At 38.0% G+C, this 72089-nt stretch overlaps 2 protein-coding genes and 1 long non-coding RNA gene across 7 annotated transcripts; 2 read left to right on the top strand and 1 right to left on the bottom strand.

The window, feature by feature from the left end:
- Nucleotides 1-38329: 38329 nt before the first annotated feature.
- On the top strand, nt 38330-41191 carry LOC121294819. The gene is made up of 3 exons (XR_005946830.1): nt 38330-38389; nt 38757-38869; nt 41164-41191. It is a non-coding gene; the product is annotated as an uncharacterized LOC121294819 (long non-coding RNA).
- Nucleotides 41192-44496: 3305 nt separating this feature from the next.
- LOC121316611 (Werner syndrome ATP-dependent helicase homolog) lies at nt 44497-57656 on the bottom strand. 5 transcript variants are annotated; one of them, XM_041251663.1, is made up of 13 exons: nt 57398-57656; nt 56143-56267; nt 55432-55619; nt 54935-55063; nt 54467-54648; nt 54134-54232; nt 53743-53835; nt 53191-53332; nt 52889-53040; nt 52086-52183; nt 50300-50520; nt 49319-49438; nt 44497-45095 (listed from the first exon to the last, which is right to left on the bottom strand). In XM_041251663.1, the coding sequence occupies exons 4-9, from the start codon at nt 54989-54991 to the stop codon at nt 52942-52944; spliced, it is 672 nt and encodes a 223-aa protein (XP_041107597.1). In that variant the 5' UTR covers nt 54992-55063; nt 55432-55619; nt 56143-56267; nt 57398-57656; the 3' UTR covers nt 44497-45095; nt 49319-49438; nt 50300-50520; nt 52086-52183; nt 52889-52941. The 5 variants fall into 5 exon arrangements, with proteins under 5 accessions (XP_041107597.1, XP_041107591.1, XP_041107603.1 ...); XM_041251657.1 differs by lacking the exon at nt 57398-57656 and having other exon boundaries at nt 56143-56466; XM_041251669.1 differs by lacking the exon at nt 57398-57656 and having other exon boundaries at nt 49328-49438; nt 56143-56466.
- A 6227-nt stretch (nt 57657-63883) lies between these two features.
- On the top strand, nt 63884-65417 carry LOC121316601 (purine-rich element-binding protein gamma-like). Its single transcript, XM_041251648.1, has one exon. It carries the CDS (start codon nt 64127-64129, stop codon nt 65144-65146), a length of 1020 nt encoding a protein of 339 aa, XP_041107582.1. The 5' UTR covers nt 63884-64126; the 3' UTR covers nt 65147-65417.
- Nucleotides 65418-72089: the final 6672 nt, after the last annotated feature.

Raw genomic sequence — 72089 nt, 5'->3', positions numbered from 1 at the left:
TGAAGGGATATTGTGACAACCAACCTGATTTCCAAAATGTTGATGGCATGTGTATAATACATATTGATAACTTGTGGACCTGGGTAATATTTCCCAGGTTTTTAGTGACTATAGCCCTTGCCTTATTGGTTAGGTGTTACAATGTAATCAAAGAAGCTACAAAATTATATTGCAGAAGTCTACCAGAAGCCATAACAGTAATAGAGCATGTTTGGTTAAGTATGTAGAAAACTACAAAGCGGTATGTAATGCAGTGTGTTAATGTAACATTCAGCAAGTTTTTTTTGACTTTATGAAGCAAAATTAGTTAATTCCATAGGTGGATGCAAAACGTTTGGATATAGCTGTGTGTGGGATAACACTGGGATACCACTTGGCATGGTGCTCAGACCTGCCACTCCATGTGTTAGCCTTCAGTTAGGCCAGTGCACTGTGAAAATGAAACAGATAAAAAAAAATAACAGCTTGCTATTAAAAAGAAAACTGCATTGCTGGCCAAGGTCTTTGGTAAGCCATTAACTTTATCGTGCATTACCTTTGTCTCTGCCACTAAGCTGTCTAAATGCCATATCATATGAATGGAACCACTCACAGAATGAAACTAAACTGTGGTTTTGCCATTTATCTGGCAGAATACTGTACAATCCTTCAATTAATATAATTGCTCTGTGGTACTGCTTTAAATGGCTTTCCGGTTTTGGATTTAGTAAGCTACATCCACACACCAACTTTCTAAGCAGATTCTCCCATTCTCGGCTCATCAGTTCTCCCTTAATGATACTGGAATAATAATTTATTGGTGAACCTTCACGCTTTTAGTGAAGGTGAAGCTGTATAGCGTAAGAGGGTTTCCAATATCTGCTACTGACCAGACAGGTTTGAAAAGTAAACCAATGTCACAAGAGATTATCTCGTGCAGGAGAGGATCATCATCTCATTCATATGGACCAGTGAATAGATCCTAACCTACAAGCATGTGAAGTAACAATCAGATTGGGAAATGTACAGATAGGCCAGGCAGCAGTATAGAAAGTACAGACTCTGAATTCTTCAGATCAGCAAAGTTCCACAATTTTAGTCTTTAACATGATATACAGTAGTTTATTATTTAGCCCAAAGTCCAGCCTGTGCAGCTATTCACAGGCAAGAAATATTCAATAAAGTATAACCGATTTATTAGTTTTAATTGATATTTTAAGTTCCATATCTACCTTTTTTCTTCAAGAGATCTTCAACCTTTGAGTATCTACAGATGCCAATGCAATGTATAGAAAGCTCCGATAACCACTTTTCTTTCACTGATATACTCAGCTGTAAAACTGACATTTATACCCAAATGTCATGGATATTTAAATATCCTGTTAATCTGCTGGGTTTTTCACATCTGCTGTTGCAGCACCAGACAAATGTGATATAAATTAATGATATGTGGATAACAATAAAAAAAAAAACAGACAGTAATAGAATATATAAAAAGAGGCGCATTCAAATGCCTGTGATTTCTCTCTCTCTCTCAGAGAAGTATGAAAGACATTTCACACACAGTTGCTTCTAATTTAACTACTTCACCACAATGCTGTGAGATGGAATGTACGTATACACGTGTAAATGTAGATTTACGGAGATTAAATACCCATTTTGAAAAGATCAGTTCTATAAAAAGGACCAGGGTTTATAATGCCTGGTTTCCAGTTCCGGATCTAGTTGAAAGAGATTTTAAATCTGTCCCATTTGTTTCCATTGGCAGCAGAGCGATACCAGTGCAGAATTGAACTAGGACTCTGATGGTACGGTTCGGAGTCCATACTGAGAGAATGCACTGTGCCCCAGACACTGATGGAGGAATGACACAACTAGCATCCATATAAAAACGACACGCTGTGATGTAAGTGTGACTCACTTGCATCACAGCCCTGGGCTGTTAAATATAGGTTCCTTTTCAATTTTTAAGATGGCCACCAAAACATCGTTATGGGATACACTCCTGCCTATTGGTAGGTGTCGCTGAGCTCTTTCTATCAAAGCTGCCGATAGGCCCTCTCCCCTCGGTGACCCACTCAGTCCAGCCTCCCGAGGGTATTTAACCGTCACGCATTGGAGATTCATTCTTTTTTGCTTCTCACGATTGGTACGGTAAGACCGCTCTGTGTTGCAGTGAGCCTCTTTTCTCCTAAAAAGTGCTGCGTAAGCTACTGCTAGTTCCCCTGCACTTTGTGCTGAAAGCTGGCCATCGCTGTTTTTCCTGGAATCAGTGGTTTAAAAATTTATAGCCTTTTACTCTGACTATCAGCACCTGCTCGCTCCTCGCTCCGCGTGTCAGGCTGCTTCTTTCTGTCTGTCCGTCTTAGTACTGTAAGTATTATTGTTAAGAATTGTGCGTGTTTTTCACGCTTTCTTGCTTCAGAGAGCACTGTTACTCCACAGGGCTGGGCTTGCCTTTTCCCCGTTGTCGAGCTAGCCCACCAGCCGCCTGCAGGCCACGGTTGGACCTTGTTTTGATTGTAGCAATGCGTCCCCGTGCTCACGCAGAGGACTAGCCACACTGTGGCTGCTTCAGCTGGGCCAACCATATACTCCTCACCGAGGCTTCCCTCGTTGTTGGGTTGAGACATACACGGGCTGGGTGGGCCTTTACCTCTGGTGTCGGTCGCTCAATCTACAGAGAGTGTGCTCTCAACTGTTTTTTGTATTTTAAAAACTGTTTTTATTACTAAGTCAATTGCCCGCTGCGGCTTCGGCCCTGTCCCCCTGTTGTACGCTATGCGCTGCTCAGGCGTGAGACCACGTGGTTAGGGAAAGCACCGTGCCTAGCTGCCTTGGTGTTTTTTAATACCGCGGCGCATAAGACTCTGCCCGTGCTACTTTGGTACCACGGTGCGCACAATGCCCATTGCCTCACTGTACCGATACAGACTCGGTGTGCGTGGTGCCTGGCGCTGCACGGTACTCGGTGCAAGCGGTGCACACGGTGCACACGGTGCATATTATACCGGTGCTGCATGGTGCACACGGTGCTCAGTGCACAAGGTGCCCGGTGCAAGCGGTGCGCACAGTGCTCGGTGGACGCGGTGCGCACGGTATTTATTGTTGCACGTAGTACTCGGTGCACTTAGACCCGGTGCCACACGACTCGGTGCACGCGGTGCACACAGTGTTCAGGGCGCACAGTGGTTTTCAACCTGGCGCTATGACGAGTTATGGCTTCCATGCCTGCGAGGCCTGTGGGACTAATATCCCGCAGGAGGACAGGCACAGCATGTGCGTGCGGTGCCTAGGCCCCGATCACGGCGCCTCAGCCTTAAAAGGTGCCTGCAACATCTGTGCGGCTTTTCAGCCCCACGTGCTTGTGAGCCATCTGGAGAGAGTCGCATGGGGGTGTTCTTCATCCCCCGCAGCGGGCCCCTCCCAGTCACACCTCCCGACGCTGTCAAAGAGCCCCTCTGGGGAGATCCCCTGTGCTCAGGTGTCCATATCGACCCGCAGCCGCTCCCCATCACCAGCTAGATGGGTGAAGAAGTCCCAGAAGGCACGGGACATCATGGACATGAAAGCCCAGATCGGTCGGATCATGGAGCTTTTGGAGAGGCAGGCCCCACCGGCTTCGGCCGTGCTGTCTGTGCATAGCTCCTGTTTGCATATTTGGGATGATGGTAGCAGAATGTCGCTGCATGCAAACCCTGCTTTTCTCCCCAAGGTGGTTACAGCCTTCCACATGAATCAGACTGTGGAACTGGAGTCCTCCGTTTGCGACGGAGGAGGATAAGAAGTTGAACCTTCTCTGCCCAGTTCGGGCATTGAGATGTTATGTGGATAGGACGAGAGCACTGCATCAGTCTGACCAGCTCTTCGTCTGCCATGGAACACGGACCCTGGGACAGCCCCACTCGAAGCAACAGCTGTCACATTGGATTGCAGAAACAGTCTCGACTACATATGATAGTGCTGGCTTACCCCCACCTGGGTGAAAAGCCACACATTCCATGAGAGGTGTGGCTATGTCATGGGCCCTCTTTCAAGGTGCCTCCATGGCTGAGATTTGTGATGCAGCTAGCTGGGCAACCTTGCATACCTTTCCCAGATTCTACCGCTTGAATATGGTAGATCCCTCATTGCCCTCTATGCACACTAGGGTCCTTGAGGTTGCACGCTCGCACCGCTGACCTTGGCTCCCTGAAAGAGAAGATGGCCACCAACCGCAAGGTCGCTTCGGTCGACATCACGGTGAAAGAGAATGAATCTCCCCTGCGTGATGGTTAAGTACCCTTGGGAGGTGGGACTGAGGGGGTCACCCAGGGGAGAGGGCCTATCGGCAGCTTTGATAGAAAGAGCTCAGTGACACCTACCAATAGGCAGGAGTGTATCCCATAACAATGTTTTGGTGGCCATCTTCTCTTTCAGGGAATCAGGTTTACGGTAGGTAAACTCATGTTTGAAATACTTCTTTTTCAATAATTGATGCTTGTTATATACAGAAAATACTCCATAAAACATTTCTAGCCCTGTGGTTATATAAATACCCCAAAACAACCAACTCGACCTCTTCATAAGCTTCCTGGATTCTTCCTATGGTCAGGCACTATTGAGACTGACTTATTTACTGTAGATCAATCCTGCAGCAGCTGGAAAGCAATAAAATGGTAAGTGACGACCAAAAGAGGTGAATAACTTAAACAGAACTACCATAGGGAAAACGTGCAGAAATTAACCTTTTTTTTTCCTCTGTGTATACCGAATCCTATGTAGATCTGTTTTTGTAACTGTGCTCATTTTAAGGTAACATTTCCTACTTTCCACCCATTCTTTTATTTGAGGGCCATCTTCAAACATCTTAATAGTAAGTTGTTTAGCTTTATGAGGTGTGATAAATATTAAAAGATTATCTTTTTTACGATTGGTCTGTTTTTGCTTAGGTGTTCTGCATGTCCCTTTGACAAAAACTGCTTTAGAAACATGTTTATACCACCCTAAAACTGCAGTTGGGGGGAAATTGTTTACAAAACCAACTACAAACTGAATGTCACATTTTGAGAATTGTAAGTGACACTGTGTGTCATCATGAGCAGGTGGCATGAGCCCTACATTAACATACCTGTATTATGACCAATTTTGCCACTGCCCACATCAAAGAGGGATAGAAACTAACAAAGAAACAACATAGTTGCCGAGTAGTATAGTCTTTAGCTAGTTTTTTTCCCTGTTCATTATTTCCATTCTGAACATTTGCCTTTCTTTAAAATAGGGCCATTTGGGTAATTTTCCGTATGAATAGGTTTTCTTTCCCATGTCCCCTAAATAACATGGGATTCCCTGTGCTTGTGGGGACCGCTGAAAGCCCCTGTACTTAAGTATTGAATTGCACGTTATCACAACATACCCAAGTCAAATACTCTGTTCTTGGATCCCCGCCAGTCATCCCCAATGTCAAACGCGTCATCATATTCACACAAGTCCCCTATTAATAATGCAACAGTATATAAAGTGGACATGAAGCATAATTGATTTTACACAATGGAGATAAAATCTATGGTAGGATCTGCAGTTTATTATTTATGTATGAGTCGGGTTGTCAGATCTGTCAGGTTCAGTATAAACTAACAATGGTTTCTGGCAGAGAAGAGAAAGGCGAAAGTCAGCATTCAGTTCAGCTCCTACAAGATGAGGAAGCAAACAGGCTACTTGATTTAGTTTCTTCACATTTGCATTTGTAATTTCAAGGAAACTGAAGAAAAACTGCAAATGACACAGGCTTTTTAAAACACAAAGGCTTGGACAGTTTTTAAAAACTGTACATGACAGCTTTTGGAAAGTAGGCAACAGAAGAAGATGGAGCAAGTGTAGACGCAAAACCAAATAAAGATGGGTAGGGGGAAATCTTGCAATACACAACATCTTTTAGGTTTTAATAATGTAAAGCATATTTTCAAATGAGCGGGCATAATGTCTACCGCGCATCTAACAGAATATTCTGGAAAGATCTTTTATAAAGTATTGATGGACTTAAAGCTATATATGGTTCATTAGTACTGTACTTCCATATTCACAATGTATTTTTTACTCCTAAGAAATGTACAGTGTATTTGCGTCTTTGTATTTGCATCATCACTGTTGTAATGAGGGTATTTCATTAAAGCAATGAACTGCCACTGTTCAATAATTACACACCTCTGAGATAGGAGGTATATGTTGAATTCCTAGTGAAGGTAGGAGGTATATGTTGAATTCCTAGTGAAGATCGGTGCCTTCGCACAGCCATTTTTTTGGTTAGTTTGACTACAATTTTATTGAATAACATCAGGGCTAAAGAAATTAAAAATATGTATATTTTGTTGACCTTACGTTTTTACAGAAAGAGATTTATTGACAGCTCATAGGATCAGGTTATGGAAATATTTAAACAAAACATATTCTAGGAGCATCCTGCACATTTGTTACAATTATTTTGCTTAAAGGGAAGCATCCTGATGAAAGAGTGATCAGTTTATGCATAGAGACACTGCAGATGTGTTCAGTTTGTTAGCCCCATGGGTCTCAAGCAGAGATTTATTTAGCCTAGTGTAGTACAAGATACATGTTTCTAAATCTGCACGTTTCTATATAATAAACAGATGTTCTTGGAGTAGACCATGTCTGGTACTATTTTGTTCGCTACAGCTACTTTATGAGTTAAAATGTGCATATGTCTTTGTATCACAGATAAATTGACTCTCAAAGACATAAACCATAAACCACTTGCACATTCTTATCTTTCATGAATTGTGTTCAGTGATTTTAACTGTGGTGAGAAACAGAAAACCACCTGTGTCTTTCAGAGCACATTGTACAGTGAACAGTAGTCATATAAACTCTTTGTTTTTCAGAATTTTTCTTTTTAATAATCATTCCTTATATTTCAAGCCGTTGTAATTAAATTTGAAAATAAAAAAATGTTACGATGAACCACTGATATCAACACACCTAGTTTTCTTATATGATATTTAAACAGGGATGAAATCTTTACTTCTCTACTTTAACCAACAATCAAAGTGCTGTATAAATTAATAGGTAAACATACAATTAGCTAATGTACTGTTCTGTATTCTGGCTGACATATTGATTACCGATACTTGCCCATTAGAATTTAACCTCTAACCTGTTATCCTTACTAGGCAGAAAAGACCACCATGCAATAAATCTTTGTCATTATCTACAAGGAGCAAAATCTGCATATAAATGAAATCTCAAAAGGTAATGTATATAAGCAAATTGTATTACAAGTGACCTAATGTAGCCTATATTTTGTGAATGAATGCAGTGCTAAAAAGGGATGTGAGTGATACAGTACAGTTTATAAAGTATAACTCACCTTTAAATACATATATATATATATATATATATATATATATATATATATATATATATATATATATATATATATAGTATATATATATATATGTATTTAAAGGTGAGTTATACTTTATAAACTGTACTGTATCACTCACATCCCTTTTTAGCACTGCATCACCACTGTATCATCCATATTTAAAAACATGAAAGTATTTTTAAACTATATTTGTAAGTTGGTTTTTAAATTTTGTTCATAATGAATTATAAATATTTTTCAGTTTACAGGGCTGTGAGGCCTAAACCTGTATCTATATAGCTCATGTGATTATTAATATTATTATTATATTATTATTATTATTATTATTATTATTATTATTATTATTATTATTATTATTATTATTTATTTACCGTGCTTTGTGGCAACATTATCACCAAGCTGTCTTTATAAAAGTAATAATACTGTTGCTATTATTTGTTAAATTGTTATTTTTTGGCAAACAAACAGAAAATGTTCTATTTCTAGATTTTCGTAAGTGATGACACTGGCCGTACTATTTTCCACTCTATCTACTGTACAGCAGTCATTTATACTAGTCATAGACAATAACCCTGTCTGAAAGGGGGTTCTAATGCTACACAATATTGTAAAGTGAGTTTTTGGTGAGGTGTTTTTTTTTTTGTTTTTTTTTGCATTTAAATACTGTGTTTATTGGAAGTGTGAAAAGTCCTTAGATGTCAAATCTGTCTGTACACTTTGTACTTATTTCATACAAGTTATTTATACTTCAGAGTTAGAAACCCTGCACAGTATGAACAAAACAACCACAAAAATGATTTTGTTTTGCTTCCTAGCCTATGACATAAGCTTTGCCTTTGTGTGGGCTTCTTGTACAAAACATATTTTGGTGAATCAAATGACTTCCACACAGCACGCAAAGTAGAAGTGTATATTCCTGGGGCAGCTGCCTTGCATAAGAACATGCTTGCTGTGGAACAGTGCACAATTATTGTCAAAAGTTTATTTGAGCTTGCTTGAGATGACAGTGATTAATTTGACTTAGACATACACAGTTGCAAATGACTGTGATAGAGCAGCTTGCACTGTGACTAAGTTATAATTTTTAAGCCAAAGATTCAGCTAGACTGCAGTAATAAAATCACTCAATAAGCATTAAACAATAAGATTATATTTTAATCCACTCAAATATGAACCAAATGATGATAATAAAAATGCATTGTAATGTCTATGGATTTTTTTAAAGACATTTATTTAATGTAATCTGTTATGTGTAGGGAGAAGGATAATTTGTTTTCAGAAATGTTAACCCTAATCTTCTTTTGAGGATTGGTATAAAGAAGTAAATCCGTATACCATGTAATAAGATAAGATGAATAAATTGAAATCTTTCACAGTGATATTACTTTATTTTTGTCCTCCAGGCCCCTCAGAAAAGCGTCTCTCCTCTACTGATGTTTAGGTTAGAAGAGCAGAAGAGATGCTCAGTTAAATAGGAAGGCAGTTATAATGGATGCCCACCAGATCTGCAATCTTTCTGCACATTTCATTAGCCAGCCTCTGACAAACCTCTGCTAGAATTGGATGAACAAAGGAATAAACCCAAGCTTCTGATGTCATTTTTGTTCTATAGCTCATGATCCCAGATGCCTTTGTTTATTCTCTTAACCGAGAACACTCTGCACACTGTGTCATGTGACCCGAGAATATCCGTAGATATCGATAGTCTCCATGATTGATAACTCCCAAGAGCTTCAAGTGATCATGTGATCAACTAGAACTACATAAGCTCTGTGAGGGTTGTCAAAGGATTTTCAAGGACAATGTTAATATGTCCTCCCCTCAATGCAGTTGCTTCATTGACTAACTTCAAAAAGGTATTCCTGGAATAACACGTTTGCAGAAAGCCACCACTGGAAATTTACAACTCTGGGAGCAAATGGGTCATGACTGATAGAGCCAGCAACCATGAGAAATGAATTGTGAAAAGCTGGTCGTGTTCTTTGGCCAGACAGTACAGTGTATCTAACTACAGAATCTAAACCTTTAAAAGTCACATTGACAATACTGAATAAAATCAGACTGGATAACACATTTCTGTTTGTGACTAAATAAAAAAAAACTGTATTATAAAGTTGTATCATTCACCCTATATTAGGAGCCATTAAAATTTTCTAAATAATTTTGCTTTGCTTAAAGAAATATTCTTCCACACAATTCTTATGATTCTTACAGCTAACTGTCTCCCTATACATGTGCTTACAGGAGGATAAAAAGGACATGATTGCTTCTTTTCACAAAGAAGACAGGTAGGTAACACAGATGTGCCGTGGCAAATATGTGTCACCCAAGGATCTTACAATAATCAGTGTGATGAGCTTGTGTTGCCTGCGGCTTCTGGTATGTTAGTCTCCCAAAGAGAACCCCTTTCAACCCCATAGCAAACAGCAAACATCAAAGAATCTCACTTAGATCTGCTGCAGTGGGTTTACACATCTGTATCTATTAAGCAGCATACTTCAAGACTGCCTGCAAGCACATCTTATCTGATACAATATTGTTTTGTTGTTTTGTTCTTCTACAAGCGTAGCAACTAAAGCACAACGTGGGATGTACAGCTACCTCTGATATTATAAAATACAGAACTGTGACCTACTCTGATTTAAGCCAACAAATCTGTGAAGTCTAGCTCCACATGAAAACATTAGGTACACAATGAAAACTACTACTGTCTTGTTTTTCTTAAACGGTATTTACTAATCTGTTATAATTTTCTTAAAGTACACAATCTATAGTGTTGTTGTGGCAAAATGGTGAATAAATGCAGGTGAGTGCAGTGCAGAGCAGATTAATCACACAGGAACGCTCGGCTAAATCTACCTTTCCCCTTACTCCCCCCTCCCGGGAGAAATAATCTGCATTTTGGTGGTCTTTCCCTGCACGATGGTACATGAAGGACTGCAATGCCAGATACCATGAGTTAATCAGGCATTGCTGTCCTTCATTGTGCTTAACCACGTGAGTGGGGCGTGGTCAGTGACGAGATCAAATGAGTGCCCCAGCAGGTAGTATCTTAAAGAATGAGTAGCCCATTTAATGGCTAAACACTCCTTTTCAATGACGGAGTAGTTGTGCTCTCGAGGGAGCATTTTTTTACTAATGTACAGTATGGGATGTTCTACTTAGTTTACCATTTGGGACAGGACTGCACTCAAACCCACATCCGATGCATCAGTGTGGAGGAAGAATCTCTTGAGTCTGGAGTAATGAGAGCAGGGGCCTGGCACAGTTTGTGCTTGACAGTATCAAATGCCCCCTGACATTCTGCTGACCACTTAATTAAATTTAGTGCGCTCTTTCTGGTGAGGTCAATTAAGGGATTGACCACTGTGGCATACTCGGGGATAAAGCAGCGGTAATAACCAGCCAACCCCAATAGAGACCTCACCTGAGCCTTGGTTTTAGGGATTGCCGCGTTCATCAAGGCCTGGACCTTGCTGACAACGGGTTTCACCTTCCCATTCCCCATTATAAATCCCAAATACTGAGTCTCTTTTTTTGCATTTTCGCAGGTTGGCTGTCAGCCGGGCTGCCCTTAGAGACTGAAGGACGGCTGTGATCCTAGCCAAATGCTCTCGCCAGGTGGAGCTGTAAATGACCATATCGTCAATACATGCTGCTACCTATTCACAATGTGGATGTAAAACCTGGTCCATGAGTCTCTGAAAGGCAGCGGGTGTACCATGTAGCCCAAACGGCATGGTTGTGAAATGGAACAGCCCCTCTGCCGTTGAAAATGTAGTTTTCTCTCTGGATCTACGAGTTAACGAGATCTGCCAGTATCCTTTAGTCAGGTCCAGAGTGGAAATAAACCCTACCTTCCCCAGTCTATCGAGAAGTTTGTCGACCCAAGGCACGGGATACGCATCAAACTTGGCAATGGCATTTACCTTACGGAAATCCACACAAAAACGGTTGGTGCCATCCTTTTTGGCCACTATGACAATTGGACTGCACCACTCGCTCCTGGAAGGTTCAATCACCCCAAGTTCGAGCATGTCCCATGCCTCTTTGTGAACGCCATCTCGTCGACTTTCTCTCTCTCGCACCGTGACACCTGGCGGAGAGATAATGTCATATTCAGCAAGGTTAGTTCTACCTGGCACGTTAGAAAAAACATCACTAAATTCCTCAATTAACATGCGCAGCTCACGTTGCTGATCAGGAAGTAATTGTTCCCCCATTGAAATGTTCTTTGTGTTAGAGGTTTCTAACTCGGGGCCCAAATCATCCTCTACATTGCCTGGGGCTATAAATAAGACCTCTCTTGCCTGCCAGCGCTTTATTAAATTTATATGATAAATTTATTTTTCATTATGGCGATCGGGCTGTCTAATTTCATAATTCACCTTTCCTATAGCCCGAATCACTTCATATGGCCCCTGCCATTTAGCACATAGTTTGGATTCTGTTGAGGGAAGCAGCAGCATTACCTTGTCTCCAGGTCGAAAGGTTCGAATCAATGCATTTTGATTGTAATGGTGCTGTTGTCGGTGCTGGGCTGCTTTGAGATTGTCCTGGGCCAAATGACCTCCAAATCTAGGCGATCTCTAAGTAGGAACACATGCTGCACTACATTTTTAGACAAGCCTTTGTGCTCCTCCCATCCCTCTCTCAACAGATCAAGAATGCTGTCAGGCTGTCAGCTGTACAAGAGCTCAAAGGGGAAGAACCCTCTCTCACTGCAAAAAAGAGGTAGGGACGCAGCAATGCCCAATGTTTTTGCTCTTGATTTATAAACCATCTCAGCATCGCCTTCAGGGTCTGATTAAAGTGTTCCACCAAACCATCCGTCTGTGGATGATAAACAGACATTCTGATGGGATGTATTTTTTGTATTTTATATACCTGCTGTAACGTATTTGACAAGAAATTAGTTCCATGATCAGTCAATATCTCCTTGGGGATCCCTACTCTTGCCATAATCTGCACTAGTTCTTTGGCTATCGCCGCGGCACTAGTGGACCTCTATGGAACTGCCTCCGGGTATCGTGTTGCGTAATCTATCACCTCTAATTTATGCATATACCCAGAGTCAGAAGGTAGCAAAGGGCCAACTATGTCCATTACGATGCGTTCAAAGGGGGTGGAAATAATCAGCAGTGGGACCAAAGGGGCGTGGCGCACTCAACCTGGAGCTACTCGCTGGCAGTCTGGGCATGTGGCTACATATTTCGAAACATCTCTATAAAGTCCTAGCCAAAAAAATTGAGCCAATATTCGTTCCCTTGTCTTGTCAGCTCCGAGGTGCCCCGCAAAAGGGATATCATGCACCAGCCTCATGACCTCCAGCCGACAAGACAGGGGAACCAATAATTGTGTTACAGGCTGTCCTGTGCCTGAGGCCAGGTTTACCCTATACAGTAATTTCCCCATGATAATGAAGTGTGGAAATGCTAGTGCCCCCGTGCCTTAAACATCCTTACCTTCAATAAACCGGACCTGTCCCCAAATGTGCACCAGTGATGGGTCGTTTTTCTGGCCCCACACTGTGTCCACATTTGAGTGCCACATGTCCGGTATATTGAGAGGTGGTGGGGAGTAACATCTGCCCTTAATTGCCCAGTAACCTCACCCTCTCGGTCACACTGCATTTCGACCCCCTTTGACTGGAGTTTTGCACCGTTATAGCAGGCTCCCAACAGCCCAACAGTTGACCTGGTCCCGGTGGTAGGGCTGGTGGAGCAGAGGGAGAAGGTGGGGCCCGGATGGTCCGTTGAACTGGCGTGGTGAGTAGGCCTGTCTGGGCTGATACCAGGGAGTCCTCGAAGTCCTCAACAAGTTTTACTGCCTGTTCCAGGGTATCAGGGTTATGGCACCATATCCACGCTTGGGTCTAGGCGCTGACCACATGGTAAAACTGTTTGATCACTATAGTCTCACCCATTTGCACGCTTGATTTTAGCACCGGGGTGAGCCAGTGTACCATGTGGTCGCAAAGTTTCTGAGCGACCACCCTGGGGCGTATATTCGGGGACCTCTTGTACTCCTTGAGCCTCACTCGGTGAGTTTCCTCCGTAATATTAAGACGGCGGAGAATGGCCAGTTTTACCAGGTCGTATTGAGTGGCGGCGTCATCGCCCATCGGCTGGTATGCTGCTTGAGCTTCACCAATCAGACAGGGTCCTACTTGACTTGTCCAGTACTGTCGGGGCCATGACGCGGTGGTAGCCAACCGCTCAAATGCTACCAGGTATGCTTCTGGGTCGTCCTCCACCATCATTTTGTGCGCCCTTGTCTTTGGCGCCGTCATACCCAGTTCTGCTGATACTGGGGGAGGTATCGCCAGCCCGACCCTCTCGATCAGCACGGTGTACCTCTCCTCTCTCCTTTTCTCCTCCGCCTCCCGTCTGCTGTCCAGCTGCTCCAGCAGGGCTGACAGTGCTGCATAGTCCATCCCTCTTCTGACAACCACGTGTGGCAAAGTGGTGAATGCGTGCAGGTGAGTGCAGTGCAGAGTGGATTAATCACACAGACAAATGATTCACAGGGTGCAGGGGTGTTTATTAATGGTTATAATGTCCAGAGCCTTGTGGCAACAACCTGTAAACAATAATAATGAAGGCAGTGGTATAGCAGCGTGTATCACTCCTGTTTGTAAAAATCCCATGGGTTTGACCCGCAACCAAAATTCCCATCTTTCCTCACCCACACAAAACACAAGCACAGACACAGTTCCGATAGTGCGTGAATTAAGTGCTTGTGGTGCAAAGACAGTTCTGAAGTGAAAAGGTGAGTGTTGATATCCAGGTTAATGCTGGCCTGCGGCTACAGCTCCAGGTTCATGCTAGTATTCTTTAAAGACAAACAACACAAAACAAACAGTGTTATGAGACAGACGAATACACAGAACACTCACGGTTTCTATTTTGCAATTTACAGGCTCCTTCTAGGTTTGTTTGCTAACCATCTACAAAGGAACAGATCACTGAAGCTACACCCCCTATTTATACCCTTGCCCATGACCTCTAGGTTAACGAGCGCATCCACTCCTCCAATCCTCGGATGCCACGTCGTCTACCGTCAGGGTCAATGAGCTTGGGTGCCGTAGCTGCGCCACCTTTCTAAATGGCCAAGTTCCACCTACCCTACGGAATAAATTGTCTTGCCATTTGCTTAAGGGTACTCTGTTAAAGGCACACCTGATCTAGAGTAGAATGGCACTGTTTTAACATTCCCATGTGTGGGCTTGACAGAGGCTTTAAGTTTCTATACTGAGACTGAGGTTGGGGTTTCCTGCTGAAACAACACAACATAATAAATATGGGTGACGCTGCGGCAGAAGCTGAAGAGGTTAACTTTCACACAGCAGATTGACTCTTGTCCTAAACACATACAGGTACGTGATACAAGTAAACTCTTAAATGCATGGATTTGAAAATCCATAGTCCATGGGTTACAAAAGGCAAGCCTTTTTATGCCTAATAGTTTAATATGACTAACCAGCAGGTCAATACCTTGTTATTCATAGTGTGGGCCTCAGCTGGCCACAGTGTAATCTTGTTAAACATGTCTGCACTTCTACCACCTTGTGCAATGCAAAAGTCTTACAGGGGAAACTCTGTATATTGTATTTTTTGCTGCACCATTTTATATTGTGTATTTGAAAGCATTAGGCACAAAAGTGTGATCTTCACAGAACCCAAAATAACTATAAGTGTATTTGCTAAAAGGATTGAATTATCCATCAATGTATAGTTAAATACATAAAGATCACTTTAATTACAATGGTTGCTTTTGAAAGATAGCTGTTGGTTCTGTTCTTCAAACTTAATTTACATAATGTAAACCAAAGATTAATGAAGTTGTTATTTTATCCCATTCCAGTACTTTGGATTCACAGAGCATAAATGTTATGGAGATGCTGATCTAGATACTTACACCCTTAACCATAGAAATATATTATACCGCATTTACAACAGTTACTGTAAATCTGTAGTAACCCCTAATTGGCCTTATTTATAGAATCTAATGGAAAAGTTGGTGTTTGGCTTGCCAATTGATTTACCACTGGTTAATACGATTCAGAGAAAATGTCCACTCTAATGCATTGAGTGCAAGGATTATTGCCCACATTGTCAAACAGGTAACACTGCAATAACGATCCATGATGTGGTACGGAACAGAAAAGCCAGAGCACTTGTTGTTATGTTTTTAATTTATTTATTTTTTAATCGCTCCTCCTGCAGTGAATTTAGAGGACAGATCTCAAACCTCAGTGCACTAGAGCAACCATTTTGAAAAGAGCTTTAAAACAAACTTTAAAGTTATAAAGTGTAAAAAGCTGTCAGGATGTTTAGCAATGAAAACAAAAAATTGCAGGTATATTATTTAAACAGTTGTAGCAACAAGTGGGGACGTAGAACGTTATATTTTTCGGAACCCCGCCACTTATTCTTTAAAGCTTTGAAAATGTGGCCCTGTAAGAATGTGCGTTATGTTTCTGTTTGACAGTTCCTAAAGATTTTTTTGACAAAAATGTTTGTTGTATTAAATTGGAAGTACTTAACCCATAAATTGTTTGATATGATTATGTTTACTTGATTTGCATTTTTATAAGCCATTATAATACAAATACTAAACTCATGAGATGCTCCTCAGAACACTCTGCAGATATCTACTTCAAATGTCCGTAGTTTTTTGCATATTCCTGCAGATTTGGACTGCCTCTAGTGATCAAAGTACGTTTTCAAAGCAGTGGAGGCAAGGGTCAACCCAGCAACCTTGTGGTTGGTGATATTAATACAATTATTTAAATGAAATTGAGATTCAGCATTTTGCCCTCAGTTGAATCATTTAGTGTCACAGCAGGCCATTTATGTCCTTCTGCCAGTTTTCAAAGCATTTGCAGACGAGTATAATTAGAGAGACTATGTATTGTCTCAATCAGGGGAAATCCATTACCAGTCAATAGGGTACCTGCTCATCATATGGACACAGTGGTATTGGCACTGATATTCAGTCCTATCCCCTATAAGTTTACCATAGTAGCATTGTAGCAAAGTATACTAAAGCAGACTGAAAAAGCAGTAGCATAGTAAAGAATAGTGAAATTTGGGAAAGCATATTCCAATGTATGTTATGTATTATGCATTTTTTTATATACTGTATATCATGTATTATGAATTTCTCTGTATTTGAAGTATTATTGACTTTCTTGTTTTTACTGCATCTTGTATAGTGCTTTGTGATGGTGTTCCACTATGAAAGGTGCTATATAAAATAGATCGATTGATTAATATTAATAAACATGGGAAACATGGGTAAACTATGATAAATGCAAACTACAACCATGGGAAAGACAGGGGAATACCATGGGAAACTTGAGTTTAAGTTTAAGAAACTGAATGTTAGTTTTTTATAAGTGGTTTTACCTGATTACATGACTTGGACTAGTTAATCCAATAAGAATTATGGTAAACCATGTTGATAATAAAATCGGTTAATCCAAACAAAACAAATTCAAGAAGAAATTACAATGATCAATGCAATTTGCTTCTTCTGAATGTTGGGGAGCATTGAACAATATATAATACTTTTCACACCAACAGAGTTTCCCCTCTTTTGTGGTACAAACAGTAGAACCACCAAAGAATTACCAGAATGAAGAAAATAATTTCATGAGGTTTAAACTGGGTAAACGGTACTGTCATGTGCAGGAGCTAGCCTTGCCCTGCATGTCCTCAATCATGAGGCGGAGGTCAGGGCTTGCTGTACACACCCCCACAGCCCCCCTCCTCCTCTCCCGAAGCACAGGCACTGGGTACTTTTATTAATCTTCACAGGCACTGGAGCTCAAGCCAAGGCCCTGCACTATCTTCTGACCAGGCCACATAGCAGAGCCAAACACCAGAGCCAAAAGAGCTCTTGCTGATCGTCTTCGTCACCTGCTCCATTCTGTTTTGCCTACCTCCCACTTGGCTGCGCAATTTAACTGGCTCTCACTGGCTGTTAACCAGGTGACCAGCCTGAAAACACCCTTAGAACATGCTCTAACAATAAGGGCCCCCCACAATTAAACAGACAGTTAGATTAGGATTCCTTCGAGGACCAGGCCAGAAACTAGGGCCTATGAGGCCTAGAGTATTTTGCTTTTTTTTACTTTTACAGTTTTTGCAGTGCTCTCAATCTTATCTCTGAGGCACCCTATATCCCTAGGGCTCTTCTGTTTATGCTGAGGTAGATACACAAGTTAGCAGCACTAGAGGGTCTTCTCATCTCTTTCCAAATCTTATATTAGGTAGACTAATCTGATTTCAAATTCCTCTTCTTAATTCCTTTCAAAGGCAATATTTCTTCAAAGTCCTAAAGTGACAGATGTCTTATTTGTTTAGATTGAATGATAGCTCCCACACACAAAAGCTGCCTTGTTAGTGAGTTATTGCAAGTCAGTTGTTTAACCTTTAGCCACTGGGTGTAATAATTCACTCGAGTCTTACTCCATCACCACACATTGACAAGGACAGCCGTCTCTGCAAAGAGTGCTGCGCTGTATGTAATGTAAAATGTCATCCACCTGCTATTAGATGTCTTCTAATATCACTCGGACTCTAAAAAACAGCCGATAATGGGTACTGCTGGGTGTACTGTTAGAGAATACTAGGAATAGAATAACTAGCCATACAAGTGTTTCACACATTCTTCAGTTACCAGCAACATTGTTGCACCACATTATTGACTCCTGGTCAGTATCCTGTATTCCACACAGCCCTACAGTGTGGTCAAAGTGTTAATCTCAAGTTCCAAGTTTTCAATACGTTTATAATTGAAAATATCAGAATATGACAGACCAGCCAGCCCTGGAGAACAAGTCACCCTTGTAAGTGTGCACTCAGCATTTCCATATATTGCTATTTATTGATTTAGGTTTTCTCTTCAAGCCTCTTTGGAGATTGTTCTCAAGGGTGTCTGAATACACTGTAGGATGTTGAAAACTTTGACCTAATAAGGTCATCCATTGGGAAATTATTAGGCACAACATTTTAGCAAATGGGACCTCGGCCTACTTGTTCCACAATCAAAGAATTGCTAAACGTTTGTTTACAGCTATTTTAATTTAAAGATTAGATAAAAATGTATATAGCTACAATGGCATTTCATCAGATTAGACACTATTCTAAGTATCGTTTAAGAAACAGGTAATCCTACAGATTTAAAAGGTTCATACATAATGTAAAATTCATTTGCATTAAATCGCTGTTCTAAAATATGCCATTTTTCCTTCAGCTAACCAATACTGATTAAGTGTCCAACAAAGAATCTGTAGCAATGGAGTGTGAAGCAGGCTTCCCTTGGTTTTGCTTCAAGACGCCCCAGAGTGTGATAATAATACTTGCTAACAAGTGAAAGAGAAGGAAGTGACTCAGTAAAGAGGGGGTTCTGCTCACATCAATAAAACATCAGCACGGCCTTGTGCGTCACTTACTGCTAGGTCTGACATTTCCATGTATTGTATGCTTTTTTTTTAATATGATTTTTGTATTAGTGCAGAGTAAGAGAAAACATATTTATTAGAAATACGTTATTTTGCTGTCAGTGGCATCGGCAGTAGTTGAAGAGGTTGAAATTCAGGTTTTCGGTGTGTCACAGGATGAGAAACAATAGCCTTTTTTAACCAGCAGCTGGCTTGAAAAATTAAACACTTCTAGGAAACTCATACAACAAATATTAGACACTAGGGTATATGGAAGGCTCTGTCTTCCTATGTGTGCGTCCATGTGCCACAGTTGTGTTTGAACAGATGTCTAGAGATGTAAAGTACTTCAAAATTATGAAGGGAGTGGATGTCACTTATATACTTATTTGTAATATTTTATACTTGAACTAAAAAATATATATCTTAAGGCTAGACCTTAATGATTCAATGTTATAATGGAAAATATATCAAGTTCTATGAAACACAGACATTTTTAAATAATCCACAAAAATAGTTGCCAAAAAAAAATATGATTGCCAGTTCCATAAGTATTTAAGGCTGACACAAATGTGGGGAAGGTTTATTTTTGTATTTTATAGTTTGAAATTGGATTTATAGTGTGACCTACTATAGAACAGGAGATTTAAAAAAGCCTCATGGAATGTCTGTGGTGTGTCATGTCCAAGCACAGAAGAGGCCACTAACCTCACTAAAATACCTATTACTGTCAGAGCCTGGGACAGTATCAGAGCACAACACCAAGGGTAAAGCATTAAACAAAATCACATCATGGAAGAACAAAGGGATTACAGCAGCAATACCAGCTCGGCTCAACATGGGTATCTCTGCAGGAACAAGCAGAGGGGCTGTAGGCTGAAATTAAATATACTGAACCTGTCAATGGGACTCTTGCTTTTAACTCAATTTCAAATAATTATTTGATAGAGGTGGCATATTTTGTAACATAAATTAAAATTCAATTAGGCTTTTTATACTGTATCTCTACTTTATTAAGTCAATTTGTAATAATAATAATAATAATAATAATAATAATAATAATAATAGCAATAATAATAATTCACAAAAGTGAGTGTCCTGCCATCTAGATCCTAAATTATGCACCTTTCTCGTTTAACATAAAGCTTGCATTTTTACTTTTTTTTCTTTGACACTGAAAACAGGTTTATGAAAAAGATGCAACTAATTTTTTATGTTCCGTCAGCAGGACACTTAAACATAACTTTCATAGGTGGCTGTTTATCTGGTGGCAGTTTAAACCCTGTATGTCAATTACTTGGTCTTTTCTTCACTATTTATATCAGAAAAATTATAAGAATCAAATATTTTAAAGGAAAATACAGTTGCAAGGTAGGCAGACATTAAGACAAATTAACAGACAGGCAGGCAGGTTGTTAATAGCTCCAAGATCCATTAACATAGTGTACTGCAATACATAAGTAAAAGATATATACTATTAATATACAGTACAAACAATATTCAGTAAAAAGGTTAACCCTAGTTACCATTTCAAGCACAGAGAAAGACTGGAAGACACAATTGGAGAGCAAGTAAAGACAGACAGAAGGAGACACTACTTTACATCACAGGTGGCAAGTGTATTCAATGGGTTACCAAGCCATGTTGTTGCTGTTCAGCCATTGGGATCACTGGATCTTTTGAGAACCGACTACACAAAGTTCTGGCATCAATCAGCTATTAGGAACCAAACAATAATTGACAGGCTGAATGGCCCCCTCTTGTTTGTAACTTTTCTCATGTTCTTTATGTGCATTTCTACACAGTGAACAATATATTATTAGCCTCCTTGTAGAAGGGGTATAACAGGGGGGTATCTGCTGAGACGGGAGATCAAGAATGCGGTTGCGTTTCCCATGGCACGCAGGCAAGCAGGATTTATATATGATATTTATAAATAGTTTAGTTGCAGTGTTAGGAGGCTGGCACTAAGGTACCAGCAATTGTAGTCCTAGTGCGGGAAAACATATACACATAGTGTAATGAAAATAATACATAGACCTTAACACAAAACAAAACACAGTGGAATAAAACACAAGTAATGAAACAAAAGCTGGCCCAGTGCAGATCCCTCTATAAGGGAGGTCCAGGAACCTTCTCCCTGGCACACACGACTGGGATAGGATTAAAATCACCTAAACTAATCCCTATTCTTAAATACCAAAATTTCCAGTATACACGTAGTGATCCTCAGTTATGCTCACGACCACAGTGGTCACGTAGTTGGGTCACTCACCCTAGGTACACACACCACACCGCACCACACCGCAACGCAACGCACCGCACCACACCACACCACACTGCACCACACCGCACCGCACCGCACCGCACCACACCGCACCACACCACTGTACGATCTCTGCACAGATTCACAGCCTTTCACCTCCGGCTTGTAGAGAACAAAGAACTGTCTTTTAAAACATGTCACCAAGATAAATTGACAATCAGTTAATCAATAAACGTCTGCCCACATTCCACACTTTTCCTAATTTACAAAGGGATGCCAACTTCCAGCCCTGCCATAACTAGTACAAACGTATGTTTTCAACAAAATGTATTTACAGCCCAAACGAACAAAAAATCACACTGTTTACATGTGCAGGGCCTCAGCCCTGACACACTCCTATAGACATTCCAGATTGCATTTGGGTATAATCTGATAAACTTCAGAATTTTTAACCTGTACATTAATGTATACTAGCCCAAACTTATGTGGATCCTGTTTCAGTGTTGTGGTTAGGGATTAAATTAGAGTTCTTAGCTTTACCATTTATTTTCACAATTAAACATGTAGATAACAAACTTGTAATTTTCTAAATATTTTTTGCTAAAGAAAATAGTTTAGAAATTACTCATTTCACTGATTTATTGCAATTTTATTATTGTAATTTTATTTGTTCTGAACAGTATTTGACTGCATAAGAACCCTTGTTAAATTCACTTCCCTTGATATTACAAAACTAGATTTTTCATTAGCCAGATTTCAAGGGATCTGTCCAACTTACTTGCTCAGACATATCAAGCTCTAAGGTGCAATTAAAGGCTAAAGGGATGAAGGTCCCTTGTAAATCCTGATGAAAACAGATCAGGTTTACCCTGCAATATGCAGGTTTGTTTACTTGCATGCTCTTGGTTCTGCAGTGCATGTAGGATATGAGCTCTGTAGCCCAAGCAGCTTGGAGAGTATTAAGGGATTAGAAGAGGAATCAGAGCTGTCGTGAATCATGCTGCTACACTCATTCAAGGAGGTGAGCAAAAGGGTACTTATTCACAAACATGTTTCTTTCTGTTAGGAAAAAAAACATGAATGGGCAAATCTTTTACTGACTGGAGAGAAATGTGTCAGGAGAAAAAAACAACGTGATATGCAGTATCAGTAATATCAGGAATCCTAGTTATCTGTATTCAGCAGGACTTCTTTTTAAAATTCACGTGACTAAAAACATGTATACCAATGTGGAGGAATGCAGTCAAATTTTCTATGCATTGGTATTTTCAAAGTATATAATTTTTTGTCTTGCTCCTTCATAGAGAAGGAGCGGCTCGACTATCAAAGCGATCAGGAGCTTGCTGGCTACAATCCCAGTTGTACCAGGTTTCCAGTCATGGATGAGGAACCAAGCAGCTCTACATTGGGCTACAGGCTACAGAGGAAAATCATCTGGGGTTGGTTCACCTCATGGCACTATAGCGACCCATACTAGCCAAGCACTAAACAAGGCTAGGTAGAAACAAGCCAGGTTGGGCTTTGGTAGCTTGAAACTTTGATTCTTTAGGTTTGCCAGGGGAAAAGGTTTGATTGACTACACAGCTGGAAAGTTGCTCTTCAATCGTAAATGGGGGTATATATTTAGAAAAAAAATCCAGCTGTGTGTTCTATTCTTTCACGTCTGGTAGACTTTTTTGTAGCCCCCAGGGGATATTCGTACATTGATAAAACTACAACACAATTTAGTAAAACTGGCAGCCCAATAGTTACAATTTTACACAAACTTGTTTTTCATATTTATATTTATAAATGTAATTTTAAAAAATGTCAGCTTGATTTACTTTGTTTTACTTGTGACAATGGGACATGTGAATAAACCATGTAGTTCATATATTTGTGATTTACAAAAAAAAATCTAATTGTTGTTTCCAAACCTAACAGTAGCTTCACCAAACAATTGGCTAATAGTCTCTCATAACCTGCTATCCCACATGGTGTATTCCTATCCTGGTATCTAAAAGAAAGTGCATGTAACCAGCATGTGTTAGCATACAATCATTATTTTCTTGTCATAAAGGGCCACAGGGGCATGCCTCTTATCTGTGGAATCAAATCCGACTCCCAGTGTTGGAGGGCAGCGAGTGCTCTAAAGCCCAAAAGCATTGCTCTTTTGATCTTACTTGTTATATATGTATGTGCATATGCCTTTATATACTGTTCAGTTCTTTAGCACTTTAGTCAGCAGCACAGAGAAACTGAAAAGAGAAGCGCCCTGGAGATCTGCTTGACTTCTTCTACAGCAGCCAATACAAAGCCATCGTCAGAAAAAAGAAATCCGGGGCTCTAAACAATATTTCAGCTGTACCTTTTTACTCAGACTCACTGACTGTTCCCTGAATTTCCACTGACGAATTGGGCAACACCTGCTGCCAGCTGATGCTGTTTTTATGACTTTCCACTCTGCTTGTTTCAACTAAGCTTCCAAATGCAGAAACCTAATCCGCTGCCAAGGTCACACTGGAAGCTCCCAATGAAACTACACGCAAGACAGTCGCCGTTTGTTTTTTTGTTGTTGTTTTTTTTTGGGGGGGGAGGTCTACAAAACTGCCACTCAAGTCCCATCTACTGTATGTTAGTTGAAATGGACTGACCCACATTTCTGTGCATCTCTTAGTTCAGTTATGTTTAATGAGCTAAACAAAATTTCTGTAAATGAATGCAATTCAAAATGTATACATTAAACCACATGTGTGAGATTATTATCTCTACTACGTGTGTGTGTGTGTGTGTGTGTGTGTGTGTGTATATATATAGATATATAGATAGACAGATAGATAGATAGATAGATAGATAGATAGATAGATAGATAGATAGATAGATAGATAGATAGATATGTAACATGAAAAAAATACATCAATCATGGGAAATTCTCAGATGACCATACTACTGTATACTATTCAATTGGTATTTTTATTAATTACCCTCTGATAGTGGTGTAAGTGTAACAGGGTGTGCAGAATCCATAACGGCAGCCCATCACACAACGCTGCCCATCACTGACTGGAATCTGGCTAAACACGTGTCTGGATCCCTTACAATGTTTAGGGTTGGATTCCAAGAACCTGAGCCAGTGGTTCTGAGAGTATTTACACATCTTCAGATACTGTGACATGGTGATATGTTCAGATGTGGTTGTTCAGTACATGTCTAATTCTAAATGAGCAAAACAAAATATACACCTGCTGCATAAGTACATGCTAATAGCCATTGAGGTCAGAAAAACAAATAAAATACACATTTTTTGCTAAAATTAAGAACAGAACTGGAAGTTGCACAAACTGCTTGACAAAATACAGCACATGGCAGTAATTAAATGCCAGGGCTAGTAGCTGATGATGTCATGTGAACCCTTCAAGTGAATTACTGTCTTGTATATAATACCCAGCCATCCTTTAAAATATATACCTTGACTGCATTTATTCTGCACCAGCCACCTAACGTATCACCCAGTTTGTGTGGGACTTTAACCTTGAAAGAGAAAGGTTTATACATAAATGTTTCAGGAATTTTAAATTAGTTCAAACATTCTTTTTTTTCTAATTAAGTCTTAATTTATTATGTGTCAAAACATTAATCAGCCTCAGTATCTTCCTTGTAATTAACCACAGCACCTAGTGTAGATTGCTGGTGCAAATGCACTAAACAGCACTGATACCACTTCCCCTACAAATAAGCCAAAACGAGGGCCTGAAAAAAAATATTTATGAGAGTTGAACACCAGATATAGCAATAAACAGTTATGACTGCAACTCTGCTCCCTATGGAGAAACACACAGTCTCAATATATAATGATAGATTGTTATTGAGATAGAATTCCCAAAGCTGCTACATAAGATGCTTGTGTTTGATGTGATAATTGATTGCATGGTATCTTTCCTTGCAGATAAACAGGGAATAGGCTTGTATACAAATCAGTACAGCAATATATTAAATTACACAATAAAACTGTGATGTTCAAACCAAAGATTTCCCTTACCCTTCAAGTGGATTCAAGCTGTAAAAATGGTAATTTCTAAACTCTTTTCTTTGAGTTGTTAAGAATATTTACAGTATGTAGTAAGACCAATAGGGTCATAGCAAATTAAATATGCAATTGTCCAGACACAACTGGTCTGGGATGACATTGTAAATTGGATGTTGCATCTTCCTTTCTCGGTTGGCAATTTAAAAAAAATATACAAAGAGAGAAGGAAAGCAGGAAAGCACGGTGACCAAAGGAGTTATGACAGAAATGGGACTTTAGTTTCTTTGAAGTAAGATATAAAGGGTTGCAATGCAATCTAAAATATATCAATAGACCCAGAGAGCTTACATTTAAATGTTACCAATTTATGATTGCATGATAGCTCTAATCCGAAAGGGTATGCAGCTAGTTCTCAGTTCAGCTAGAAGTGTGTGAACCAACAGGGTAGCAATAAATATTTACAGTAAATTGTGAGTCACAATGAGGGTTGACTCTTTAAACTTGGCGACAAGGATAGATATTTGGCAGCATTGATCCACATCTTTCTTTCACTTTGATAAGTTAATTTTGGAATTGAATACCAATTTCCTTTTAAAATTAAAAACACCTGCCATATCAGAATCTCAGAGAGTTCAAGGGAATCATGCAAAAACACCTGCAGTATCAGAATCTCAAAGCTTGCAAGGAAATCATGCAAAAACACCTGCAGCATCAGAATCTCAAAGAGTGAAAGGGAATAATTCTAATGCTTTCTGTAAATCATCTGTTGATGGAAGGAAAACATTAATAGAAGAGTGTGGCCTGCAAACACAACACAGCTATTTTGGGACATAAAATAGGAGACAACAAACCCATTATAATAACAATCCAAAATACTGCAATCCATGCCAAGGTACAGTATTTCAAACAGCCTACCTAAACTCTGCCTTTTTTAAGATGCTACAAGCAAGGTCAATCATGTCAGTTTTATATATTTAAAGTTCTGCATGGCCAGATTGTAAAAAATATCTCACAAGTAATTGGGTTACTGGCAGGGGTTTCCACAAGGTTCAGTGTTTGGACCATATTGATAACAGCCAATACACTGAAGAAACTGGGTAGGCTGTAATATGAAAATGATTACGTATTTGTTTAAATAGGTAAGTGAAGTGTTGCTTTTTCATTTCTCTAGAATGAATTATGAAAATTATGTAGTCTGTAGGGTTCTGCCAAATGTTCTGTGAAGTTAGATTCTGAAGATCATTTGCTGCTTGGCTTTGCCTTTGGCTGTAAATAAAAGGTTATTTTTTTACACAGGGGTTTTGTGAAAGGTTTAGCTGATTAGTTACTCTATGTAATTAACAATGAATTAATTATATTTAGATTCACAATTCAAAACTCCTAGCTAAGGGTTTTCAATACTACATTTGCAAAGAGCGATTTTCACTGGGATTCACATAACCACATAACCAAGTAATGTAATGTTTTTGAGAATCTTCCCCCTTGTTGTGCTTCAGAAACAAGATAACCGATAGAAAAAACATCACGCTACTCTCACATGACTCTATGACCAGGTGGGAGAAATATGAGTGTAGACGATTATGGTGGATCACACTGGTAATATTATTTATGAATAACTTCATATAAAATACAGTCTTCTGTCCAGTTCTGGTTAGGGCATCATTAAAAAGATGTTACTGCAGCTAAGAAGATACAGAAAAATCAGCTTGGCTAATCTCAGGATTAAAACAAACTACAAGAACTAGTTAAAAAATTATATTGTCATGAAAAAAGACACTTTGAGAATATTAAGTGCATGCTACTAGGTAGTGAAAAAAGATAGAAATATAAGCCATTGTTGAGCTGTATAACTTCTGAGGGACCTTTTTGTAGTGGACATTCAATTATCTGAAAACAACCCCCTTAGTTGCAGGAAGGAACAGTTCAATTATGGTTCAAGTAGGTTTCTTGCTTGCTTGTTTCCAGCTAAAAAATCTATTCCTCTCAGAGAGTTTGCCATTACACTTATTTCAAGATAGGGTCCCTGGTGTGCACTGATGGAGAACACAGTTGGGTAACCAGAATGTTGTATGTACCTAAATCTTTTTTTTTTAGTTAATAATTGTCTTTTGCACAATAATTTTGATCACATCAGCTTACAGAAAGTTATTGCACATGCAGGAGCCCAGAAACATCACACTTAGCCCAAGGCTAAATGTCAGTGGGAGACCTGTGGTAACATTTAACCAATCAAACCTCAGATGACTCATGGAAATACAGTACATGTTGTAAATATTAAATATGAATTAATCTCATATTTTCTCTGGAATTTTTTGCCATGTGATTAAAATGTTGTCTTTTAAAAATCCCTAGAAATCCATTTGGACTGCCTGTAAGCTTGTTTGTTAGAGGAAACTGCAGTATGGGGTGGGGGGGGGAGGATTTAATGTCAGCATTGAAACAACAAAACTGCAATGAAACAACAAGGACTGCAAAGATTACAAGAAGGTAAGAGGAAAGTCTGTGTTTGAGGGAATCCAAGCATGAGTAGAATTGAACTGAATTAAAGATGGTTTGTCATATTTCGGTTTGTTTTGTATTTTAAAGGTATTCTGTTAAGTGGCTGAGGTGCTTGATTGATTGAAATGTCACTGTTTTAAACTGGCTTTGCAGTGGAATGGGATTCCATCTATTGCCTCGGGTATGATTTATCAAGCAGGTGATGTCAACCGTGTTAATATTGAGAATATAGTACAGTCAAAACTCAATATGGTACGTTTGGTACATACAGAACATTAAGAGCTATAATAAAATATATCAATAAAATCACACATTCAGAAATGTGTGATCCCTGAAATGTAGAATGAAAAATCATGGACCAAACCAATTCAATTCCCACCACATTACAGATCTAGCACAATAAAATGCATTTCTATTTCAGACTGGCCTTTTTGTCCCCGGTAATTTCCTTGTGTGAACTCGCTGACATTAGAAAGCACTGAAATAACCAGTCTTTAAAATGGTTCTATATTGGGGACATTATTGCAGTGATGGAGAGGGAAGATGAAAAGCACCTAATACATATGCTCATGTTACTCAGAGCCAGCTTGTGCTCCAAGTTTCATGACAGACTGGCTGACAGCCTTTCTACATGTAGTGTTTGATACAGAACACAAGCTGCAATCTGATTGTGACAGACTTCACATTGCATTGTAAACAGTGAACTTTTTAATGAATGCAACCAAAATGAAGGCTATGCTTTTTGGATCAGCAAACAGCCTGACACAGGTTGTTATGGACCTATTGTATGTGTAGTGGCTGGAATAGTAGACCTACTGTGCTTATTTGATAACACCCTTAAACACTTGCATCCTATTACACATACTGTAATAGGTATCGTGTCAGAGTGGGAGACTCAAAGCAATTATTAACTGTTGATTCTGATTTGTGATAATTGGAGCATAGTAATGCTAAGGTCTTGGTATATGGGATTAGAGATAACATAGGCTAGAATACAAGGAAGGCTGGAGTGGAATGCAGAGGGATCACAGAAAAAGCAGTATAAGGTCATCAAGAAACTAGTTACTCATTTAAGCTAATATTCAAAGTATAAATAAAGGTTTACATTATGTGTTATATTATTGTTCCTAAACTAAGAAATCATTAGTGTGTAATTTCATATAGACACCAAACTAAATTACATGAAGTACATTGGTTGGTTTATTGGTTTGTATCTTCTGCCTGCTAAAATGTAAACAGTGGTCTTCTACTCAATATAATTAAATACATAAATACTGCAAAAGGGGACCATATAAACCGCTGAGCAACCTGGAAGTTGTTTCGTATTGGTATAGATATACAACAACATCACCGCTGTTAGGGTCTTCAAAATGAGATGCTGTGCCAAGCTGATTACATGTATCATTTGCATTTCACTTTCTTATGGAACTAACTGTCTAGCAATCTGCTTTGAACTGCCACATACACTTGAGAAAGGACAATAGAAAAAAGTTGAATATGTGCTTTTTTGACTTAATTTGGCCAGGGGCTAGTTAGAGTTGCCAGATGTCTAAAGTTGGGTAGTAGCATTGTCACCAACTCCCAAAGGAGCCAAAGCTAATGTTCTGGAGGGAGGGCTTGAAGTTTAGTGAAATGCAGGGAAGGACAGAATGCCATGAACCTTTTATAAATTTCACTAAGGGCCATTGTCCTGACTTTAGAATCCCACATCTTAAAATATAATAATGTAGCATAATTGTTAGGATAAAATTATGGGGGGAAATGTTTCAATTATTGGGGTGCCATGAGGGTTTCAGTATTATGAATGTAATTTTGGACCATAACCCAATTATTTGCTCTTGGGCTGGAGTGTCACTACATCATATCAACTCATGCTGCAAATATAATGCCACAATCTTCTATAGCTTAATTAGCATAGCTCTAGAAAAATCAACAGACATTATTAACTGCTGTACCTGAGGCTTGTAGATATGTTGAGCTGGGTAAGTGCTTCAATGAACTTGCCATATGTTTTGTAAATCCATTAAAAACATCACACAGCTTCCAGTGATTAGAATACACCACAAAAGATTGATTAAACAGCTGGATTGGTTGAATAAAAATAAAAAAATTAAACACTAGACGATGACAAATTATGTCAATGTTGTTTAAACCATCACTATTACAGTAACGTATGCATTTCGATCACATTGTAATACTGTCTACAAGTAATGGAATTTCCATATTTACACAGCAATTGTATGATGTTTATTTCCTTGACAGTGCATTACATTCGTTATTTTAATGGATACTATAATGTATTCCATAATAGTAAAGAGTACACAGATGAAATACTACATGTGTTACGTTAGACGACAACATGCGTTACATTATTATTATTTTTTTTTTTTTGAATAGTACTTCAGACCAGCATACGGCTTTGGTTATATGGAGGTTATCATGTAATCCTACCAGATCAACAAGAGACGCTAGGGCGCCAGTCCTATTGGTTCTGTACACTTGGCAGAGCAGCAAAGGGGATTTCCCTGTCCGTCAAACTGCAGAATTCAGCACCACAGCTGGCGGAGAGCTCCCGTTCCATTAAAATGATTGCGATATGACTAAAGCTAAGCTTTAGGGGTGTTATCATATGAATGCATTTAAAATATATTTATAGCAAGGTAATCGTGGGATTTTAAAAAAAAAATCAATATATTGAGTTGATATAAAACCTCCGCTAGCCCCTGATGTTACACATCACTGAAAAAGCATAATATTAAAATTAATTATTATTAGGTCTATATTTGTTTATAAATACACATTTTACCCAAACAGTACCAGAGATTTGCTATATTGATTTCAGTATTTATAATAATAATAATAATAATAATAATAATATGATGATGATGATGATGATGATGATGATGATGATGATCCGAGGGAATGTCATGGCAATTATCTAAATATGTCAGCAACAAAGGACCTATGTGATATTCATTAGTTAATTATCAGTAGAAAACAAACAATAATCTCTATTTATAAAGTTCAGATCATTCTATATGCAAAACGAGTTGCATTTCCTACAAACTAGCATAATATAACGGAGTCAACATCAGCAATATATTCACCATAAATCAAGGAACACCAGAACGCCAGGGAACACTATTTTCAACAGTGATGGAGCACCATGTGACAAAGATAGCAATTGATTTTTAAAACAGTCTGTCTAATTCTCTTGACAGCGTCTGTGCGCCAGATCCCTAATAGCACCCATTTGTTTTGATTCAGCCAAGGTACACACACGCACACAGAGAGAAAAGCTAGGGCGTTCCTTGAAATGTTCACGTATTCACAGGAATACCGCTGTCTCATTTTCATTCGTGTCTTGCTTTGGAAAACAAGTTTATTAAGAACCTTTAAATACCCGTCAGCTGGTTTCCAACGAATCAGTCAGGAAATAAAACGTTCTTAAAAGAGCAGGTTTTCATCACGTCTGCATTATATATACTGTAGATAATTAGCAGCCTGCAATTTTAATGACATTGTATGAAAGGGATAAACTAGAAAATCAATTTTGTGAACACTGTTTGTTTAATAGCCTAGCCTAAACACAAAGCACAAAACACCAAAACTATAATGTACTTAATGTTTGATACAAAGCAGTAACAACGTTCAACGACCAGAGGTACTATACAAACTAATAACATTTAAACGCTTTATCTGAAAAGTGTTTTTAAAAAGTTGGGTACTTACTGCATCCTGGACAGAGAATCCTGCTGACGTCCTTTCTCGCTTTCCTTCCCGCCTCCAAAGGCTGAAAAGCAGTTTTAAACACTGAAGTGTCATTCGTAGGCTGCATAAAGAAAATATACCTGGTGTCTTTCTTGAGGGTAAAACAATATGATTCAGAATCTACGATAAGGGAGATGACAGCGTTATTCTTGATCCCTCCCGCTTTTACCGCCCAAACCTGGTGGACCCTCACCTTTAACAGGTAGGGTTCTAAAAAAGATGTCTTGTTAGAAATAAACTCCAGCGTCGTTGTTTCGTTCCCGTCCATTTCCTCACCCTGGCTTTCTTTTCCTTTCACCTCAGCTCTTTCTCGGAGCAGAGTTTCTCTTTCCTCCTGGTTTATATCGCTCTCCAGTCCTTCTACCTGCACTTTGCCTTCAATAATCACCCCAGATCGGTGCGCCAGCTCCTGGACTGAGCTGGCAGTAGGAGTGGAAGAGAAATCACAAGCGAGGTTCTTTGACCAAACACCATCCAGGGAAAAAGCAAAGAGCAAAACAAATCCAGACACCGTGGGAATAATGAATGGACTATAGTAGTGTCTGTACTGAGCAGCAGGACGTGCTCTCATTGTAAACGTGAGAAAAAAGGAGTGCAGGTAATGGGGTTGAATGAGGTGAAAGCTTGTAAAAATGATGATGCTGGGTTTCTGTAGAGCTTCGCTCAATGGTTCAAACAAGTGAGATGCCGCTAAGGCTGCAGCTGCTGCCGCCTGAGACACGGGGAGGCGGAGTTGCTGAATGGGAAAGTATTTTTTCAAGCCATGTGTGCGAGGATTTCCCTCTTCTTGAATACACAAATGCTAATACAAGGCATTTTTTATACCATATATATATATATATATATATATATATATATATATATATATATTATATATATATATATATATATATATATATATATACACACACACACACACACACACACACACACACACACACACACACACACACACACACACACACACACACACACACACACACACCCCTAATATTTCACTTCTTACCTTTTTAAATATCCTGGCATGTGTGTTATCTAGTGCTCTTTCTGTTTAGGTCGTTATTTACCAGGTTTGTTCTAGCAAACAGCCACTGGCTCTGCTTTTAGAAGCTCATTTTCTGAAGTGAGGTGTTTCCAAAAATGACCAATAAGTTGTATATCATCATTTCTCTCCCCTCTGAAACTGAGATTTTGTATAGTGGCTGTTGAAGTATAAATCTGCCTATCTTTTATATTTAAACTTAAATTCAAGGTTCTGCTGTTTACCTAAATATACAAAAATGCTTTAGAATCTGACTGTTACAACTTTCAAGTTTTGAGAATCAGAACCATAGGTCTGGTTGAGTAGACTGCCCTAGTTATTACAAATACAATTCAATATGCTTTTGAGAGGAATAAAACAATTGCAAGCATTTCCAATCTTGCACAGCTAACAAATAGGGCCCCAAGATAACCGCAAGTGTCTTTGTAGTTTCAATTTATAGCAAATATGTTTGTGTTGTTTTCTTCGGTTATTACGTGTCAGGGTCTCTATTATTTTAGACAGATGTCAACTGTGAGAACTGTGTTGTGCAAGCTGTAGGTTCTATCTTTAAAACAATCTATGGTCAGACATGGGCCCCTATTTTAATTATATTTCAAAACGGCAGATAAATATCATCACTGTTCACATAATTAAAATAGTGCCTTCCCTAATAAGAGACTAACATACCCATGACAAAACTGAGTCATCTATACAGTGGCTGTTTAGAACAATAATAAGGATCATCTTTTAAATGGATATTCAATAATAATGTATTTTGGATCCCCCTAAAAAAAAGTGTTGATGTCTCACAATGCAGGCAAGGATTGTAAAGGAAATTTAGATTCATATTTTAAGATTTATTTTAATAAAGACCAAAATGTTATGAACAGATATGAACACAGAAGGACTTAGCATGATCCACAAGTCCACAACCACAATTGTTGAGTCTGCCAAAGCATTTATTAATCAAAAGAGCAGTATGAGGGAGAGAGTTGAGAGCAGAGAATCATTGCACTGGATGCAATGACAGACAAGATAAAGGTCCAATAATGGTAGGGATGCCTATTTCACTGCATAAACGCCACATAATACAAATATTTATTATTCAATATTAATTGAGTAGATGGGGGCTGGTCAGCATTTATTAATGTTCTTTTACCTTATACCTTTCTGGGCAAAAACATTTTATCTATCAAGCCAAAGCCATTCATGCATTGAATATTTTAATGCCTCACACAGTTTTCAACAGTTTGGCACTGGGAATCTTTGCAGGCAAGCTCAGTGATTATCACAAGCTCGGGTTTCTACTGTAACTATACCTATTGTCTTAACTAATAAAGGCATGTCATGGAAAAGCTGTCACAGCCCTGAAAATACTTACATTTCAAGAGATCTTGGATCATATCTAATCCATTTAGCTAATAACGAGTCAGTGTTAAACTGATTTGAAGCATCACCATTAATAATAGCTCTAGGAAACACAGCTCGGTTCTTGGGTTATAGATGTTAAGTAGATGCTGTTAACCACCTTAAAACTGGCACGGGTACTAAGACAAATGGAAGTGGTTATTGTGCAGTTAGAGAAAAATCTGTGTGTAGTTCATATCCAGGATTATGATTATAAAATGATAATCACAGCTGATCTTCTTCACAAAGAGTTCTAGGTGGCTCAATAAGCCAACTAGTTAAACACAAGCATAAAGAGTTCAAATTACCTTTATCAATACTGTTCTCATATGTGTGGTCTTGTGAGAGTCAATCAGGACAGCGGATTACCATAAAGAAAATAAATGTAAAATAGGTAGTGCTGGCAGAGGTGAATGGTCATGTGATTTGAATGGATTGAGGAAGGTAGTCCAGTCCTGGCACTTTGGATTCTCCTGACAAGTCCAAAGCAAGCTTAAAGTCAGAAAAAGACGGATTTACAGAAACCAAAACTCACTATTGGAGTGACAGCACCCATAATCATTGCAAACACTCTAAAATAGTAATAGAAATGTAAAAATAAGAACAAAATGTGTTAAGACATTGGTACCTATTTTAATTATCCTATAAGTTGAAGATCAAACACCTTCACGGTTTACGTCATTTAAATAGTGCCTTCCCTGGTGTTTTACAAACAAAAATGTAAGAGACGATTACACATATGTTTTTTTTTTTTTTTTTGACCTTGGTACACAAGATAAAGTACATGAGCTGTGAAAGAATAGTGTGGCCGGTGGTCCCTTCTGACCGTACGAAGAACCTGTGGAGTTATGCGAACTCCAGGTCGCATTGAGGTGTATGCATTAAACCAACATACTAATGTTTTAAAAATGTGCCCATCATGTATACTGTGATAAGACAAGATTCAATTTTATTTATTTTCTGTTCCCTGAAGTTATTTGCAATCAATTAAACTGCACGTAATTTAATGTTAATAATAATTGTATACTAAACTAGGATATTTAGTAAATCAACATGCAAATATCTGTTGCTCATTTTTAATTGCAACAATGTACGACTGTGTTTTACAGATTATGTTTCTTTGCTGATAAAAGTCAAACTACATGATTATGCCGAATGATTTCAATATTCAGCACTAAACTGCAGACTTACTGACCCACGTAACAAGTTTGTTTCTCCGCTCCAAACAATCAAACTAGTTGCATGTAAAGGCTCAGAATATACTTTTCTAGGCCGGGGAATGAAGTCTGCAGTGTGGGAACGTTTATTAACGCCATCAGCACGTTCCTCTGGCGCCAACCAAATATGCTGGAATGGCATAACAATGTTGACGGCTGTGGACATATAGAGGCTGGAATTGACATCACAAGGGCCCATTAATAAATAGTTTTGCTGAGACTGTATTAATATTTAAAATATGTGTGCATCTAATTTGTATTCTGCTTATACTTACTGCGTATAGGCCCATGATGGACACCGTTTAGTAATTATTATTATTACAACATGCTATACAAAATGAGTATTAAACGTCTGTTCAATTAACAAACGGTCAAGCTATATTCAATTATTACGTTTATTCAAAGAATACTGGTTGCTAAATATTTTATTTATGTTATGAAGTTAACATTTCAAGTCAGAATTAAACTAAAAGCAATGTAACATAAATTACAAAGTGGTCGTGGGCAGGAACAACCTAATCGCATAGCTCCCCGCATCTCTAAAATGCTTCAATTGCTTTATTTGTCGGAAAGTATATGAAACGTTCAAAAGGCACGTTGACTATGCGACTATTAGAAGTTGTCATAGCAAAATAAATACAGTATCAATAATTTACTGTAACTATGGGAATTCTGTCAGCCTACACACAACCAATCACAAATAGCGTGAGAGTTTTCCTGACGAACAGACCACGCCCCGCCACCAACGTTTTCTTCAGGTACAGGTAGGAGCAACACGTTTTATTTTTGTCATTTATAAATGTAATGTTAATACAAACTTAATGGTCGTACTTGAAGTGTTTGTTTAGGGTTTAACATGGTTGTGCGTTGAATTTATCGAAGACATTTAAGAGGAAACTAATTAGTTCAAAGATAATAACATGTATTGTAGGCGTCTGATCTCTTATCACCACACTTAAGAGGACTATTATAAAACACCACCGAGATCTCCCATACATTCGAACGAAGGCTTTTATCGCAGTGGGTGAAGATCAAGACAGCTTTCATAAAAACAACAGCACTTTTCACACTGAAATAATTACACTATGTAACACAGTTTTTGTTCCTGGGTAGTAAGTGTTATTTCCTAATTGCTTATGCCTCAAAAGTATAGAAAATGGCTATTATTCCCCACAAACTTTGCTTTTGTGACCAGGACAGTGATATTTCAAAATATCACTATTTCCAATGGTGTGTCTTTTCGTTCACATAAAGTCAGAAAAAAACAACATATGAATCCAAATTAACATGTATTTATACTAAAGTAATACAAAAATGACTACAAAAGATTTAGAAGTGAGTAGTTTTTCGAGATTTACGATTATACTGTATTTACAGTATAATCGTAAATCTCGAAAAACTACTCACTTCTAAATCTTTTGTAGTCATTTGTAGCCATTTTCTATACTTTTGAGGCATAAGCAATTAGGAAATAACACTTACTACCCAGGAACAAAAGAAAAAAATGTTACACGGTGTAAGTGACCACATTTAAGGTTACGATATGCAGTTATTATACCAATTGTGTAGAGTACTTGTATCCAGATTAATCTACATTTAGGGTAAATTTTACATTGGGCTCTTATTATATTATTCATATTAATCGTAGTTATATTTACTCAGGTTTGCAGGCAGCTTTTTTCACAAATGTAGTGGTCAAATCCTTATCGATTCCACAGATCCATCCCAAGGAAACTGGATTACAGCCCATTCAGATGCTTGCAAAAGTAAAAATGTATTTGTGTTTTGATTGCTCAGTTTACTCTAAATGTTGTGTCGTTTAAACAGTTGTTTTTCTTGTTATGTACAGTACAAAGCAAAATCGTCTACTGGCCTTCTGTAAAATGAATAATTCAATAAAGTTAAATAAATATGAAAAATTGCTATACAATAGACTCCTAGAACATACATAATGTTTTTTTCAGTTTGGCCAGTGTGATGTATTCTATAATTTACTTGCTTATATTTCTTGTGTAAGGTGTTTCAAAAGGCCAGGCTCATAGTGATAAAGACCCTGTATTAACCATACAATCCTACCGGTTACTGCAGTCTGCTACCCCAGTAGATGTAAAACAGTAATAACTTTCCCTTAGTACCGTAGTAGGGCATACTGATATAGCATGTTGTAAGTAAGCAGAACAACAAAAATCATTCAAAATGTATGAGGTAGATATTAGTACCAAGACAGTCTACTTAAATGAATTGATACTGAATTAAATCAGTAACGAGCCTGTAACTCTGAATGAACACTTCACGTGTGAAGTGATTGTGCTGCATGGATGCTGGACCCAGTATTTCATCCACTACTTTTTCTAATAAAAGATGCAGGGTGAAAGTATTCAGATGCTTCATGGCATTACAAAAAGATAATTGTATTGTTCTAATCTAGGTACTATTTAGCCGGTTTTAAAGGAGGATTCTGCTGAACCATGTTTTGCTTTGTCAGTTGTGACTTTGAAAAGATACAAGATACCGACATAGTGTTTTTTTTATTATTATTATTTATTCGTTGCTCAGACCTGATTGTGTTGAACTCAATTAGCTCAGGAACAGTTCTGGATATCTTGAACTTTTACACCTTATATATCCCCAGACTTCAATCACAAATATTTACACACAATAAATTGCGCAAACAAATTCACACAATAGATTTTCTCTTATTTCCAATTACAGATTTGTAATAACAAATATGGGTATATACATTTTTATATGACCTGTTATCCTAGTGTAGTTTCAATAAACAAATGTAAATCGTAAAAAAGCTTGTCATCTAAACATTTGTCTTATATATCTTCTATAAATGTATTTTCTGCTAAATCATGTTATCAAATATATTTGTAGTGCTAGTAATTACAACCTTGTTCCATAGCAGTTGGGGCTCAAAGTAAAACACCTGCACAGCTTTCTCCTTTCACACTTGATACATAAACCACAATAAAAACAACTGTCTGTGGACTTTAAATGACCAATATAGTTGCTATTTTGTGCAATATTTATTTTAAACAACTTTTTTCAACACAATGTGTAGCATACTCACTGAAGCCACCTTGATCAAATTGTGCAGTTACAATGGAAAGTCCCTGGGGCAAGGGCATCTGGGAGCCTTCTGGTGTTTGTTATTGATTTTGTGGCTGCCTGATCTGATAGGGCTTATGGAGTGAGCAGAGCAACATAAGGCAAATACTTGATACTTGTTTCGTGTGCTAACAGGTTTCAGCGTGGCATGTTGTTTACATTAAATATGTATGCCATTGTCTACTTAACCCCTCAATGTTGTATTTCACTAATAGAACCCTAAGCACAAGGAACTGAGAGTGCCTAACTTACAAAAAAAGGTCAACAACCAAGGTATTGCTAATCAAAGTTTATTTAAAACGTGTTATTGAAACCTTGCTATATAAAACATTCACATCTTTAAATGATAGCTGTATTCATGTTCTGTGTGCTTCTGTTGTAAGGTACTGAACAGTAGTTACCCCCAAAGACGTTTCCTGATTGGTACATAGAGGTTTATAATCTCTCATTATGAACTCCAAGGCATCTGTTATCCTATGTATTATAATATGCATTTGAACAATTTTGGTTTTCATCATATTGTATTTCTCTTTCACTGTTACTTCAGGATAGTTCTCCAGTGTGCTGGACTATTTCTCCATCTGTGCAAGTGAATTGACCTTCACACCTTTGATGGGGTTTTGTTTTGATTACATGTTAGTGCCAGTTCCTGAAGTGCAGAGGTGCTGGGATCGCTTCCTGCTGCTGCAGTCAGATAAGAATGGAAATATTCATCGCCGCAGGTTTATAAAGGATGATATTTTCAGTAGACAGGTAATGGAATGTTTTATTATCTATTATCAGTAGTATTATTATTTCAAAGCATACATGACTCATGATACGTTTTTAAATTATTTCAACAAATGTGATTGATTGAATATATAATTAGTGCGATATTATATCACTACATGAGAAAAAAATGTACAATTCACAGCTGTACAATATACAGGGCTAATATAAAGTAGCTTGGATTGGGGTATACCCACACAGAAAAAAATCATAGGAGCACTGAAGTCGCCATATGGGGGTGCTGTTGAAGCCCACATGTACCTAATTAAATAACAGCTGTTATAAGGATTTGTGTTTTAATTCATATGAACTCCAGCAGGGTACAGTGCACAGTGGTATATAACTTTAGTGTAATTTGAAACGCAGATTGAGTTTCATCAGGAGTTTTGCGCTGTGTTTTAAATTCTTACATACATTAGGCTTTGCTCCTGTATTTTTAGTTAAAGCTATGTCGCATCCATTAGACACATTTCAGCTAATGCTGTTATAACTTTTTGGAATGATCTGAATGAATCTGCACACAAATACTCTCCTTGCAGTTCTACCTCATAATTCATGATGTGTTTGCGCATAGGTCTCAAAGTACTGTAAACAAGCGTGATTTCACAAGGCTTGTTATAACAATAATTTTAAATTAAATGACTCTTTTTTTTTTTTTTTTGCTGACAAACAGAAAATGTACCTGTTTCTATATTCCCATGAGAAACGTCCTCACAATTGAATAGCTGCTGCCCTTCAAATATGTAATTGAATGAGTGCTAGGTATTGTACAGGCGGTACGTGGTTTCTCACGAGCACTTCCCTTCACACACTTTACACACATTTCTGCTACTCCCAGGAGAGGAAAGACAAAGACAGATGGAATGAAAGAGACAAAGCGAGTTAAATCAATGAAAATGTAATTTAATGCATTAAAGTTAATTCCATAAATGTAAACATTCAATCAAAATATTTGAAGTAAAACTGTAAGCATTAAGTCAAGTAGACAAGGTTTTTTATGTTGTTATCTTCAGTTAGTTAGGTTTAAAAAAAGTAATTACATTTTTCCAGCATCTCAAAACTACTGTTGTTACAGTAAAGATAATGATTAGCAGGATCTTTAATACTTTGAAAGTCACCATTTTAAGCTTAATATTTAAACAACCAGAACGACTGAATTTATTATAAATATTTGTGTAAGTGATTAGGATTTGACAGCACTGTTTCTGAAACTGACAATACACATAGTCATAATCCCCCCAGGTGCTATAAATTCTGATTTCCTGTCCGAATCCACATGTTGTAACTGCACCAGAGTGTTTTCACTCAGGTCTGTAAAACGCTTTGGAAAGAAGACAAACGTTTTCACCTCCTATTACCCGTTAATCCTGTACCTATTACGCGTTGTTGTTCTGTATGTATCAGCTGTGGCAGGAAGGGCAAGTATAAGAGCTGTTTGTTTGTTTTTACTTCCTGTTGTACGGTGTGTAGTCACACACCCAGTCTTAGACAGTCATGTTAGTTTCTAATGAGATTTAATATGCATCTGACTGAAGGAGCATACCCAGGAAGCCCTCTGTCACCAGTGATATTTTTACTTTGGTACTAGGCCTTGATCTCGCTCATATGATTTGCTAATGAATTGCTTGCCCATTGGCATTCAAGAGAGGTCTTAACTTTACTAAGCAGGGGAAGCATTATGGAAATTTCCAGTGAGACCCTCAGCAGCAGTTTTGTTTTCCTCCAAAACTATACAGTGATTGACAGGGTCTTTGCCAGGTCTATCCATTTCCGCTTAGCCACTCTTCTTAATGCGAGGCTTACTAGTTTAAAACAGTTGTTTTCTTTGACTGTCTGCTTGCACACAAACAAGGCCATTCAAGTTAACATATAGGGTGATGTGTCTGTTACTCCAAGTTTCTCTTAGAAATGATAATGCCATGGCACTATCTGACTAGAGCTGCTGTAATGGCTATGGTACAAACTGCTGACCATACAGAAAGAGACTGTATTCAACTCTTGGAATCCATTAGAGACAGGCTTATTGTGTCTAAATTATTTTTAAAGCGGACTGATTCTGTATAGATAGTGTTGATGTTGTTCGTTGTTTATCATCTAACCAGCCTAATTAAAATGACTCACTACAGAAACTATGAAGACTACGATAAAACTTGTTTTAAAGTAAGAAAAATATAACTTTCAGGTAATTAAATTGTTTATCACAGTAATAGTGCTAGTAAGTACATTTGCCATGTACATCATCTCCTGCCTAATTCAGTTTTTTTTTTTCATTTTCTAAGCCCCGGCACCACAGAGATAACACGGACACAAACAAAGAAGAAAGCTGCTTCTGCATCTAACGATCAAAGAATATCACAGACATCTGCAGAGTTTTTTTAGATTTTATAGTAATAAAATAATGACTTGGGTCGCATTATTGAGGAGTTAAAACTAGTGATCAGGAGAGGATTTATCAATATGCACTGTGAAGAGGTGTGTGAAAAATACAGCGAACAAAGGGGTGGGGCTTGGCTGGAGATGCAGTACTGAGTGTCCTTTTGAGATTCAGTGCCGTTTAAACCTGTTCTACTCTGAAAAAAATATATATTTTAAACAGTGTGTGTAAAATAAACAGCGTGTGTGAAAATAAATTGAACCTGACGTGTCTGACAAGCGCTGAATAAATTGACCAAAATAAACACTTTTCCTTCGTAATATGTAAAACATTTTCAGAAGAAAATATTTGATAGGAATACAAAATAGTACTGATAATTTAGACCACCCTTATTGTCTTGCTTCTGAATGTCAGTTTCAGTTTTCTTTGAGGAATGCCCTCAGAAGCAGTTTCATACACTGAAATCACTTTTCTACTTGAGTTACAGGATCAGTATGTAAATGGTCTTATTTTCATAAATGATGTTCCCAGCTTTCTCCCTTGAGAGGATTATCCAGTTAAAGAGCCACAAAAAACCTGCTTCATGCTTATAAATATTTCATCAGATTCAGACCTGTTGTAATGCTTTCCTCTCTCTTAACCTTCACGTTTAGCCAAAGGCTTTTGTTAGACTAGAGGTAGTGGTTCTCAAACTCTTTGGACCACACCCCCTTCTTGTCTATGGTATTGACGACCCCCCCCCCCAACCAAAGGTTTAGAGGTTTTTTTTTTTTTTTTTTTTGGTTGTTTTTGTGAAGTAGGATATTTCTAAACTTGAACCATAAGGTATGACAATTGTATCTGAATTGTGTATTTAAAAAAAAAAAAAAATACTAACCATGATTATTAGCCCTAGAGATGGGAATGATTGACACTTGCAAAACAGGCAACAGCAGCCATCACATGCAGTTTCAATTCATTTGACCTAATACTGTTGTACATTTTGTTTCATTCATGCCATTCACAGTTTACTTGCTATCACAGTGACACATACTGCTCCTTCAGGCACCACACTCTTAGGAACCATGTTGTCTCTCAAATTCACAGCATTTCCAATGTGAATGCAAGAAAAAATACAGATTGGCATATGATTTGGCGGTCCACTCAAAATGTTCTGGCACGGTCTGCCTATTGACTACCCCTGCCTTAAACCATTTCAGTCAGTAACTTCAGATTCTCAGTATTATGGAAAATCACCAAGCAAAATATTACAGTACCCTTCACTTTGATCGATGACTTAAGATGACTTTTATACTGTGGTCTCATTTTTCAAAGCAGTTTAACCAAAGAGAATCTCTTTATCACTTTTCAAAAAAACCCTCCTTTAAATCCTTAAGTTTTGTGAATAGGGCTGCTAAAGCTTTAAGATATTGGCTTCATACTTGGTACATAACTGTATTCTATGATTCCCTAGTTCAAGTTGTATTTCTGGTATTGTTCAAGACAAATGAACTGTTCTGTGGCAGTAATCTTACAAAGCTGCTGCTGCTGCATGGCCTGAGTTTCATATCTCAGAGGCTTATTATATGCAGGGTTTCATAAACACTTCAAGCTGAATGTGTTGGTAGCTATGACTTTGGTCTTGGAGGAGGTGAGCTGTTTCCGAGGTACTATAACCAGATGTTTTTGTTTCTTCCACACGGGTCATGGAGATGCTACGGGTCTGGCGAAGCGGAGCAGGCCAGCAGGATCCAGTGCACATACTGCACACTGTGCTGAGAACTGCAAGAACACAGACATCAACAATGAAGTCTTCCATCTCAGCTTTTAATAACGTAATGGTTCATTTAAAAAAGGAGATTGATTAAATAGAGCCCCAATGAGTTTAAAGAGCATCTCATTATCTGTGGGAGGAGGTGGTGATTACAGTACATTTTATTAACAGGACAGAAGACAGGAAATGATTTGATCAGAAATAAAAATCATACTATTAAACATTCTTAACATGTTTAAAGCTTTGTTGAATGCTGTTAAACATGCATCATGTGCTTTTATATATAGTGTTTATATGCCTCATAGCTTGTTTATTGGGAAAGGTCTTGTTACGCTAATTTCATCTTCATTTAAGTGCTGTAAAAACAGTACACCCCATATAGCTGCCTGGATCTCATGTAACCGAGAAAAGCTTCAATGCAGTTTTTACTCATCCATAGATACAGTAAAACCTTTCAATCTACAGTTTTGAATAGAAGCAACCTTTACCACAAACATTTTGTCAAGAAAATTAATAAGCCATCCTACTCAAAACGATACGTCCAGCACGTTCATGGTGTTACACAACACATCCAATGTGAATATTTAAATCTTGCGTCAGTTTGTTTACTGTTTAACTATCATTTAAGTATGCATTGTCGTGCTTGTATTTCAAATTTTGCATTTTCATACAGTATTCAATTGCAGGGATTTAAAAGCAGCAATGTACTATATGAGAAAAATGTGACAAATATGTCGTTTAAGATTTTGTTCTTTAACATTTATACCTTTACAGCCAAACTCAAGGAACGTTTTGGGAAATGTTTACAATTTGCAGATTTAAAAAATAAATAAATAAATAAAAAGTGGATTCTTGTCTATTTCTCATTTTACCTTATTTCTAAAACTAAGACACCTAAGATATCCTTATTATACCATATATATATATATATATATATATATATATATAATTATATATATATCTATTATATATATATATATAATTAATGAGTCACTTTCAGCTGGTAAATGAAAAGTGTAAGAACTCAGAGGCAGAAGAACTACGGTTACAAATGTGTTTAGTCATTTCTCCTTCCCTCACACAGCTCAACCCTCACCAGGATAAGGGATAACGATTTACGATTTGTTTAAAAAAAAAAATAAAAAAATCATTCAGCTCCTTAAATTGTTTATTCCACTGAATGAATCCCTGTGTCTACAGCCAAGCATAATCTCGATGGGGATTAGGATATCCACAGCACGAAAAAGAAACCTTGTTAAGATTATGACAATCGATACTGGATTCCTTGTGTATGAGTAGTTGTAATATGGGATTGGAGGACTTAAAAAGCCCAGTCTATAACAGAAACAACTCTGCATTGATACTTTAAATGTCTTGTTATTAAATTATAAATCAAGTTTATGAGAAGAATCTTCCAAGTTAGACAGTAACTATAATGTAAAGTGTTTTGGACTTTATTTTTTTTAAGGTCCTGGACATAGTCTTATGTGCTGCTTTTTAGTCTTATTTCAGGCATTTAGGGTGAGGTTTGCTGTGCTGTGCAGCGAATGGGACCATCTGTAATGTTTGGTTTAGTGAAACCACCATGTCCTGTTATTTTAAGATAGTTTTTTTTAATCTCACAAAAGTGTCATATAATTAGAAATGTACATACAACCTGACCTAGATCAGTGAAATTTAAAAATCTGACATTTAATTTACAATTAACATTTATTTTTTTATTGACCATACATAAAAACTAAAAAGGTACCAGTTTAGAAACGCATTTATATACATACACTGTATATTAATAAAGTAATTAAATAAAATGCTATCTTTGTTAGATACAGAAATCTGACACATGCAATGTTTTGTACATACAAATTATGAATACTGTTATTGTATTACTCAAGTGAAGACTGATCCCAGATTCTGGAATTGTACTCAAAAGTATTAAGAACTTCCTGAGTTCCAGAAGATTCTCAATTCTACACGAACAATCCTTTTTTTGTTTTGGCTTTCTTGTTGGCAGTATATGAAGAGCTGCTTCCTTTAGATGCATTAAACCATTCTGGTAATTTTCTCTTGGCAGGCTGGCTAAAACTCTGAGAAAGAAATACAGATGATGTAGTTAGCTAGCCACTAGTTCAACTTAACTTAAAAATAAACACATAAATAATAAATTCTGCCTTAGCTCAATTATATGGCATGTCCTTATTTTATTCTGCTGTTGATCTCTTTACAGACTTCATTTTCTCATTTATATAGGTGAAGCCCTTCTATTCTATTACAACACCAGAAGTTTAAGGATAAACACCCGACTTCCTGTCCCAGTTTCAGAAAATCCTGGTGCTTGTGACAGAGTGGTAGGACCAATGATTAAAGCTAATCTCTTTCAAAGTCACTTTCACTACAACATAACAATGTTACATGTTTAAGCACCAACATTTGTCATTAACACACACCCACCGCCACAGCAGTAAAGATAAAATTAAGGCAAACAGTAGAATGAAAAATGCATCATGATGACTTGCATGTGCCAGTACAGTTGTTATATGTAAAAATACAAAGCTGGAAAATATATGTATAGACACATATTAAACTCTCAATAGCTTTTTGTAAATTTTTTACAATTGGATAAACTGTTCTCTGCATGTATACAACACATCTATGTCAAGCCCCTTAATAAACCTGCTGATTCTGACTAAAGGATGACTTTACCCAGGTTCATCATGACTTGAATGAGTGATCTCCTTGTTATATGTATTAAATACATGTGTGACATACAAACGGTATACCTCCAAATGTGCATGTTATAACAAATTGTAGACATGCCTATTGCCTAAATGCTTTTAGTGTTTTAAGTCCACTACAACACGGCTTCTCTGCAGATACTGTAGTCAATGCAAGCAGTCTTTAATAGGGAAACAATGTTGTTAAAATGACCATATTTACATTTCAAACAACTGTTTTCAAACGCTTTGAGCCATCTCTACTGTAAGGTTGCTGTTGTTTTGTTTTATTCAGAAGAACATTTGCAGTAATGCTCCAGGATATGTTAATCCTGTAAAGCCTAATTTGGACTAATCTATATATTGGGAAAACCTGTTTAGCCCAAGAATGGATATAGACCTCAACACAGTGCAGAATTATGCAACGTAAAACAACTTTACATCAGCTATAGAAAATCCTTGATTTATTCTACAAAACAAAACTATGGTTTGGCTGTGTCAAATCCTGCAATAAGCTATTCTCATTCTTCTGCATCACAGTGGGAGGGTGTAATGTTTAATGGCGTGTTTGCACTGGAAGATGTGGAATCTGATCTCCAGCAGGGTTAACACTCCTAGAATGAGCATTGGGGCACAAGAAAGAAAGAAAATCACCATGGCGACTGGAGTTTGTCATTTGGTCCCACAGATCTTCACGAAGTGAGATGGGCACTACCAGTGGGATTAGTGCATTGAGAGTCAGCAGGAGACGCATTGCCGAGCCACTACTCTTTGCTCAGCCTTACAACAACAGATAGAAAACATCAATGAGAGCCACAGGGCTTGCTTCATCTGATTATAATCCAGCACAATAAGCCATTTTCCTGGATCTTCAAATTTCATTTCAGGAGAATTAGGTTTTTTTTTTCTTTTTTTCCCCCAATCCATCCACCACTAACGGCGTAACCCTTTAACGACCTCGACGATTCCTTTCAATATGGGTCAATTTAATAAGGACATATTGATCTATACTATGAATAAAAGCACACACAAGCAGCACTCCATTAGAACCACTGGACAGTTTCATTTAGCTGGACAAGAAGAGATTAGCGCTGTCAAATTACAATCTGTTACCAGTCTTGACGTCTTCTTTACATCTGACAGCACGATTGGGGGTATCAATTAAAGGGAGGGTAAATGGCTCGACTCCCTAATCTAAAACAACGTCCAAGAATCAGCTTTTCCACAGTAACTCAAGACACTGCTAAAATGTTGAGTTTACAGGTTTCTAAAAAACCACACCATATAAAAAGTTATTCAAAATCAACCTATTTTTGCTATTGTGTCTTTTACTATAATTCTATAGATATGATGAGATTCTCAATAACGCACAGCAGGAAGGCAATGCACTCGTAATCTTCCATAATAATGTGAGATCAGAATTTGAACAGGCAAACTTCTACCACAGAGCCGAGTGCTCTACCCACAAACACCAGTAATGTAGTAGCATGATGGTTGGTGTCTATGAAAGCTTGTTGATTGAATATTGTACAAAAGGTCTACTTTCTAACACAACCTATATTAATCATCATTATGCAGTACTGAATGCACAACAGACCCAAAGCATTTCACTGAAGATTCCAAATCAAAATACATTCTTTAAGCTTTTTATTTTTAAGCAAACAGTGATTAAGATGGGTATTTGCTGTATCTGTTTCTATAATGGAATTTCTTCTGTTCAGCTAAAAAGCCTCAAACCAAACCTTTTATTTTAAGACAGGCACATTATTCACAGGCTGCGATGCACAAATAAACGTTAACAGTCTTAGAAATGAAGCTCATGGCCTCTTGTTTATTCTATCTACCCAGCCAACCATAAGCTTTGATTTAGTGACTGCTTTTACTTTGCTGGGTATGGATAACTGTAGACAGCATCGTCTGAATGGCTACAGTATAGAGTGCCAAGAGATGAATAATGCAAGGCGTGAAGGAGTGAAGGAGTCATGTCAAGCATGTAACCCAGAAAAGCAAACATCTCTTTATACTTCATATATAAAAATGTAAATAAAGATTTAAAAAATAGCAGAGAAAATCTACACTTGGAGAGATAAAGCAAAATTAACCTGTTGCTTTAGAAAATTCACTGGTAGTAAAGATGGCAGAAAGGACAGCAGAGTCCTACTGATGCAATAGTCTGACACCCAGTAGATCCTTTCTGTTCAAAGGCCAGTGTTTAACTCATGGCTTGCCACTGTTTCTTTGTATTTTCTGTATCACAGTGTGCTCTTGTGCGGATGGACCACGCGCACAAAATTATGGGCAGTAGTTACTCTAGGATTACACAAAGGATACACGATACCTCTGTGTAGCTGTGACTCTGGGGTTACACAAAGGATACACGATACCTCTGTGTAGCTGTGACTCTGGGATTACACAAAGGATACATGATACCGCTGTGTAACAGTAAACTAATCCCACGATACGTATCACAATATGCAGGCCATTGTACGATATGTATCACAATACATGTGGTTATCCTGACTGGCTACTTGTATGATGCGTAATAAGACCCACTGGTAATTTAATGATGTACCATGCCAACTATAAAACACACATATTCTTCATTCAAGAGCCATGCGGTGATCTGAAAGGAGCTGTGCTGGGCTTTCAGTCTTGTATCACGATATATTAGTTTTGACCCTGGATTTGTCTAATCTGATCTCAGAATGTATCTCTTCAAGACAGTACTCTCTGACAGGATGAACAGGCTGGCTTAGCTAGGGGCTGCCCTACAACTGCCACCTGCTCTGTCTGACAGCTGTAGCAGTCCAGCAAAACCAAACAGCTGTGGTGCTGGAAACCTTCATTTAGATGCTACATCAAAAGAAAAGTGTGTTTCCACAGTACAAATGGATGCAGTGAGCTAGACATCAGTGTGGTATTTCCACATCAGGATAACTAAATCTCTTAACAGGATGTCGGCTATTTTTTATGCACAGATCTGTTATACAATTACAGATCGTTTACAATTACAATTTAACAAATATATTAAAAATGTGGACAATTTCTTAGTGTAAAGGTTTTATAGACAGATAAAATCACACTTATTCAGATGTTAAAATATTAATTAACTGAAGAGAGAAACCACAGTAAGTGCTGTCACATCGGATCTATGTAACAGCTCTTATAGAAAACTAAGAAATGCAGTTATGTTGTTGTTTTTTTTAACCTGAGACTGCGAGTCCCCAAAGAGCTCCTGTGTGTCTTCATCCAGCTCTCCCTGGTTCCAAAAAGCCATCCCAAGAGCAGCCTTCTGACTCACAGCTTTCAGAGCAGGGGCCGAAGGCCCATCAGGATTCTTTGTGCATTTCTCCCAAGAAATACGTTTTTGTTTTGTTTGTTTTTTTAAATAACAGTACAGCATTTATTCTTGTTCCAGTGGGGTTGAGGTGTATTGCTTCAGTTCTGTTAGCAGTAATACATAGGCATAGTGTACAAAAATAGCGCCGTGTGGCTAAAAATAAATTTCCAAAACAGAAATGAATCACCTTTCATTTGATGCATGTGCACATCTGGCATAGGAAACGGGCAATATATTTCCTGCTACCCAGACTTACCGGACTTACTGGCTTAGGCATGTCACTAAGCAGGTCATCTTCTATTTCATCAGTATAACCCTGCTCCGGCTGACACTTTGTCATCAAGGATGTCGGTGCACTTGTCTTCACAGGTTTCTCCTAACGGGCACCACAAATGTAATTAATCAGTATTGCAGAGCGCCATCTCTAAATTCCATATGTTACATTTGGTGAATCAACACAAGAGGTTTCAAATGAATTGGATTTTCCTACTAATTTATTTAGACCCTAAATCGTATTACTGCATGGAGGTTTGCTGACCCCTGCTGATTGCATGATGATAAAAATACTAAATCTAGAATTGTTGCCTTTCAATATTAACCTGCTGTATACAGAAAGCCTACAAACCCTGCATTTCTTAATATACACTTAATATAGAATTTGCAAAACAACAAAATGTTACTATTAAAAGTGCATTACTATTCAAATGTACAAGTTACACACTGTGCAAAGGGTGCTAGCTTACCCACTGCTCCTATTAACTCCAATTCACCGATTCAGTCCAATTAATAACAATTAAAGTGTGACAGTTCTATACTTATATTAACCCACTACTTTCAGGCACAAACACCAGGTTGTTGGAGGGGTATTTGTATTTGTTTTAGGGTTCGTATTTAAGGAAACAATCCACAACATTCCTTGTATGAACAATGCATGTCTTCTTATTTTCTACACTGGTGCCAACCTTTATTATGTGTAAAAAAGGGTTTTCTGTATATAGAAAAAAAAACAAGTACACAAAAAAGGCTGATCATGTGCCAAGTAGATACTAGAAGTACAAAAATTTGCAAATGTGCTTTATATTATGGGCAGTGTATTAGTGAAGGGCAATTATACTGTACAATAAAATACAGTACAACTTACAGCCAAAATGTTCTAATCAAATGAGAATCTGTATTAAGGGAGCACTGTGCTGGCAGTACTGCATGCTATGCTGCACCTCAACTCGTGTTTACGCACCTCTGCTTCAATCCAGGTCAGCGCCTCTTCCTTTACTGTCCCCTTCTGTTGCTGGCTGATAGAATCTGAGGGGCCTTGTTTGGGTGCTGACTGGCCTGTGCTTGGCTGTCCTGGTTGGACACTTCCACTTTGCTTCTGCAGTAATGCGATGGTCAGACTGGTGAGGTAGGACTCTATGTCTTGAGGGACCAGGTCTCGAATAGCCACCTGTCTGCTCAGGTCTTTAAAAGAAGATAACATTTTTAAAAAGGTACAATCCAGACCTAATAATACACTGGGGATCTGATCCATTCAGACACTGCTTATACAATGCAGGTTCCCTGTACAAGCAGCACACCATCAAATCAGAACAATTTTGATATACAATCTCAAATTCACCAAGCAGTATTAAAACCACAGGAGTAAAGACTAAAAGTTGTGTAGGACTTACTTTACCTCAGTTAATTAACTACAAAACAAAGGATGACAAATAACAGTTCAAGTTAAACGTTGTTTTGTTTATTCCCGAAATAAATAGCACATAAAGTTGACACCGCATTGTATTTTATATATTTTTTTCATTTCTTGTCATTGCCGTTTCTTCACAGTAAACAGTGGTCATAGACACGTTTTTATAAAGTAATAACATGAGGCTTACTTGTGCTTTTTTGTAGCTGAATAAGCAAACGAAAGCTGAAATTTAAACTTTAAACATTTCAAACAAAACAAACGTGGAAATGGCATTGTAAAATGTGAAAAAGAGAGTCAGGCTTAAATTTATAAACAGGAAAAGCCGACCGTAAAAAGCCACGTAATGTGCGTGTTCAGTACGGCCGCACTCACCGTCAAAAAAACAACCTATTTTATAAGATTAAATTAGGTAAAAGCAGACGATTCTGCAGTCAACCAATTTAAATACCCTTCACCTAAATTAGCAGTGGAGAATTACACACCTCTCACAATAAGTAGCGGGTTTGGGTCAACCCTGCGTGTGTAGGTTACACATTCCAAAAGAAAATGAACGGCACACAAAGACCTCAGCATGGTACTAGCCATGGTGATGAGGATGCTCGGGAGCAAAAACTGAAATTCACCAATATGGAATTGGAGATTTTGGTACAAGCAGTACTTGTAACAAATGAAGATGTGTTACAAGCTCGAAATACAGCAACAGGACAAACCAATAAAATATGGAATGTGCGGTGGCTTCTTAATAAACAAATGTACCACTTCAGAGTTTGTAGTAGGTTGTTTATACATTACGACACATTATCCAGTTACTGTGCTTCACATATTAGTTCAGCTTCTTATTTCGTATTGAATAATTTCAGGCGTATAGACTTTTCAATCTTCAGAAACAATACGTTTTATTTACTTACATCCATGGCAGTCAAACGGTTGGATAAATCCTTCCATTGTTGTACAGCAATATGTTCAGCAACAATACAACTGCATACGAACAGTCTTCAGTTTAACTACGACTTATATCTTCTTAAAGTCTTATGCAGTTACAACTCTCCTATTTCTTATGTTTGTCTGTATTTCTTACTCAATGTATGATTTTAAAGCATATCTGTATGGTATATATGGTCGAAAAACTGTATTTGCTTTAGCTACAAAACTAACTGCGTCATCTGTCCCTCTGCCTGAACCAGTACCGTTAAATACCAGAATGCCATATTACAAAAAATAAATTCTGTAGACATTACTAAAATAATAATAACAATAATAATAATAAAATAATAATAAAATAATAATAATAATATAATAATAATAATAATAATAATAATAATAATAATAATAATACTTTGGCACAGTGAAAAACCTTGCACACAATTCTGTGTTCGGCTGAAGCAAAAGAGTTCAATGTGATTCATCCTTTGTCTTGCTGAGCCACGTCCTCCCCTGGGGATTATAAAAAGATGAACAAAAATGATTTGGGTTTATCCAGTGCAAACCTGGTCTTTGGTTGTCCAGCTCTCTTAGACTGGAGTACCAGCTCTTTTCATCCAGAAAGTTTAAGCTCCATATAGCTACTACAAACGTCTTTCCAAAGGTCATTACAAATTAATACAATAAAGGTCAGCATCATATATAGTAAGACATTGCTGAACAAAGTCAGGGTAGACTGGGTTCAATAACTCCATTCACATGGGATGTCTTTAGTTTACTTCATAAAAGGGAGAACATGTTAAAATGACCAAGGTCTCCATGGATCATCTATCTTTTTATTGATCCCACACCCAGTCACACACTTTGTTTAAACAAAATCAGTCAGCAGTTGTTTAAGTTCTGTTGTTTTGTTGTTTTTTTTTTAGCTATTATTTGCCACTTGGATCACTCAAAAATATCTAAATACCAGTGTTCTTTTAGTGGATTCCGAGTAAATGGAATAGAATGGCCAAATGGCACTAAGACAGTGGCAATGTTACAGGCATTTCTTAAAAGAAAAAAAAAAAGGTTTTATTTAACGCTCTGCAAATTTCAGTCGACACACTGCAGCAGGTCCACACATGACTAAGAGATGGATCTGCACCATTTGTTTGTTTGGATTCATTCCTGCTACTTATGCTGCTTTACCATGCTGAAGAACATGTCAACAGCTCTCACCTTTTGATCCAAGCCACAGGTGATTGAAAACTTGTTTTGTCTGGAGTTTTCCTTCATGTAGCCCTCTGTAATGAGCTGCCGCTCCAGAGCTTTCCACCAGTTTTCAGGGATGGTCTTGCCACAGCCAAACAGGGGCAGTTTACGGAACCTGTCTGGCAGCCGTTGCGAATAATGGAAGAGGTTAAACAGGTTCACCTAAGCTAGAAGTATTATGAAAGAATCTGCACAACGAGGGTTAAAGTGCTGGACTGTATTTGAGTATTATCTCTATCCATGGTTAACCAATCGAAGGCTGTGCTCACAGATCCACTCAGGAAGAGGACCGGGGCGGCAGTGCAAAACTTCTCTCCTACAGCAGCAACCGCAGACATCAGTTGGTAGGCTTCCTTCCCAAAACCCTGCAGATTAGACTCAGCGTCGTTTGCACTGGGGTCATGCAGCAGCCTAAGAGGAATTCACAGCTTGTAAAAAGCACAGGTCTGAAACATACAATGGAATACTCATCTTAAATCAGGTGTTTGGTTTTGTTTTTTTTTTTGTTTTTTTTATTATCCGCATGGTATATGCAGGTGTAATTGCTGCTGCAAGCATATTAGAACAGGTGAAATAAACTGTGTAAAATTAGGTTCAGATATCAGGAGGTGTGTTTTTGCAATCTTGCTTAACTGGCGCCATATAGATGCCAGAGGTGTTTAACAGGGCTGAATTGCTTTTCACAGGACCAGGTTTAAAGTTCCTTCACAAAAAATGCCACTTTGGAGTAAATACGTTGAAGGGTGTTCACAAACAATACAGTGCATACCATAAACTGACCCAAAATGAATAAATAAAATCACCAAAAACAGAAGACCCACCTGGAGCTGCAATTGTCACAACATTTGTCAGTGCCCATGATGCCTGAGCTGGCTTTTCTTAATTGTTTATCTTCAAAGTGGGACAAGATGTTTCTGCAGAAAAGTAAAAGATAACGGTTAACAATGGCTGCTATTTAGCAAATAAAACAGTTGAGTATAAGTGTAATAGGATTACTTCAAAGTGCACACAGTGGCACCGAAACATCGCAGGTGGACGCACCACATAATGGCTACATTCACTGTGCTACTGTGCTGTTCCACGATGTGTACTGCACACAGAGAATATGTTTAAATAGTGTGTACTCTTCTTTTATTAAAAAACAGTGTATACAAACTTAACCATCCCTAAAAATTCTTGAACACAAGTCAATTCCATTATGTACAAACTTACTTCCTTTTGCATTTAGGCGAGCTGAGGTACTCCATTTTTGCTGTCAGTTTCATTTTATATCCCCGAAACTTGTCGCTTGTAACACCAATCAGGAGTTGCCTATAAACAACAAAATAGCAGTGTCACACTCACAGGTTATACCTTGAGAACTTGGATCATTGATTCTGTAGCATAGGTGTCTGAGGGTATAACACCTAAAACTAAAAGGTCTCTGTGAACAGTTGTTATACCACAGATCGTAATTTAGTTAACTTTTTCAAGCACTTCTCCAACAAGTTTCATCTTTCTCAAGGCAAAGTTATATTACCTATTAAACGGCTGTAAGAACATTACCTGTTCAAAGCCATGTCTCCTGAAGCCCAGACTACATGACAAGCACTTAGTAATCTGTCTCTCCCAGCTCTCCCAATTTCCTGGTAGTACGCCTCCATTTCTTTGGGGGCTCCGTAGTAGATGACTTTCCGGATGTCTGCCTTGTTTATCCCCATTCCAAAAGCAACTGTAGCCACAACACACTGAAGAAAAAAATATAAGATTCACAAATCTGACACATAGATCCTTTAAAACTATCAATAGTATACAGCAGGAAACCTTAACTGCTGAACTGAATGCTAAATGGGTATTTTACTGATACACTCAATTTCAGTATCAATTTCAAAAGGAATTTCTAATGTGTGCTAAGTGCTTGTCTTATATGGTACATTTTGTTCCAAGCAGGTCATGTTTTAACAGATCCCACACACACAGTAGGCCCAAGTAAAACATTACAGCACAATCGATAACTTGTATGTGGTCTCTTACCTGAATCTCATCTCTCATAAACTTGTGATGAGTTTCTCTTCTTGGTTTGATACCCATGCCAGCATGGTAGGTGGCACAGTTTATCCCAAGCTTTAACAGTTCAGCAGAGACCTGTTCAGTCACCTTTCTCTAAGGACAGTAAACAATAGTGCGGCCTTCAAACTCATAATATCAAATCCAAGAAAGAAAATATAACTCTTACAACTTGAAGTTTTAAATTGGGTCTACTGTAATCTACAGCAAGAGTTTGGTACATGACTCATAACAGCATGATATACTTTCTATAGTAAGAGAAGCAGCTTCATTCTATTGCGATATATGATAACTCTGTTGGCAGAGCATGTGACACGTGTGGTTTAAAGCATGTAAAGGTATTACAGCTGTAGCACTGAAAGCACTATAAAACCATGTACTGTATTAATGTCCTCCAACATGCTCAATACACAGTGATATTAAATGTTGGCCAGTGCTTTACACAGCACTGAATGTAAACTTACGATTTCTGTTTAATAAGAAACTGCTTAAGATCTTGTGTGATGTTTCCACACTTGCGATGGACTTCCAGGAACAGGTTGGGTCGATTGAAGCTGGTGCACATAATCCATGGGTTATCCAAGTGCAGACTATTCACTATGTCCTGTCGGATCAAAGGGCTTGCTGTAGCAGTTAATGCTACTATAGGGACCTGGTCAATAAACAAAAAGGTTTTATTCAAATTAAAATAAAAGTATATATAAATTATATTATAGTACTATAGTTGGCATGTGACAATTATCACACTGTAAACACCTGCAATATACAATTAAAAATAGAGAATGTTTTAAGGTTAAGATTATGAGCCAGCAGTGGATTGAAACTTGTAAATGTGTGCACTGGTGTTGCAATAATAGAACATGAACTATCCTGTATGCCTGTGGACACTGCTCCACTAGAAGTGTGTTCCCACAGGCAAATTACTATGGATAATATGGATCTTGTAGATCCTAACCCAATTACATGATCATTAATTTCTTATTTTCCTAGTCCTTACTTGGAGAGGACAAGTACTGTAATAGTTTGAGATATATTAAAATATACCCAGGTGGAATTAAATATAATGCTGAGATCAATTAAAAAAAACACACCCATTAATGCAATGGTAGGCATAGTTTTCACTCCTGCTAGCCTGTTTAAAAGTTAAGAATATTTAGAAAAGCAGTTGAAATTACCTCATCTACAGTACTTATGTTAAGAAGTGCTCTCTTTAATGATCCCAGTTTTCTGTACGCTCCCCGGAAGTCATGTCCCCATTGAGAGATGCAATGAGCCTCATCCACTGCTACCAACGTGATGCCTTAGAACAAACATGCACAGCGCCCTTCAAAAACCTAACCCACTGAAATAAAACCTCCATCCAGAGAAGAGCAAACAGAAATCAGCACAACTCAGCGCCAGAACCAAGGGTTGTTACATTGTCTCACTCACTGTAGCCCTTCGAAAAAACTCAATTAGTTCAACCTTTTCCACACTATGATTATTAAGAAGGTATTGGATGTTGTTTTGTATCATTATAAAAAAGTAACTATTAAAAATATTACTTAACCACGTATTATCCACATTTTGTTGTAACTTCAAACTTTATTTGACAGAAACAGGTAGGCTTTATATACAGTTTATATAGTACAATAAGTGACAAGGTCATCTACATAATTATAGAAAGAAAAACAGTGAAATAAACTGCCAAATATTGCTCTTCAAATGAAAAGATATACCCAGCATCCCCCCTTCCAACAATCACTGCACAATACAGTTCAGCAGTTAGTTGGATACATGTAAGAAAGCAATAAGTAGTAAGACTTTAGAAACAGATCTGCCCCCCCCCCCCCCCCCAATACAATTCAGCTTCTCTATAGCTGACAATTTTGTTTATGCTCTTGTATCAGGAAATCTTAAACTATATACACACACATATATATATTATCACTTTCCTGTTCTGCAGTTCTACAAAGTTTCCACAAGGTGGAGCCCTCAGTTCAATAAACGTGCTACACCACTTTAGGACAGTAAGCCCAACACAATCCAAATGAAAAAACAATTCATGTCAAATGTGAAGATTACTACATAACTTATATAAGTTACAGAATCCTATCTGGAGGTTATTTCACTAATCAGTGAAGACAATAGGTACACAACACACACCAAGACACAGAGGAGGAGTCATTAAAAAAATATACATCATTTTTATATAGGTTTTTAAAATTACCCACAGCAGATCTTCCAAACTAGGGGCCTTTGGTATACAGAAAATTTGCTCCAAATGGCTGACAGCTGACATAGCAGGGTTCTCCAAGCTGTGGGACCAGTTCAATTACAACAGCTTGGAATCCTTTCTGTATTTCTCCAAAGTTAGCATGTGTGCAGGCCTGCTATCGGCTCTCTTGCTGTTCAAAATTACAGCTATGAAGGATAACACAACACACTCACTGAAGCTGCAGCACTTGGTCCTCCATCAGAGAGATTAGAGGAGCGATGACGATTCCAATTCCACCAGTGTAAACAGGCGGGAACTGAAAACACAAGCTCTTCCCACAGCCTGCACACAAAGAAAAAATACTAAAGAGCAAGGCAGCAGGCCACATTCAATGGTGCTGTGGATGAGTTGCAAAAATGCATGAGCAACTTGCTATGATTTGAGTAGCCTGCAAAGAGAATTGTCAGGCCATAACAAATAACTTATTTACTGTAACAAGTTACTTTCATCCATACCAAAAAAATGTATTCATTCTTACTATTTTTTGTTAATAATAAATCAAACAAACAATATATACAGACAGTTTCTCCCAATGCAGTTTACAAAACAGGAGAGCACATAGTTTAACTCTGCAGACCTGCATATAGATCTAGGTCAGTATAGTAGACTGTAAAAACCAATCTTGTGTAGCCCATATATACTGCCACTGGCACCGAACAAGCCACAGGGGTATTATAACATAAACAAACTCCATAGGGCGTGCTGCTGAAGCCCATCTCACATGGTTAATTATCTTTGAGTGTAAACATCACTTACCGACATGGTGAATGAGCAGAGACCTCCAGTGTGGTTTTACGAGATGCTCATAACAAATTAACCGTGGGGCTAATCATCACTGTGTTCCCATGTCACGTTCCATCGGCTAAAGCATGTCAAAGCATGCAAAGTCATACCCCATGCCAACCGAGGATATACCAGCCCTGTATATCCATTTCAATTCAGTGCATTCCAGGGGGATGAATATCTTTATACCAATGCAAGTAATACATTGAACTGAAAAACTCTCCACAGATAATATTTTACATTCAGTTTGAGGCATAGGGCCATGTTAATGATTTATACTGAACAGCAGGTCTGTTTGTGTTGCATACTGTCAGTAGCATGTACAAGTGGTGATACAAGGATGGGAAAACAGCAATATACTTTTGTAACATGGCATACTCCATTTTCTCCCCATGAAGCATTAAAATGAATGTGCCTTTGTCAATTAACTAGGAAATATAACTCATCAGTTGCCATGACAACTATGTTATCTCTCCTCTCCTGCAGAACGGAGTACACCACTTTCCACTGTACCACAGGAAAAAACAAACCTGTGATGTAATACACAGGGTTATAATGCTTAGACAACAGTATTATACATGATGTTCATGGTATCATTCTAAAATAATCAAAATAAAGGGTTTTCCTTTCACTACCCAACGATTCTTTTAAATGGCCCTCCATTTCTACCATTTCTGGGAGCCTGAAATATGCAGACTTCTCTTCAATATTGATGCTTTGTCTAGTATGTTTCAGATGGGGGTTATCAATGAAGAAGTGGACACGGCCTTAGGAACTGAACCAGTTTGAACAGTAACTCAAAAGGCTGATAATTGGCACTTACGGCTTAAAATTGGAATGACCAAAATACATCTTAAGGCATTTAATCTGTCCTGAGTTAGGTTCTGGAATGGAAGAATCTAGAAAAGAGAAAGCACACAGACTGAAATCTACAGTTATCAAGAATACCAGCAACATACAGTTACAATTATTTGAAAATATCTTAAACGAACCAGAGCATTTTGAAAAATGTTTGTCCACCACCCTCCCTTAACCATACCATTTATAATTTAAAACACAGTCATAAATCTTTAGAATCATAAATCTAAAGCGAAAATATATGAATCTGACCATTTAACACTAATCTAGCATTTTCAGTTTGGAGGAAGACAAATACTGTATATCAAACTAATTGACGCAAAAGTGGAATTAACCCACTCATCTTCCTCAATTCCTTCGTCCTCCTCTTCCTCCGCTGGTGTCACAGTCTGCATACTGGTCCTGTTGTCAGGGTCACTAGTCTTGCCTCTCTGCAGGCTGTCTACATCATCTAGGTACTGGAAAAAGACATTCTGGTATGTCTGGTGAGTAATGATCCAAGAAACAGCAACAGAGAACTAAAGAAATAATGAAATAAAACATTCAAGAAATATACAGTAGATGGTATCAATTAACCCATAAATAAAATGGATAGAAATAAAAACCCTATTGCAGAACAGTTTCACTCATTCCAGGTTTGAATATGTGCTTGATTAGCCCCAGTGTATAACAGGCTCAGGTGCTTCTAATTAAACTCCTAGTAAAACCAGGAATGGATCAAACCTATGCAGTGGGAGTCTTATTTCCACCCCTGAATAATACCACAGAAATTATAATATAGCCCTATTAAAGGCTATATTATAATTATATAATATATAATATATAATGTAGCCCTTATTCATATCATAGTTCTCACTCTTCCACAAGGCCTCAAATTCAAGTTAAGCAAAAAAAAAATGACACTCTGCAAAGGCTAGTTGGTTCTGTTTAACCGCCTAGCGAATAGACAGATAGACAGATAGACAGATATTTTAATATCCTTTATTTCAATCAATCGATATTAACAGTACAAAATAAATAAATAGCACAGATGTCCAAACAAAACTCTCTATTACAATAATTACAAACACATTTTTAATTTATTATCTTCCACCAAACACACCATCTCCCCAACTCCCCAAATTGTCTGAAACATTTCTAGCTGGTGCACCAATTTATAAAAAGTAAAATCAACTTTAATCCTTGAGGTTATCAACACTTTAAAAATAGGTACTACCGCATCAGTTAAAACGCCATCATTTTGTTTTTCCTACTTTTCAAAATTGCCATTTTTGCCTGGCCCAGTAGAAAATTTGCCAATTGAAAAAGATTTTTATTTCCTTTAGTATTCTTCACCCCAAAAATAAAAGTAATTTGAGTAAAACTCAGACCCAATTCACTAAACAAATCATTCAATAACTCAAACAAAGGCTTTAACCGATGACAAAACAAATAACAATGAAAAAATGTTTCCCTAATCAAGCAAAATAATGGAGAGAAATGAGTTGCTGGCCACAATGGTGTGCAATATTCTCCACTGTAGATCCCCCACTCTTTTAAGAACTGGTGATCCATACATATTCCTCCATGCAGGTGTGATGAAGTCCTCTACCTGTAGCCTCTCTCGCCAATGTGTAAGGCAAGTTTTTTAAAACCCCCCCCCCCCCCCCCACCACCACCACCCCCCCCCCCCCCCGAACCTTATATCCTTCTCCAAACTTTAGGATCTGCCCCGGGGTATCCCTGGTCTGCTCTATTGCAGGTTCAATTTGCAGGTCCAACTCTGGCGGTTCTATATCCAGCTGGCTTTTTCCTAGGACTTTTCCTTTTCCTTAAACTGCTGTAACCCTTCTGCAGGCAAAACAGCTTTAAGCTGCACTAAAAAAACCCTCCATCACATGCACTGACTTCACACCCAGCTCATTTGATAGTGATTCTGCAGTTTTCCAGGCTCGGTTATCAAAATTAATTAAATTACCGACCTTCACTACTCCACTGGAAATTAAAAGTAAAACAAAAAACTCTTTGATTCTAAAAGATTGCATTTTAAAGCCAAGTTATAAATTTGAGGTTCTTCAAGCAACCAATACAACCCTACAGACTTCAAATATCTGTTAATTCTAAAAACCTTCCAAGCATTCAGCATCCCCCTATAAAAAACAGATAAGACAGAGATATTTAACTTTCCAATATCCAATAAGAACAGATGCCTATTAAAAGTCAACCTCCCTACTAAACAAAGCAAAAGCCACTGTTCTCCAGGGTAGTGATTCGTGAAAGTACAGCAGCCTCTGAAGCAACTGGAGTCTATGGAGTCTTTATGTCCATCAGTCCCTGTCCTCCTCCTTCTATAGGCAAGTATAGCACCCCCTGCTTTATCCAATGCAGCCCATCCCAAAAGAAGTTCAGCAATAATCTCTGAATTTCCAACAGCAGAGACGGAGGGGGATCCCCACACATTAATCTGTGCCATAGCATTGACGTGACCAGGTTATTAATAATTAAAACTCTTCCTCTATAAGAAAGTTTAATTAGAAGCCATCGCCATTTATCCAATCGGCCTTTCACCTGATCCAGTACTCCTTCCCAATTCTCTTTAGCCAGTCCCTGCTCTCCAAAGTAAACTCCTATATATCTGAAAACCTACCTATTCCATTTATGCCCTGATGGTAAATCTGGTGGTCTCCTGCCCTCCCACTCGCCAATTAAAAAGGCATTACTTTTGTCCCAATTTACCCGAGCTGAGGACACACTTTCAAATACCCTCAAGCTCTCCTCTATGATCTGAATGTCTTTCTTATTTGTTACTAACACCACCTTAACAGGCTCCATTGTCACAGTAGGGGTAGACAACCCATTCAATATCTTTCTCAATTTTACCATCAGGGGTTCAAATGACAGAGAATATAACATTCCTGATAGGGAACAACCCTGGCGAATTCCCCTTTGGACGTTAAAAGGAGAACATAATATACCATTTATTTTAAATACACTAAAAATGCTACTGTAGAGCAACTTAATTTTTCCCAGCAACCTGGGACCAAAGCCAAATGACCTAATAACATCAAAAAGATACTGGTGGTCTAGCCGGTCAAAAGCCTTCTCTTGATCAAGCGAAAGCAAACCGGCTTTAAAACCAAAGAGCTTGGAGGCAACTATTAAGTCCTACACTAAATATATTATCCAATATTGTTTGGCCAGGTACACAGAACGTTTGGTCTGAATGCACAATAGTGCTCATTACTCCGCTCAGTCTATTTGTCAATGCCTTTGACAAGATTTTATAGTCAGTGCAAAGACTACTTACAGGTCTCCAGTTCTTAATAAGACACAAGTCCCCTTTATTAGGCAGCAGAGTCAGTACTGCACGCCGGCAGCTCAGTGGCAGATCATTTTCCACAATGCATTCCTCCATCACTTCCAAAAGGTCACTTCCCACCTCAGACCAGAAAGTCTAATAAAACTCAACAGGTATCCCATCGATTCTGGGCGTTTTGCCCATGTTGATCCCTTCCAGAGCTTTAGAAAGTTCATGCAATGTAAGTGCACTCCCCAGCTTCTCTTTCTCTTCTTCTGGAACCTGTGTTAGCCCCTGGAGGAACTGCTCAGTTCCCTCAGATCCATCCACAGCCTCCGCTGTACACAGCTGTGAAAAGAAGCCCACAGTATGCTCCCTGATAGCCGCACGCTCACACAGCAACTGACCATTTGTTCTAAGGCAGTGTATTGTTTTACTCTGAGCCACTTTCTTTTCCAATGCAAAAAAATATTGAGTTGGAGCATCCATCCGAGAAAGTTTTAAAAACCTTGAACGTACCATGCTCCCTGTACCTGTGAGTCCAACAACTCAGCCAAATTCCTCTTTTTGAGCTTCAGGTCTTGATAAAGCCTGTCACTGTATGTGGTCTCCAGTGCATTATGGAGTTCAGTAATCTCCTCCTCCAGCTCTCTCATCGCCTCACTAGTGTACTGTTGACAAAACAGTCGGGTCTGAATTTTACTCACATCCCACCATTGCCTTATTGATAAAAACGACTTTTTCTGCCTCCTCCACCGTTCCCAAAAGAATCTAAAACATCTTAAAAAATGACTATTTTTTAAAAGTTTAGTATTAAAATGCAAATAAGATGAATAAACACGTACAATATGGATAATCATATTCAAACTGACCAATCTATCATCAGATAGAACCGTGGGGTGAATAGTACATTTAGAATAACAATTTAATTGATGCTTAAAAACATAAAATGTATCTAGTCGAGCTAAACATATATTCCCATCACTCCCCTTAGCCCAGGTATACTGCTTCACATTAGGATTCATTACTCTCCACACATCCTCCATATCCTGTGCTGTTAGAACAGTAACCAGCTCCTTAACTGACCTGGGGTGAGGCTCTGGGCCATTTCTGTCTAGCTTGTCCTCAACTGTACAGTTAAAATCACCAGCTAATAAAACCACCTCTTCAGCCTGACTCTGGGCAATAACTCAGTTGAGTCTGAAAAAATAGCACTCTCTCTCTCCCATCATTTGGTGCATAAATATTAACAAATACTAAATTTCTACCTTCTACAGATACTTGCACTTTTAACAAGCGCCCTTTAATTATCTCATTTACATTGATAGAGTCACCAAAAACCGTGAAAAAGGAAAATAAATCATTTTCGCGCAGTTGCTGCTAGTCTCTTTATTACATTGTTCATGCCTTAAATTATGAACTCCCACCATATGAGCAGAAATGTTGTAGATTTTAGTCAAACCCCTTCCGTTTATGGTCGCAATTATAAAACGTCACTGTGTCACTGCTGCCTTACAGATTACTGGGATATTACAAAATAGTGCAGAAAATTGGTTTAGAGGGTCTAAAAAATTAAAAAACCGCTATGATCCGCTTTTCGGGTATAGAAATCACTGTATTTTTTTTTTCTAAGTTTTTTTTTTTTTAAATAGTCGCGTCTGAAAAGCAGCGCCCTCTAAGGACCTCTAGCATTGGATATTTTTTCTCTTCCTGTTCTGCCGGGTTACCAAGCGGGCGGAGTGACAGTGACAGGGGAAAGGCGAAGGGAAAAGGAAAGGGTGGCAGTCATTCGTGAAAGCAAACGATTTACCTGCTCGCTAGCAGTATAAGGAAAGACAACATATGACAAAGGCCTATAAAAAGGCCACTTGTCGTAAACGTTTTTTTTTGTTGTTGTTTTTTTTTTTTTTTCTCGTTTGTTAATACAGAAGTAATGGGGAGGCTAGCGGTTGTGCTGCTAAACTGTGGAAAAAATTGAATAATCATGGCTGATAGTAGCACCAGAGGGATGGAGAGAGGGAGAGGAAGGACTACGACAGACTCTGGCTTGAGAACCTTTTATCCTCAGCACTATTATCCAGCGCAAGGCATAGAGATACAGGAACTCGCGTCCAAGCGGGTCGATATCCAAAAGAAGAGGTTTTATCTGGACGTGAAGCAAAGTGCCAGGGGGCGTTTTCTGAAAATAGCAGAGGTCTGGATAGGCAGAGGAAGACAAGACAATATCAGAAAGAGCAAACTGACGCTCTCCATGTCCATGGCTCCTGACTTGAGGTACTGCCTGGGAGATTTCATCGAGTATTATGCCCGCATTGGGCTAAGAGGTGCCCAGGGGCAGAGGCAGGATGAGCATGGCAACAGCCAGGGTCACCATCACCAGGACGCAAGGAGAAGGCAGCAACCTCTCCACACAGCTTCCTCCCCCACTGTCTCCCCCACTGTTTCTGAAGAGCACTCTCACAGTGTCCTAAAGAGTGACTTGATTGAGAGAGACAACAGGAAGTACTACCTGGACTTGAAAGAAAATCAGCGTGGCAGGTTCCTCCGGATCAGGCAGACGGTGAGCAGAGGACATGGGACTATGGGATATTACGGACAGGGCATAGAGCAGACCATCGTCCTGCCAGCACAAGGGCTGATCGAATTTAGGGATGCCCTGTCCCAGCTGATAGAGGACTATGGGGAGGAAGATACAGACAACCGCAGCCGAGGAAGAAACCACGAAGAGGCGCCGGATCTTCCAGAGGGGGTCTCCTTCAGGGTGGACAACAAGAGGTTTTATTTTGACGTAGGCTCCAACAGGTATGGCATTTTCTTAAAGATAAGTGAGGTGAGGCAGCCCTACCGGAACACAATCACTGTCCCCTTGAAGGCCTGGTCCAGGTTCGGAGATAACTTCACCAGGTACGAAGATGAGATGAGAAGGATCTTCAACTGCCAGAAGGAGAAGAGGACAGATCCCCGAGGAGACAGTGGGGAAGAACAGGATGACCATGGCTTATAATGTGGTAATGGGTAACCCATCAACAAAAACAACCCAAATGAGCTTACATACAAAAACAAAAAGCTAACTGTGACAATAGCATAGTTTATATATCTCGTTTTCTAATACTGTACCTCTAAAATACTGTACTGTATGGCTGTTGTCAACTAGCACTTTGAAATGAGTTAACTGTTGTCTCAGTTTTTTCATGAACTTCTTGCACCATCAAAAGCGTGAAACAACAAAAAAAGTTAATTTTGCAGGAAGCAGCAAATAAATGACTATTGAACAATTGGTTTTAGCACAAATAATAATAATAATAATAATAATAATAATAATAATAATACATCCACTACCTTATTGTGGTATTTACAGTAAGGTTTCTGATACTTTTAAAGGTGTTTTTTTAGTGTTGGTTCCCTGACAGAACACAACAATGGAAAAAGTACAGGGTGATACATTACAAAAGTATCCTCTATATGATAAAGGGGTCAACACCATCTCCACCCATAACTCAAGTTAACCAGAACTTTGAAACAGCTCAAGCCGGCAGTAGTCATTTACAGTTTTACTGCAGTTTGAACTGTCATATAAGGACCATTGGTCAAGAAATGTTTGGAGACACATGAGAGATGGAAAGTAGAATACCTTTTATTGAATTGGCAAAACAAAAAATAGTACAAGCTACAGTTGCAGGCCCTGGAGAAGGTCCAAAATCATCCTATCAATCTCAGACTGAATATCAGATCTCTATTCAGGCATTAAACTAATTGCAATCCACAAATATGAATAAAAATGCATTTCTTTGCAGTGATAGCAGCATGATGTCCTGCAGGGTTGGGTTCTAAATGTTTGGCTTTTGGTTGTTCTGTAATCAGTTTTGAAGGGTGATTTCTGCTGGTGTTGTTTTAGGTCATTGTTTACTACAGAGTGATACCTGCAAGATGATAGTGCTTTACTGTAGCTCCAGGGAGCATTCTCTAATGTTTTTATCTAAACGGTGATTAGCACTGCTATACTGATTTCAAGTGCGGAGTGCCGGATTGAAAAACACATTTAAAAAGTATCCTCCGAAGCCACTCATTTATAACATAAAGCTTTTGTTATAACAAGATATAAAATGCTGTAAAAAAACAGGGCAGTTTTTTCATTGGAGCGTGACATGGTTAACCACCAACTTCCCATATATTGAAAATGTATAATGGATGTGCTTAATAGCTCTCAGATCTTTACATTACACCAACATATGTGCTCTCTCTTTGAGATAGATACTATATATAAGTATATATAGTATTATATAATATATATATATATATATACACACACACACACACACACACACACACACACACACACACACACACTTCATGTACTGTATAGTGCTGCAGTATTTTAGTTTACCTCTTAGGGTAAATGATTTACCTCACATGATTTTAAGCAAGCTGTGAAGTTTATCTTTATGCCAAGTGCAATATGTTATGGGATTCTTATTTTCACAAAAGCTACTAGTAAAACACCATAAATATCTGAGAATGTGTCTGTTATGCCTGATTCTCAATGTTCACATTCAGTAACCTTTTTTGCCATCAGTGCATCCCTGCGTGGGAAGAAGTAGTGCTCGATGTCATTACTATCCAGCCTAATTAAATATTGTTGTGAACTATTAAACTTACCACAGGAAAGGAAACCATGTGTGATCCAAGCTGTATTAAAGTATGTCTCTTCTTTTTATTAATCTCCAACAAAAAGGAGGCACTTATAGTTTTCGTTTGCATTTTTAACTTTGTACAACTGTAAAAGGGTTAGTGCATTAAATTGTTAGTTATTGATATATTTATATATAGGAGCACTTTAAAAATGCACTCTATATAAAAAAAAAAAAAAAAAGTAAAAAGTACTTTTCGTGTGGTGCCATATGCTGCTGAGTTTTATGCCAGGTCACCCTTGAAACATGATATTTTATATATATATATATATATATATATATATATATATATATATATATATATATATATATATATATATATATATATATATATATATATATATCTTACAGAGTGGACAATTTCGTCCCCGAATGTCTCACCTGGTTAAAGCAGTGCCGCGCGGCGTGCAGGGCGAGTCGTACAGCCAGAGGTCACAAGTTCAAATCCTGGTTGTACAAGGCAACCGGTCTTTGCTGGGGATTCACTGAGTTTGCATTCCCAGGGGTGGGGAGGTGGGATCGGCTTAGGCTGTTTCTCCTAGCGGCTTTGCTGCGACCCCTACAGGCCAGGGTGTAAAAAAAAATGCCGATTGGCTGGTGGGATCGGAGGATGCCCACTGAGCCTGTTTAATTGGCAGGTTTCATTATTTTTGTTACTTTTTTTCTCTAATAGGACCTAGCCATTGTAGTTTTAAGCAAGTAAAGTTTTCCATTTTAGTTTTATTTATATATTATAAATATAGTTGAGCTGAATTGAGTTGCATAGTTATCCTAAAGTAACTCCAATGATCCTTTATCATTGACCTTTTATGCAGTCAATGCTACTTTTTGGACTCCTATTTTTTTATTTTTTTGCCACCCAAGTTGGAATGGTAATGAAAGGAGTAGATCAGTACTGTACTTCTGTAAATTAGCTAACCCCAGAATTTGGGCATGTAACATAGAAAGTTTCCTGCTTGCCATTGCTTAATTCAACATTGATTGCACATACTGAAACTCATTTAGGGTTACTTGAAACAGCATTAATTATTACAGCACTTTAACATGTCGCGTTCTATTGGTGACCCGACAAAAAATAATTTGCAAACTGTGTATGAGACGTAAAAATCATTTGTTACCAATTCTTTATAAGTAAAGAAAACTAAATGTATTCTCCATGTTTTAAAATTATTGAAAAACTTCATAGAGGACCAAATGTTTGCTTTTTATTTTGTAACTGTAGGATGAAAACTAGTTTTGCTTCTTTTGATAAACAAGGTTAAGAGTAGTGTTTGGAAAATAATTTTGGCATTCACTGTTAATTGCTAGCAAAGGTACTGAAATGCTGGTAGGGTTATCCTTAGCCTAGATAGCATATCTGGGAAGCAGAGTGCTGTACTACGTCTTAGTTTTTCTAACATTCTCATTAAAGCGATTTAAGATAATCTTCAATTACCTACATCAACCACAGGCAGTATGAGATTTTCAGAATACAGCACGTGGAAGACTCAGCTTGCCTGACATGTACTCTACTACCTAAATAATGCACAACCATCACATGAATGACAATCAGGTGTTTTCAATCTACGTTGGTGGCGCCTTATTTAGTGTGATTAGGGTAACATAGACTACTGATTTTAACAGTTTAAGAAAAAAATTAAATCGCAATCTTCGCTGGTAGGGGTTGCTGAATTTTATATCTTAATATTACTAAGTCACAGTATAAGAAAGCTTATTACATGATCATATGTAAAAAAAGAAAATACAAAAAAATGGCAAACAGTACCGTGGCACAGTACTCTAATTTGCCTTTGTCAGTCATCATTGCAATAAGTTTTGGAGGAAGTGGGTTTTGTTTCAATACTTTCATGTTCAAGGTTGCTAACCAGCACTCGAGAGCTCTTCATGTATCTACATAGTGAACAGCTAGCCAGCCAGGCATTCAGTTGTGTTGCTTTGCTTGCTTTCACTTTCAAGCTTGTTACTTGACCTAGGTCTCCACTCGTATTGTGCCTGCTTCCCGTGTGCAAAAGCGGTTAGTCTAAATTATAAAACAGGATGTCACATTCCACGTTCAAACCACGCTGAAATAAAAAGCACAATCTCTGGAAAGCAATCATGAAATAACAACTTTAGACTACTTTATATCTACGCCTATACATGGATTAATAAATTGGACAGGGAGAAGGAGACCTCATGGTTTGTATCTAGGCGCTGTTGGAGCTACTGTGCTTTATTTCGCTGGACTGTCTTGCGTTGCAAAGTTGTGATTACTACCTGGGATTGACTGTTTAGATTTAGAACTATTGCACAGCTCGATATACTTGTTTGGTTTGAAACCAATCCTGGTTTGTTTTCAGTTCTGTTCCTCTTGCTGGATGATGGCAGCACCAGCACTATCAGAATCTACAAACCCAGCGTGGATGCTGTGGTCACAGGCAGAGTGAGATTTGAGAAGAAGCACTTACTTTATGGCACTTTGAAACTAAAGCTGCTTTAAATAATGTTACCAGGACTGGCAGCAACGTTTTAAACTGTAAAACAGTAAATGTAACCTTTTTAAATTCCAAACCTTCTTTGTCCATATATTGTGGGACCAAAGTAACAAAGTGTGTATTTTTTTTGTTTTAGTTTTTTCACTTGGCTAAAAATAACCTCTCAATTATGACCTTGCTTACCTTGTATGTACGATCTAAACTCTGAAAGTAGGATTTACTGTAACGCAGTATAGATTCATTCAAATTGTGCTTCTGTATGACAGAACTGCATGCTTAGCATTCTGTAGTGAAATGTAGTTAAGTGCAGTGTTGAGGTGGTTGACTGTAGTTTCTGTTTAGGCACTTTAGAAGATTTTTACTTGTAATAAATCCTAGGTGTACTTTCTATCCCCTTACTGTAACACAAAACATCCTTGCTAAAAAAAAAAACTATAATATATACCAGTAAACAAGCACTTTAAATTTCGAATTTCAGACAAAAACTTTTTTTCTTAATACCTCCAATAAAACAAGATGACTGAAAGAAACTAAGTCCTTTTTTTTTTTGAGCAGCTATTAATGTATTTACCGTATTTCTTTAAATGTGTTTTCCTTTTGAAATAGTAAAGACACTTTTTTTTTAGACATTCTCAAATTAAACTTTTTTTTTTTTTTTTTTTGAAAAATTAGAATAAACTACTGAACCTTTCTCAAACGGCTTCATGAATTGCAAACGTGATTTAATAAATCAGTCCTTAATAAAACATTCCTTTAAACAGTCCTTCAAGTTTATGAGTTTAACGCATTATATGAGCTTATTCCTGAGAAAGAAACTGCCCATAATTTTAGAGAAATGCACAATTAGGTCTGGTCCCTAGCAGGATAATATCGTAGCATTGTATCGGACATCAGACTTGCAATATCATTGTACCTGTGTGAGAAATTAACTGAACACAAGGAGCAGAGCATGAATTAACTGGTCACCAAGATATGAAACAAAGGTGGTTGTACTCAAGGATAGTTTGTTTCACTCAAGTACTGAAACTGTCTGAACTGAGCAGGTGACTGTTAATACAGGTTTTACCATAATAATAATTATTTTCTTATGAACAAGTTGGAAACTCCACTCATCCCTGCTTGTCACAATACACTCAATTGAAGACAGCCACGTTGCGCTCCACACAAACAGTGCTGTTATCGCGTTATTCTCTTGTCAAAACCTTCCTGACCCAAAGTGATTTCAGGTATTTTGACGAGAGTGGCTCTAGTATGTGGAGTGTGCTTCCAAATAGCTGTTCCTGGAGCAGTACAACCTCATTAGACTGCAGGAAAATGATGTAGATAGCTTGCTGTTAAAGTAACAGAGAGTCTGTGTTTTGTTTTTGTATTGCATTGCATTTGCCATGGCTTTGTAGCAAGAGTAGTAAGGGATGGATAATGATGAAAAAAAAAAGTGTATCTTGAGGTAAACGATTATGTGTTCATTAGCTTGTTCTCCTAGTCATTTAGAAACTGATAAAAGTAAAGGAGGAAAGCAAGTATTCTGTAAGCTAGCACTTTCTTTAATGTGTGTACTGTATTGGTTCATGTTTTACATGTATGGTACTGTATGAATATTCATTAACTGCCTTGTAGTGTTTGTAATGTATTGCGACATGTAGGGTAACTTTTCTATCATATTCCAAGTTTTTCAATTTTGCATGTCGACAGTTAAGTCCAAACAACTACATGGTGCTACATTCTCCAATTCAATGGTGCTTCTGTGGACTCTAACTGCATGCATGCTGACAACAAAAAACTTGAAACTGGACTTCATTTATTTAATTTCTCCTTCATATATGATATATATAGAAAACCAAATTTTCTGAAAGTTTCATTGACAATCTAATTTAAAAAGAAAAAAAAAGTTGTGTTGCTAGTATTTTTTCTTTACGCAGCTTTCATGAAGAGCAGGGGTGAATTCACCACTGCTCACCATAAACAACTATGGCAACTGATGTGTTGGTTGTGAACAAAAAAAGTGAATTTCTCACAGCACTTTTTTTTCTTCTTTTTTCAATAAAGGGTATACAGAATCAGTCTCACAGTCCTTATTCTTCAGATTATTTGAACTTTATTCTTTAGGAGTCTTCTTCCCACCCCTCTGCATATCAGGGTTCTCAATAAGGCTAGTCTCTATCCGGCTGGAAAATGCTACCCTCGTAAGTGATGGAAATTCTGCACTAAACAGACAAAAAACAAAATATGTGATGTATTCTACAGGTGTAATAACCAAAAAGGCTTTAAAAAGTCTTACTGTATACAGACAGCTACATTATCTCTAGTCCCTGTTTTGACGTTGATATTTATGGTTTCCAGGCTTAAACCAACATTTTCCTGAAATATGTATAATTTAGGCTTTCCAGATGGATTCAGACAGTAATACAGTCAAGTCCTGCTAGTACAGGCTTGGCAGGTAATGTCGTTGGTGCTTTATGTGGGTTGCAGTAATTGGAGTAGTCCAGTAGAGGGTAGCATTTACACGGTCACAGAAAACCTACTTCTTCGAGCCAGCAATGTTATCATCCCTTAACAGACTTAAGTCCCGATTTCACAGCTGAATCACAATTTCACTACTGCCAAAGAAACAACCCCTGCTTATGAACCCTCTGAACCTTGCAAACAAGATGGGACAATAATATAATCACAAACAAGTAACAAACATGGCACACGGTCAATAAGGCCTGGAATCTGACATTAACAAAATTAATTATGTTAAAACATGGCTTCATGTGGAGTCTTACACATGGATCAGTTTACAAGA

This window comes from Polyodon spathula, chromosome 1, assembly GCF_017654505.1.
Source record: "Polyodon spathula isolate WHYD16114869_AA chromosome 1, ASM1765450v1, whole genome shotgun sequence".
Taxonomy (NCBI): Eukaryota; Metazoa; Chordata; class Actinopteri; order Acipenseriformes; family Polyodontidae; genus Polyodon; species Polyodon spathula.
Note: the sequence above shows the minus strand (reverse complement) of the source record. Positions and strands in the feature narration are given on the sequence as shown.

Excerpts from the sequence above, each read along its gene's own strand:
- LOC121316611 (XM_041251663.1), bottom strand. The coding sequence starts at position 54,991 with ATGGGTATCAAACCAAGAAGAGAAACTCATCACAAGTTTATGAGAGAT. Across the intron at positions 54,233-54,466 it reads GGAGACATGGCTTTGAACAG|GCAACTCCTGATTGGTGTTA; the intron begins GTAATGTTCTTA and ends TGTTGTTTATAG. Across the intron at positions 53,041-53,190 it reads TCCTCTTCCTGAGTGGATCT|ACAGGTTCCGTAAACTGCCC; the intron begins GTGAGCACAGCC and ends AACGGCTGCCAG.
- LOC121316601 (XM_041251648.1), top strand. The coding sequence starts at position 64,127 with ATGGCTGATAGTAGCACCAGAGGGATGGAGAGAGGGAGAGGAAGGACT.